Below are 70,994 nucleotides of genomic sequence, written 5' to 3' on the forward strand. Positions count from 1 at the left end.
CGTGCGCACCAGCCAGTGTGCGCACTCGGCCATATCCGGGCGTCCATGCCCGATTGCATGTGCGCGCAAGGCAACCGGCCAGCACGCGCCCAACCTCGCCGAAGTACGCTTGGCGCCCAGCGCCTACGCGCGACCGACGGCCACAGCCTCAGCGCGCGGCCAACCGCATGCCCGAGCTACTGCAGCAGCAGCCCAATGTTCACGAGCCAAGCCTAGCAATGCCTGTGCACATCCAAGCAATGGTGGACCCCCGCCCACTTGAGCAGCCCCCGGCTCACATCTGAGCGACCTCACCATGCATGGAAGGGGCTGATGCACAGCCAAGGCGCCCACCCAAGTTGTGCCAACACTGGACACACATGCGGCCGCCACAAGTTGCTGCAAGCATGCCAAAGATGGGCACAACCACGAGAGGCGACAAGTGGCACCAACCCATGCGCGCACACCTGAGTACGCGTGCACGGGAGAGAGGTCTAGCAGCACCTAAAGGCAAGGCAAGGCATGCACCAGCAGCGAATCACGCCCAATCAAGGAAGCCGAGCCAAAGGATAGCACCCAGACTTAGCCACATCAAAACAATCCTTAAGGGGCTAAGTCCAACCGCAGTAGCATGCATCCAATCGAGTCCAATCCAAGAGGGCACGCCTCAGCCAAATACCATCCAAGGGGCCACACGCCAGCAAGCACAAAAGCCCCCACATGCCAAACATAGCAGCCGTGCAACCCAGCAACATGTGCACGGGCTGAACCCATGCAAATCAGCCTATGTTCAGCCAAGCCCGACCACATTGGCACTTGACAAATCAAGCACAAACCAACGGGCAGCACATTAACCAGCGCATGCATCACATGTGCGCCCAACTAGCAAAGAAGGAAGGAAAGCCCCCAAAGGCAGTGCTCGGCCAAAGACAGCAGGCCGAGCCACATGGCACAAATCCAAGCAAGGGGCCAAAGGAGGAAAGAGCACATGTAAAATGCAAGGAGGAGTCCACGGACTCTTCTATAGCTATCTAGCGAGCAAGAGCATGGGCGGCCAGGATGCAGCAGGCCGCCAGATGAAGGGAGCGCAAAGGGACAACTCAACAATCCGCGGGAGAACAATTGCTGGATCCACGTCTCGGCCAACCAGGATCCAGGATTTGCGTCCTGGCCAACCAGGACGCGTGTCCCAGCCAGCCCGAGAGCTCAATCCAGCAAGTTGCCAAATCAGCCAACCGTGGACACATGGCAGCCCCTACATGGGACACACGCCCCAGCCAACCGTGCAATGCATCCGAGCGTTCATTAAGCCCAACGATTTCAGCACATGGCCGCAAGGAATCAGATTCAAATGGATCCCCTTGCGGCTGATTAGGAATAGATTTGAAATTTGAATTGCTTTCCGCCAATAAGCTGATTTCAGCACATGAGCATTAGCCCTATATAAAGGAGCCATTAGGGCCCTTCCAAGATATTCTTTGGATCATATATTTTTAGCACTGTAAAGGGTTTTTCCTTGGGCGGCATTGTGCCGATTTCGGTCTTGGGGTTAGGCCTTAGATTTGGGCTAGTATGGGATACATCAATCCCTACTAGATTGTTGGCTAGTGAGGGATCCTTATGATTCTTCATTTGATTGGGCTAGTAGAGATCCTTGAATGCTCTACTAGATTTTCCTTTTCTTTGTTTGTTCTTTGTTCTTGCTCTTCAATTTGAGAGTTGAATCCATTAAGTTTGCTTTATTGATTGCCTTTGTAATTGAGTGATTCAACGAGCGTTACTTATAAATCGGTCCAAACCATCCACCACCGCAAGGGCGGACGCCGAGGAGCGACAGCAAAGGCATGGTGCGGGGCTTGGGACCGTGAGCCCCCATCACTGAGCCCCGAAGCGAGACGCCGACCTCGACTTTACAACAGAGTCTCCATTCCCTCAATGGATCATGGATGAGTCAATCCCCCAGAGGTTCAAGATGCCACAGATTGAGCCATATGATGGCTCATGCGATCCTCTGGATCATTTGGAGAGCTACAAGGCCTTTATGACACTCCAAGGGGCCACAAACACTCTACTCTGCAGAGCCTTCCCAGCGACTCTCCGCAAGGCAGCTTGTTTTTGGTTCTCCGGACTAAAGCCCAGCTCGATTCTCTACTTCGAGTAGCTGGGCAGGCAGCTCGCCACCCATTTTGCCGCTAGCTGGCGTCAGCACCGGACCTCAGACTTCCTCTTCGCCATCAAGCAGAAGGAGAGAGAATTCTTAAAAGACTACGGCCCTGTTTGGGGAAGCTTTTGGAGGGCCAAAAAGCACTTTCGGAAAGCTGTTTCAACTTTTTCGGAAAACTGAAAATAGCTTTTGGGGAGAAGCGCTAATTTGGAGCTTTTCGAAAATGCTGTTGTCAGCTTTATCGAAAAGCTATATTTTTGACAAAAACACTCCTATTTAAAAATCTTTTTTTCTTCCCAAAATTCTCCATCCCACGCCTCTTCCTCTCCCTCACTGTTCCCTCTCTCTCCCTCTCTATCTCCTTCCTCTCAATGCCGCCGCCCGTTTTCTTTTTTTTTCTTGGTGAACCAACAGTGGCAGCCACCACGCCGGCCATGGCCGGCGACCCATCCCTCTCCCACTCCCTCTCTATCTTCTTCTTCCTCTCAACGCCGCCGCCTCTGTTCCTTCTTCCTCTTCTTTTTCTTTTCTTTTTTTTGTTTTGGAAGCTCGTGGCTGCCCACGGTGGCAACCACCACGCTGGCCACCACTCGTGGCCGGCGACCCCTCCGCAGGTGGTCGCGACGCCACTCGTGGCGCGCGGCCGGCCTGTGGAGCGACCGGGCTCGGCCGTGGGGTGGTCGGGCCTCCGCCATCTGCGGAACCACGGCATCCCATCCGCGGAACTGCGGCGTCCCAGCCGCGGGATCGGGGAGGCGAGCTGCAGCGAAGCCCCTATGTAAGTTGGTCGTGGGGCTACGCTGCACCGCGGCCAGCCGCCGGCCATGGCGAGTCACGGCCACAGCCAGGCCCCCTCCCGGGCCCCCTCCCGCGGCCGCTGCGACCTGGCCCCCTTCCGGCATCGCCGGCCTCGCGGGAGGATAAGAAAGGAGAAGAAGGGAAGAGAGAAAGGAAGGAGAAGAAGAGAAGAAAAAAGAAAAGAAAAAAAAGAAGAAAAGGAAAGAAAAAAAGAGAAGAAAAAAAAGAAAAGAAAAGAAAAGAAAAAATAAATAAATAAATAAATAAACAGGACGATCAACGACTCGGTTATTTCCTTCGCTCGAGCCAACAAATCACTCGAACTCGAAAGTCGGGGGGCAATGATGGGGGGCAAAATGGATCGTCCTATTTTTTGGCATGAAGTCACCTAATTCTAGAAGGCCGAGCCTAGAAGGCCGAGGCCGACCTCAGAAAGCCGAGCTCAGAAAGTCGAGCCTCAGAAGGCCGAGCTCAGAAGGCCAACCCCAGAAGACCGACCTCAGAAGGCCAACCTCATCGTCCACATGTTGCGACCATGACCTGCAGCAGTCTTGCAGCACCATGCTTTGCTTGCTGGCCACGCCACAACATATCAACCAGAGATAATGCCCTGCTTTTTCAGGCATGCCCTGTCATATCTACCAACGTCTTACCATTCATAAGAACGGCCTGCACCGTGCACCACAAGCAAGCTCTGGTCACCCGCCATTCCCACTCATGATGGAAACGGGCCATACCTCCGCCATCTGGATGCCCCTACATGGACTATAAATAGCCCCGCCAGATAATGCCTGAGGGACTTTTTTGGCTGGACAAAATATACCATACTCTAACTTGAGCGTCGGAAGGCCCTCACCGGAACCCTACCGGTGTGGCTTTGTGCAAGTACATCGCCGCACAAGAGGTGGCCCCCATCCTCTCCTTCCACACTCCGGCAGCTCCTCCGACTCCTCCGGCATGGTCACCCTCGGGCCAGATTTGAACCACAACAACGTCCAAATTTAAATTTTTAATATATATTGTAGAGTCGAATTTAGATTCCCTATATAGGATTTTTTTTATTGGATCTAACTCAAATTTAACTATATTTAAATACAAAACTTCATTAACTCGAATAATAAAACTAAATAATGTACATAGCATATGTAAATATAGGAATATAACAAAATTGATTATATGTTTTGTGTTATTTTTTTATATTTAAGTTTATATTTCTGTAGCACGTTCTCCTCAGCTCTCATCTGCTGCTATTTTAGCTTCAAAATTCCAGTTGATGCTTAATTTTTGTTTATAATTTAATAGATTTAAGCATAAATAAAAAATTATAGATTTTTTTTAAGATCAATCGTTTGCTTTCTATATCATACTCCTATTGTATTATAATATGTCATAATTATTGTGATAATAGCTCATTTAGTTTTGAAAATTGTCAATCCCCAATTAATTAGCCCACTGAAATCATGTGTTATATTGAATTTAGAAAAAAAAATATCCGGTTATTCATCAAGTTTGGGTACGAATTATGGAACTTACTCATTTTTATGGATTCAATCCAAATTTGAACTTGATTTTTCTTGGCAAAGTTCGAATATAGATACTGCATGGATCCAACTGTTTACAGCCCTAGTTCTATTGCTAGATCCCAAAAGGCTCTATCGACTTGTTTATAGAAGAGATACTCCAATATCTGAAAGTGCACTCCTCTTTCTTTTTTCTTTTTTTTTTTGCTAAAACAAAATGGAAGAGACGGGTGAGGAGAACCTCACCCACGTAGCAACCCCCACTGGCCTCCTTCCCATTAGAGAGTGTTCGATGCGGGTAGAATATTTTTTACTCATACCTTCTCCATCCGTAGTAGAGCTCCACCAGCGTAGCAGCCCTATCTCCGTGTAAGTATGTCACACTAGCACCACCTAAATAACGGCAGATCAGATAGCGACTCCATCAGGCAAACCAGGCGAGAGGCATTCGATCCCGCATTTAATCAACGCCCGCGTGTTTCGAACCCGGGCCACTCCGGTGGAATCAAAGCTCCGCTCCCACCGTGCTACCACCCCGGTGGTAAAATGCACTCCTCTTCATTGTGTCACTTTTGGCTATCTTAGAGATAGAGTCAAAGGTGCAAAAATCAAGAAGGGTGCATGCTTGTGAACAAATGAAGAAAACTTTATTATTTTTTTTTGCATGAATACCCTTCTAAATATCGAATTTTGCATGTATACCCTTTCAAAATTAATATTTTGATGGTGGACCACTGTAGGAAGAAGAGAGAAAGAGGAAAAAGAAGTTATAGAGACACATGAAGAAGAAGTCATAGAGATGCAGGAAGAACAAGTTATAGATACGCCAGAAGAAGAGAAGAAGAAGAAGGAGAAAAGAGGCTAGGGTTTTTATTCAATCATTCAATTCCTAATACATGAGAGGGCTAGCATTTATATTGACCTTACATCGACTCAAACAATTGATGATATACCAAAATTGGACCCTCAATCAGTTGACTGAATTAACCGATTGATTACATACCAAAATCGATCCAATCACTCGATCCAATTACATGACTCAACAGCTAACCCAATTGACTTGACTAAAATAAAATCAACTAATCAAACTGACTCGACTAATAACAAAAGCAACTAATCAAATTAACTCGACCAATAATAAAAATAACTAATAATGCAATAAATTAGAAAAAATGCGGACTCGAGTGGGCCCAATTTTGGGGTCCAACTCAAACTGCTCTGATGGCTCTAAATGAAGGGCTCTGATGTCCCCATCAATTCCTTCCAGGTAGAAAAAACTCGACCCCATCGAGTGTAGGTCTGGCCGGAAAAATTTCTGCAGGCACGATGAAGGTGGTGCCATTGGGACCAAAGTTGGCGAAGAAGGTGAACGCATACATGAAGCCAATGTGGTCGTTGTACGGTGTGAGCCTGATAGGTCTGCGGGCCTGAGAAGGTTGTGGGCCTGTGGGACGGCTTGGGCCTGGGGAGGCATCAGGGCGCATGGGCTTGGCCGGTGGAGGGTTCTGGGTGCATGGGCCTGGGCAATAGTGGGCCTGGCTTGTGACATGAAGAGCGGACTGCAAGGGGTTGTGGTGTCGGGTGAGGTTTTGGAGGGGGTATGCCACAGTTGGGGTGGGGGAAGGGGAGGAGGAATGTGGGCGGAGAGCAGAAAAAGAAGGAAGAGAGGGTTCGGGCGGCGGGCGATGGTGGAGGGTGGCACAAAGGCGGCGAAGGGCAGGCAGATGAGCAGTGGTCGGCAGTGAGAAAAGGAGGCGGAGCTGCGGGTGTGGGGCGCGACAGAAAGAAAAACGTCGGAGAAGAGAGGAAGGCGATGAAAGAAGAAAAGGCGGTGGTGGCGACGGCGGCTGCAAGGTAGAGGAGGCGCGACGCGGAGGCGGCGGTGCGCGGCGGGGTGGCATTTCATCCGGTCTGTGCGGGTGCCAACGGCTCGGGCAGGGGCTGCGACGGCTCGGGTGCATGCGGGGCGGCAAGTCGGAGACAGCGGCCCTGCGGTCGGCTGCGGGTAGGAAGGCGATCGGAGAGGCGGCGCTCGGAGCCGGAGGAGGATCTCGGTGGAGGACGCACTCGAGGAAGGAGGTGGCGCTCGGCAAAGAAGATGGAAAGATGAACAGGTAGGTTTTTTTTTTTCGCACACACGTGCGGTCACGTGCAGGTAACATGTGCGGTCACGTGCAGGTAGCACGTTCAGCACGCGTGGGTTGAGCATGTGCGGTCACATGCGGGACCCTTTTCCCTTTTTTTTCCTTTTTTTTCAACTCAAATCCAGTTGGATTCGGGTTAACGGGTTTGACCCGATCCGATACTTGTTACGGGTCTGGCACGTACAAGTCACGTGTGTCTCCTCTTTTTTTCCGCGGAACGGATCCGGTCTAATGGATGGCGGGTTAACGGGTTTGGACCTTACCCGTAGAGCTATCCATCTTCAACCTTCGACGGGCTCGACGGAACACCGCGGTCTTTGCGGCGGCGGTTGCAGGATGGGGCGGAGGGTTCGGCTGCGGCTCAGTGGCCCGTGACGCCGGGTGGCAATCGGTCATGGATTCTCGGTGGGCGTTGATCTCTTCCGACAACCAGTCACAGGGCGGTCAGTAGCAGATGCGGGGAACTCGGGGCACGGCAGCGCTTCCATGGGGCGTGACGGTCTCCAGCGGTGCACCAAAGGCGTGGCAGCGTTGTGAGGCGGAGGCGGCGGTGGGTGTGGACGCGGTGGCGGGGAAGGGAAAACCGATGAGGAGAGCATGGGAGAGATGGCGAAGGTGGAGGAGATGACGGCAGATCGGCTAAGGGGTGCCGAAAAAGTTTTGGCCTGTGGTGAGGTGAAAATAGGGGTGGAGGGAGGAACGAGGCAAAAGCGGAAGGGCTCGGTGGCTGTGGGGGTGTTGGCACGGAAGGGAGGGAAAGAACAAGGGTTTTCTCCTCCTTTCCTTCTCGTGTGGCTCCAGATAGGCGTTGTGCGACAATCTCGGTGGAGAGAAAAAGGGCGCACAAACGGGACACACCGAAGAGGGGAAACGAAAGCAAGAGAAAGGGAAAAGAGGGTGGAAGATGGCGAGGACGGGGATGGGTGCGTGGGCACAGCCCAGCAGGCGGCGAGGATTTGGCGACTGGCGTACAACGCGAACTGTAGGGCCGCAAGATCGAGGAGCTTTGGCGACGAAGGCAAAGCTCTTGCTCCGATACTAAGCTGATGGCGGACCACTGCAGGGAGAAGAGAGAAAGAGGAGGAAGAAAAAGAAGTTATAGAGACACAGGAAGAAGAGAAGAGAAGGAGAAAGAAGAGAGGAAAAAGAAGAAGAAAGGAGGCTAGGATTTTTATTCAATCATTCAATTCCTAATACATAAGAGGGCTGGCCTTTATATAGACCTTACATCGACTCAAACAATTGATGATATACCAAAATTGGAACCTCAATCCATTGACTAAGTCAACCGATTGATTACATATCAAAATCGATCCAATCACTCGACCCAATTACACGACTCAAAAGCTAATCAAACTGACTCGACCAACAATAAAAGCAACTAATCAAACTGACTCGACCAACAACAAAAGCAACTAATCAAACTGAGTCGACCAATAATAAAAACAACTAATAATGCAATAAAGTAGAGAAGACGTGGACTCGAGTGGGCCCAATTTGGGGCTCCAAGTCAAACTGCTCTGATGGCTCCATCATTTGAATGAAAGGCTCTGATGTCCCTATCATATTTTCATGTATACCATCGTAAAATATTTGTTTTGCCATTCCACTGTTTTTTTATCCTCATTTTTGTATAAATTGATATAGATACATTTCATTGTTTATTTGAATGAATCTAACCTTGAGATGCAGCAAAGTGTGGATTGAGTCGACCCAAAGGATGATTGGGTCGACCCCGGCACATCAAGAAATCATTTGGCACACTTCTGCAAAAATGGCACAGATGAACAGTGAGTTGGGTCGACCCAAGGAAAGCATGAGTCGACCCAAACCTTAATGGGTAGATGTGCAAAAAGACACATTTATAAAACAATCATAATGGAGGACAAAAAAGTAATTTCAAAATTTTATTTTATTTTTAATTAAAATAAATATAGTTTTTATTAATGGTGTTAGAAGAACCATTATATTAGGGACATTTGCGTAAAAACAATGTTTTATGAGGGTACAGAAATAAATATAAATTCGAAGAGGATATTCACGCAAATTTAAATTTTTAGAAAAAAAAAATAATAATAATAAAAGGCTATGGACACATGGTGGTGCATGTGATGGGAATCTAATGGATGTGATGTGCATCTAATAGAGAATCCTTGTGTTTCTTCTGATTTGGTGTATCTATGAAAAGTAGGAGAGGCTGCATGAAGTTGGTAGGAGCAGTCAGCTTCACAATTTAGCCTTCCACTAAAGTCGGCAGCATAAGCCTACTACTGACATCCTCATCTGCTAGATATTGTAGCCCGACATTTCCGGTGGATGCAAAGCATCGATGGCTGTGATCTCATCATATTAATAATATTTTATACATATATATAACAGTAGCTCGGTTTATGCAGCATTATCTGTTTGCTATATGGATCCAGTATTAACAATAAGAAAGTATTGATTGTTCTAATTAGCTAGCAAAGAAAGTTTAGCTCATGCAAAGTTCTCCAATTTTTATATTGATATTGTTATTAATGACATAAAATATTGATCAATTTCACTGGTTGGCTTGGAATTAGAAGTTATTGATTATTCTGATTGATCGGGTTGAAATTTGAGAAATTATATCCTTGTAGCATATGACTCCAATTCTCGCTATCCAAGATCTGGTTCAACACACCAAATACAATCCTTCTCTTGTTGAATTCAATTTCAGATTAATAATATTTTCCTCCATTATATTTGATTGGCCTGGAATTCGAGGACATATGTCTTTTCAATGTACGAGGTTTGTCGTATCAAAATTAATCCTCCCTGCATTGAGATTATTTTTAGGTTTGTGTTTGATTTAATGATTGTTTTTAACTTTGCTTATCTTTCTTTTTTTTTGACTTTGATTTGCTTTCGTAAAGAAATTGTATTCGATTTCTACTTTGAATTGATTTTCAAATTGGTATTTCATTAGTGAGTTTCTTTTGCCATCTTAGATTTTTATTTAAATTAACAAGTTTTTAGACTTCTCCCATGCTTTTATTTTATCCTTTATTTTTTGTGATAATTTTGCCCTTTTCTCATTCTTTTACTTTATAGATATTTTGTAAATCTCGGGATGAAAAATATGTAATTTTTTTGTTTTTATTCTTTGCAAGTGCGCAAAAAAAAAATTGTCCATTAAAGTCTTTTATCTACTATAATTTATTATACTACTATATTGTATTTCAAAAAAAAAAAAAAAGTGAAACAAAAAGAAATCACATGTATGCTTTTCCTGCCATGTTAACAGCTTGATGTTTAATAAGATGATGGAATCACCACCATCCACAAATGTAATCGTAACACGTTTATCTCACGTGCCAAGCATAAGATAAGGTTTGTTGACCATATTACCGATGTACCACCAGGTTTATTAACCTTCCCGATGCACTCTCGCCTCTCATCCCTCCTGCGCCGGTCCCAACACCTTTATCTCCTTCGCCGCCGCCTCGCCGTCCACCCGTTCTCCCCGATGTCGACCGAGTCTTCGGACTGGCCTGTAACCCCGGCGACCACCCGGGTCGGCTGGATCGGGACCGGCGTTATGGGCCAGTCCATGGCTTCTCACCTCCTCTCGGCCGGCTATTCCCTCACCGTCTTTAACCGGACCGCCTCCAAGGCCCAGCCCCTCGTCGACCGTGGCGCCAGCCTCGCCGACTCCCCCCTCGCCGTCGCCCGCGCCAGCGACGTTGTCTTCCTCATCGTCGGCTACCCCGCCGATGTCCGCCGCGTCGCCCTCGACCCCGCCACCGGCGTCCTCCCGGGCCTCTCCCCGGGCTCCGTCATTGTCGACATGACCACCAGCGACCCCGTCCTCGCCGCCGATATCGCCTCCGCGGCCGCCTCCGCCGGCGGCGCGGCCGTCGACGCCCCTGTCTCGGGCGGCGACCGCGGGGCCCGGGCGGGCACGCTTTCGATCTTCGCCGGCGGGGAGGAGGCGGTCGTCCGGCGGATGGAGCCGCTGTTTCGGTGTATGGGGACGGTGAGGTACATGGGAGGGCCGGGTGCGGGGCAGCGGGCGAAGCTGGGGAACCAGATAGCGATCGCGTCGACGATGATGGGATTGGTGGAGGGGATGGTGTACGCCCACAAGGCCGGGCTCGACGTGGGCAAATGGCTGGAGGCGATATCAACGGGGGCAGCGGGGTCGAAGTCGCTGGAGCTCTATGGGAAGAGGATTTTGGAGAGGGACATGGAGGCGGGGTTCTACGTGCACCACTTCGTGAAAGACCTCGGCATCTGTTTGAAGGAATGCCAGAGCATGGGTCTGGCGCTGCCGGGATTGGCACTGGCGCAGCAGCTCTACGTATCGCTGATGGCCCATGGAGAGGGGAGTTTGGGGACACAGGCGTTGATTCTGGCCATCGAGAGGCTCAACAATACTTGCCTCAAGTGAGGGTCGGGGTCTGGTTGAGCTCTGGTACTGTCAATCCTGCTTTTCTGATATTGAATAATTTATGTTGGTTGGACTGGGGTTTGTAAGCTAAAATGGGTCTGGAATTTTATATGGTGTTGATAAAAAAATCATGATTCCTGTATTGTCGTGTGAAATACTAATCGGAGTGCTTACTTTTGTTCTTCAATTGTTTTTACCTGTTTCCTCTTTCATACATATGTGGATACGTTTATCAGTTGGTCAAAGATGGTTGATTTTTGAAACGCAAGGAGCCTAATGTATCAATTAATGGCAATTTCGGTTTGTGATAGCTTAACTATATTTTGGAGATTATCATCCATCATCTTTTTCCTTGATCTGGAGAGGTTCTTATGGCCATTGCGGTAATTTCAGCACATAGGATTGTTCTCAGAACAAATTTCAATGAATTGCAATGGATGCACCGTATTTCTTTTTTTAATATCTTCCAAGCAACTAGATTTAGTACCTTGTCATAAATGTTCAAGTGAATCATACAGGAATTTTGATAGCTGATTCCTCAAGTGTTATATGAGAAGAATATCATGGAACTGTAATCCATGCAACCAGGAGCTACAATTTATTTTCATGCAGCAAAGAGGCTTGCTCAAGTGCATGATTCCCGGACTTATAAGAGGTTTAACTTCAAATTAACATGGGGATGCATATGTACATAGGCATTGATGTTGTATCCAACTTCAGTTCTTTCATGACTGCTTCCCATTATTCCTGTATAGTGTCGTGTATTGTTTCAGCATGGTTTCTATCTCTTGTTTTGTTGTGAAATAAAACCAAGCATATCTATATGATTTTACCATATCTTTGGGTGAATGTTTCCATAAAGTCATCCAAGAATACTCACCACATTATACAGTGATTTATTAGGGGGAAAAAGGAGGAGGAGATGGGAGGAAAACTATGTACAGCGGCAGTCAAGAGTTTTCTATACTATTACTAGGTGGAGCTACTGGTCATTGTATGTCAAGCTGTGTTACTGCTATTACTATATAAATAAACAAACAATTCTATCAATGTAAAGGATCAGATGAGGTAGATGTTTATTCCTGACATATAAACAATGCCTTCCAAGATCGCTTGCACATTTGGATGGGTTCTTGGGAGAGCATCTTAGCATGGGAGCTAGCTAATGCACAGCTTCTGGTAGTTATTCTTCAACCGAGTTCTTCGGCCAATTTTTTCTCTAAACACGAAAAACAATTTTCACCTGCTAGCTTTATTTTTACACTGTTCCAGGAATAGGAAATAGGAATGGATAGTCACATGCCAAAAATGACCTGATAGTGAAGTTCCAATTTGGATATGATTCTTCAAGGAGGTGTGCTTGCTCTGCTGACTCGAAATTAACATAGAGAAAAATGTTACAAGAAATTTGAAGATTGATCATTCTTCATGTTAGGTTACTCCCCCTTGATTTGTTACTCTGTTTTAATTTACTGTAATTTAAGGGGGAGAGTACCAAACTCAAGGTCTCAATAGTCAGCTGAATTACTAATTGGCTGGCATTATATTTTGTAACTTTCGTATTCTTAGCAACGATTTCCTGCATTGTACTAAGGATGGCAGAATCTTTTTTCCATCTTTTCAGACTAATTGAAAATAAACTCTGAAACCTAGCAAGATGGAGTGTGTTTTCTATATCAAAGTAGACATGAACATTCTGGCAAATTGTGATGGTCCACCTGCTAGCTGATGGGTTGTTTGTTTTGTCGAATTTTATAAAATGGGTTAAACAAATAAAATTTGTAAATCATCTGATCATGTTTATTCATTTAAGTTTGTGTAACATGATCATGTTTATTTACCTGATTATGCTTGTGATTGATGAAGGATTTAGAGGATCCTGTCATTTATCCGATCACATTAAGATTGCTATGTATTCCCTAATAGTGTAATTGTATTATTCTAAGCTGGTGGGATCTTTGACCTTTTCTCATACAATGATGAGTTCTAAAAACAGTGAACTATGCCATATCCTGTTCAATTAAAAGGTCTTTAACATCCAATCTGCGAATCAAATCAGTTTGCTTATCAGTGAACAACAAATGCTTTATTAATTTACAGGATCATATGAAACCCAAAAGTCTTGTTTTCTAAACATTTTCATATCTCGGGCTGTCTTCCGCAAGTCTGTTCAGGACTAGCAGGAGTAACTCTCACAATTTTCAAAAGCCATCGTTAATTAGCATGAAACCTGTCTTGCTCTCAATCTTAGCATCAAATTATTTCTACCATCTAGATTCAGGATTCACACCTAGTTCCAGCATGCTGAATGGACTTTTGCATGACAGTAGTTCCACTAAGAAGTCTAAGAAGTCTTGGCATCAAAAAATGCCTACAAAGACAATCTGAGCAAGCCTCAGATTGTGTGCTTCAAGATGGATAACTCCGATGTTCGCTTGCTTTACTTTATCTTGTTGTTGCAAACTGTAGATTGTGGGCCTTATATCTAGATCCCTTACTAAAGATAATGATGGTCAAAAATTTTATCAACTGAGTATTGGCAGTTTAAACATGCAGTCAATTTTATATCCCCATTTGTTCTAGGAAGTCAGTTTATTCAGGTCGGTGGAGTCTGTCATTCATCTTGATGTGTGAAGCTCTAGCCGTACCCAGGCCAAGTACCATTACAGAGAAAAACATTTGAGTGTTCCCAGGATAGGGTGACTACTTGGAAACAGAAGTCATGCTCTATAGGTTGGGCAACTTGCTCTGATGAAAGTTGTCCTGTTGCATGTGCAGTTGTAGGTTGGCTATTGTTCTTCATGGTGATTCTTAAAAATTGTCTAAGATTTTATATGCGTTCTCTAGCTGAATAAAATGTATGCCAATATTGGAGGTTGAGGCTCAAAATGCCTCCATGTTAAGAGTACAATTGCTATGTCATAGTAGTCTCATGAATCTGACTCGCTGAAGAAGAATGGACTTCAGTTAATGAATCTTAAATGAATTTTGCAAGATTTTTCTGAGCACACTGAGTTCTAACTTGTAACCTTTTGCTTATATGGCTCTGATATTTTTCTTCTGTTTTATCTCTTGTTAGACTACTTAAGCTATCTTTGCATTCCATATCGAGACTTGTAATCACCAGAGAAAGCCTAATTTAGACTTTTGCAGTTGTGTTCCGAAAAAGCCAAAATATGGTTACGGGCTTGTCAATGGACACAGACATGAAGGTTATATGGAGAAAGGGAGGGCCAGGCAAAGCGCAAAGAAATCTAAACTTCAATCCAGCCTTTTAACCCGAGCATGCTCGATCTCTTCCACTCTTTGTTTGGACTTGCAGGTTTCTGAAAAACAAATGGAAATGCCTTTACTGGTCGGCGAACCTAATTTTATTTGTTTGAAGTAATAAAATGATTTCGCTCTGATCCTTTACAAAATGTACTGACAGGCGGGAATACTGATTTGGCCGCTACAAAACTTATCCAATACTTCCGCCCTGCTGGCAAAAGAAATCCAACATCTCGGATTCCGAGTTTTTTTCTCTGTTCTCATGGTCATCTTAGAATCTATCCCCAGATCTTTTTTGTAAACGAAGTACTACAATATTTCTACGGCAAGGGCCGAGAACAATGAGCCAACATATGCACCGAAGACTCTTGTGGTGCCTTCGTCTAATTTTGTCTTCGAAGGTTTCCAAGCAACTTTAATGACGATCCATTCGCTCAATGCTCCACCACTTGGCCATATTAAGTAAGCTGGGAAATCTTCGCAATTCGAGTACCAATTTCGAAAGATTTCATCACCCTTTAAGCATTAAAAAGCACTTGTATTCATATCATAAAATTTTCAATGGACTGCTTATTTGCACAACCAAGAAAAGAATTGATGGAACATGGGGAGAAGGCAAGATCAGTTATGGAAGTACCCATCCGTGGGTTGGGCCAGAACCAGTAACTGGTTGGCTGCACCATTCACCGGCCTGGATGCGGCACAGGCCCATTCTCTCAGGTGGGCGGGCCACCTCTAATAAGCGTCCCCTATTCCTAGCCCGCGCGGTCGCACCCGATACCTTCCCATTGTCCTCCATCAACCCAGCCGCCGGAAGCGTCATGTCGGCCCTCCATCCTCGGTGAGGCAATTTGTCGAACTACTTTCGGGCATATAAGGTTATATCATGTGTCACTGCAGCCTCATCAAGATCCCGGCCATCCCATTGTTTTCAAGGCCCCCGAGACGACTCAAATGCTGGGAATCTGCTCGGAGCTTCAATTCGCGATCCTTTGCCGATAGCTTTCTCCTGGAAGCACTCGAGAACAGCACCAGACGGAACTCCCAAACCCTAGGAGGCGGTAGGGGTGGAAGCTCTCGATGTTTACGCGAAGGATTTCTTCAGAAGGCCTGGGAAAGCACTCGTGGAAAGAAGGCAAGAGGCTTTTCACGTGGGTTTCATCTGCCGCCGCTGGAAATTATTGGTTGCGCGAGAACTCGGATATTTCCGAGTGGATTTTGTCTGAAAACCCTGGAATCCAGGAGTTTCTCGGACGGACTTCACCTGAGATCCCTAGAAAGAATACACGGAATACAAACAAGGGTCTTCTCCAGTGACCCCGAGGAGAGAGCTGTGGATAATGTGGATAGCAAGTCACTTCCTTGGTTAGCAGCCGATGGAGACAAAGAACGAAAGGTGGTGGAGAAAAGGGCTTCCTTAAGAAGCAATAACTCCTCGTGGGAACAGTCTGCGGAGATTTATTTTTCGAGAAATAGTGGAATGCTGATGAAAGGGAACAGTGAGGGTAGAGATAGGAGCGAAGAGAGCATCAAAAGCAGCAGAGGTTTTGCTAATGAAGAGAAGTATGAGGATGTGAAGGAAGAAGATAATGAGCCTATTGGCGATCCAAGATGGGACAGGATCAAGAATGTGTACAAGGGGTTTGTTGATCGAGAATCTCGTTTTGAGAAACCAGAAGTTCGTCGGTGGAATAAGCAGGAGAAATGGGGAAGAAAGACATGGAAAGAGGCCACCGAATCATCAGTTCCAAAAATGGTAGGCCAAGGGGTTTATGGGGTTGCTCCAGTTTTGGCAGCATTGACAGCAGCAGGGAGGGAATTTTATGCTCTCTATGTTCAGGAAGGGTTGGACTTGAGCAAAAACAATAAGAAGAAGAAGGACAAGAAAGCAGTGGAGAAGGTCTTGCAGATAGCTGAAAAGATAGGATTGAAGGTTATAGTAGCTTCTAAGCATGATCTGAATATGATGGTTGACAACCGACCTCATCAAGGTCTGGTGCTTGATGCTTCACCATTAGAGATGGTTAGTATTAGGGAACTAGAGCCTGTATCAGTGGAGGGTCAAAAAGCTCCTCTCTGGGTGGCTTTGGACGAGGTTACGGACCCTCAGAATTTAGGAGCTATTATAAGGTCGGCATATTTTTTTGGAGCAGAAGGAGTGGTGTTGTGTGCAAAGAACTCAGCTCCTTTGAGTGGTGTGGTTAGCAAAGCCAGTGCAGGCTCCCTTGAATTGATCGAGCTGCTGTCCTGTAAGAACATGATGCAGTTCTTGTCATCATCAATTGAGAATGGTTGGAGGGTTCTTGGAGGGTCAGTTTCTTCAAGAGCCATCCCATTAAATGAGGTTGAAGCTGGGGTACCCACTATACTTGTGTTGGGCAGTGAAGGCAGTGGGTTGAGAGCTCTAGTGGAGAGGACGTGTACGGAGTTGATTAAAATTCCTGGATTCATGCCTGGATGGGTTGGAACAACTGAAATGGATGCTCAGGAAAAGGTTCAAATCAATTCTGGGCAAGATCTTAAGTCCTTTCATGCTGTAGAGAGCCTGAATGTAAGTGTGGCAGCTGGTGTGTTTCTATACCATCTGATTGGGCATAATAGTCATGTTGTAGGTGAGAAGCCAAATGATTCTTTTATGTAATCTGTTCGAGTTGTTAGTTCACCTTTAATTAAAAGCACCTTAATTTGTATTTCTTGCCAATTTTTGCCAATTAACCATCTACATACGAAGCTTCTGGTTCTGCATGATTCTTTTTTTTCAATTGTAACCCATATTTCAAAAGATAGATCCCTCAGGACTAGCAAGTTTTCTTTTTCCTAATTTGATGGAATGTACTGACCAAGATGCAAGTATGTCAAGAAAATGGCATCCATTTCGCAACCTCCAAGAGTTGCTTATCGTAGTTATGTTTTAGCTGTCAGGGGAGTGGGGAGTTGTATCTTCTCAGGATTTCAATGTGCACACCCATACACATTGTATCTCCCGTGCACACAGATTTTAGACGCAGAATTAAGCACCAGAGTTGTGTAGCCTTGAAATAGTCGCTCAGTACAACTTGAATCATCACATTGATGTATCTACAGCATGTGAGAGTCTTGTTTTGTGCTGATTTGCCCCTCTAAGTAGGGTGGCTACCTAGCAATCCAGAAGATCATTATAAACTGACATGTCACATTGTGCAATAAAGTGGTGGAATGATATGTTAAGATATACCATGCATATTTATCTGTCTTTAACTGGAAGGCAATAACCAGACGAGCGATAGTACAGACATTTTTCTGTTCAAATGCCACAGCTCACTGATCAAGATTTCGCTGGTGGAGACATGTGTATTTGTTCAATGAAAGCACAACAAATGAATTGAATAACTTTCTTTCGTTCTTGTGAATTCTCCTTCACTTTATGTAATATTCTGCAGATTAGGAGACTCAAAATCTGGTCAAAGAACTATGAACTTGGGGAGAAGCATTTAAGGTATGTCCTCTCAAAGCCACCATTTCTTAGTCATCTGAGAGTTTATCGACATGTCAACACCAGCTACATTTCTACAGCTAGCACATTTTATACCAAAAAACGGAAAAAAGGAAAAAGAAACACATTTCACTATTGGATACTTCTATCATCACCTTGACTTCTAGCAATTCCATTCCGAGAAATGTTGACATGATTGTAATTTATTTATAAATCATAGAGGGGCTAAGATTGGGCTAGATCCCACTTTCCTTCAAAAAATTTAGAAATATAACAAAGTATGAAAATAAAAGAAAAATGAATCATATGTAAGGTAGACAAGTGGAAAACAGAAAAGGTACACATATAAGAAGTCTATCTAGTCATATAAATCAATATGTAGCGTTTATAATGAAAAAAACATCACATGGACTTATTTAAGATATGCTGTGTGCTATTAATTCACAGATATGAATGCAATCATCCTTTTAGCTTGATTTTAATAGATAGTTGTAAAGAATACGAAGACTTGCCTCTTGGTTTCAATTCCATGAACTCCAAAAGATCCTTTTCTTTACTCTTTAGAAGTTAATATTCAAAAAAAAAAAAACTCAACAGGCTTGTTTATTTTGTGTGCTCAAGGCATATTAGTAATAAGACGTAATCATAAAAGCCATATACTGAAATGAATTACAGAAAATAGACTTCCAAGTCATTATTTGTATAAATAACATGATCAAGTTGATCTTTATGGTCCAAGCGATTGTATGATCCATGATATGGATATAGATCCTATGTTCCTAATTGTTCCCAATCCAACGATAAGATCCACATTATTTTGGGGCCTTTTGGTCCAGATTGTAAGATCTGAATTGTGGATTATAAGATCTGAATTGTGGACTATAATATTTTAACGATTATGATTCATAGTTGTGATTTAGTTGTTAGCATGGTAGACTAGGGCTTGTATCTTCTTCAGATTTCAGTGTGTGCACCCATTCACGGTGTACCTCTTATGTTCAAGGAAATAAGCACTGGGTTTTATGTGTAGCCTTGAAATAACTTCCACTTAATGCAACTTAAATCGATATAGTGATAGCACATAAGAGTCTAGCTCAATCTTCATTGCCCTAAATATTCTTATGTTTCCCTTTATTTTTAGAATCTATAAGGTCAATACTCATGTCACCAAAAGCTACACTTTTGCCTGCTTTTCATGGTTCTTAAGATTTAGCTGCCGATGACTGCTATCTTTTACAAAACTACCTATTCTAGCTGGGGATCTGGAATCAGAAAATATTTTACCTGGGATTTTATCTTATCAAATCTGTCACCACCCAAATTTTATGCTCCTTGTGGTTTAATTATGGACATGTTCGGATCTCTACCCAATAAAAGGACATATCTGGTTGGAGCAGACTTCCAATTCATCATGTTCCAGCAAGACTTATCTTACTGCCGTTAAGATTGTTTACTCAAGCTGTTATTTATTTGGCCTCGTAATCCCTGGGTGGTAAACGGCAGCTTTAAATCATTTCTCATCACTTTCTTACACTCCTCTTAAGTCGCACCATGCTCATCAGGTGTTGTTTGATCATGGCCTTATAAGACCAATGAATCAATTGATCCTCCATTGTTTCATCCTATAAACACCACCGGTATACAGGCTTAAGCACATCTTCATCACTATCATCTTATTCTTCTTATTTTTGTGAGTATTATGGATGTTCGGTGCTCTTCATCGGTGCCTGTCAGATTGGTCCATTTGTCTAGCCAGACAAGAACAATATTCTGCTATGAATGTAGAACTGATGCTAGCTACTTGTCGCTAACCAACAACTCATGCACCAAAGACATGATCTCTTGGATTACCTTTGGTCTGTTGTACATCTATCTGCATTACTGGCATTTCGTTTATTGCATTCCTTTGCCAGTTTAAATCCTTAAAGATTTGCCAGCCACAGAGCTGCAACTTGCCTTCTCCACAGCTCTGTTTGGCTTAGTCTCCTCCTTACCAGGGGCTGGCAATAAGAAGAAACCTTGGGATTTTTTTTTTAAAAAAAAATCGATAAAAATGTAAATGGCCAAAATTTTCTTCAAGAAATCTATAATAGATAAGCCCCTAGGCGCGAGCCTTCCCCAATTCAGCCCAATGTGCCTAAATAACATACAAAAAGCAGCAAGTGGATGGACTTTATATAACTAATTTCTGTATGGCCTTCTCTCATAGTTCAACAGGTGGGTATTCTTGTTTAGTTTCCTTTTCTTCACATGAAATAATTATATGTTTCGGTTCTCTGAAGTTGATCTGGCCCTTTTGCTTTGGCTTTATATCATTAGACTGTGGAACAGATTGCCTAGTCATGATCTTCCTACTCTTAGCCTGGTGATCCTTGTGCTGAATCTGTACCTCCAGATGCCATTTATATAGTCATTCCAGACTTATAAAAAGGCAGGCTCGATGGATCTGGTGGTGCAGGATATCCTTGTAGAACATAGACCCATCAGATGGCAGTGCAGGAAATGGTGAACACGTTTATCAATCCATGAGACTTACACTGCATTGGATCTGTAATGGTGTTGAAATCACCACTTGTCCTAAAAGCTTAAGCTTTTAAGAAAAGTGGTGATTTCAACATGGTATCAGAGCAGAGGTCCTGAGTTCGAATCCTGTCTCCGCACTCTTTAATCCCATTATTTAAAAAATTTCACATGTTGGGCTCGCCCATTAATAAAGTTCGGTCCGGCCCACATGTAAGGGAGAGTGTAAGAAAATATAAAATATATAAATAAATTTATCTCATCCTATTAGCTTAAGCTTTTAGGAAAAGTGGTGATTTCTACAAATGGACATAGGTCGGACACAAGATCAGGCATTTAGCTAGAGAAGGAATGGACGCTTTCGCTCCCTTTGTTCTTCTAATACTTATTCAGTGGATTTATCACAATTTTCTCTCCCACTTTTTAACTTGCAAAGAATTCTACAATCATAGGCCTTTGCAGCCTCTCAGCAGAGTTTGCCTAGTGAAGATTTATGAAGTCATCTAATACTTTTTCAGTGGATTTATTACAATTTTCTCTCCCACTTTTTAACTTGGAAAACAATCACAGTTCCTTTCAGAGTTTGCCTAGTGAAGAATTATGAAGTCAATCATTCAGATCTACTTCCCTGATAAAAGGATACTAAATATTTTATGCTATCTACATCATAGGAAACATCAGGTTCGCCAATTATCATTAGATTGGTATTGTACTGAAAAAATAGAGTGCTCTACCTTGTGTCTCCAGACAGCACCATGAACCTTGAGATGTTTGCAGTTTGATCCTTCACAAAAATATGACAATTTTAGGTTGCCTCTTAGTACATTAAGAATATATATATATATATATATATATATATATATATATATATATATATATATATATATATATATATATATATATATATATATCAGTACCGGGTAGAATCCCTACAAGAAGTGGTATATCTTGTCTGCTCAAGCATTTTTGCCATGGAAATTGGCTACCATTAAGATATGCCTCGTATCGAAGGCTAGCAACGCCATTATATTTCACATAAAAATATCAAAAAATTCTGACAAAATTATACTCTTCAGACAGCTCTTAGCTTGAAATTTGTGTCGATGCTACTCTTCATGTGCTTGCTCAATGAGATCATATTTAGATTATAGAAAAAGAACATGTCTTGGGTCATGCAACCAGTTTCTCCTATGGTTGCTTTCAATGCCGGGAAGGAAGAAAGACCAAACAAATAGATCCCAAGAATGTTCTGTATGCCGTTATTATCATGTCGAACAAGGTACATGCTCGATGTTCTTTCTGTTTTATGTCTCACAAACAAATAGAAATCAACAGAGACTTTGCATCCACTTGTATCTTGAACTGTTTTCTTTCAGGAAAAAGGAGGGGGGAAAAAAAATCTTAAATTGCCTTCTTAAGCTCATGACCTCTGTTTATAATTGTCCACTAGCAAGCTCCAGTTGAGGTTTTATATTTCAACTGCTGTAGAAGAATTGAGCTGGCTTCCTTAGACTTTTGAAATATTTAGACGATGTGGTCTTTATATTTTCTTTTGTTCATCCATTCTGCATTTAGCAAACTCTTTATATTACAACGAGAATGCTTATGTTACCAATTCATGCGGTCATAATTAGTTAATTGCTCATAACCTCTAAAACTTTCCTTTCTTGTACGAGCATTCTTTTGCTCTCTACCCACTGAAATAGTTGATTAGACTTCATGCAGTCTTACTTTGACCATGATGTGACATTTATCTTTTGATGAAAGCGTGTGGGTAGAATTATTATGTCCCTAAGCCCTAAAGTCTAACCCCAGACCTGAAACCAATTATTATTTTTTTTCAAGGTATGTGTCCTATTGGAGTGTCAACACATAAAAAGGGGTGCCAATCTGGTCCCTAAAGCGACGTGACACTCCAAACTTAGGCGGCATCGTTCATTGGATCATGTCGTTATGCTAAAATCTCTAATAAATTATGTTAACTTTGAAGCTTGGCCTGCTTAAATTGGGACACTTTCACCTAATCCCAAGCGTTCTAGGTGGGAAGGAACTAGGCTCGAAGGAAAAGGGGAGGGAGGGTCATTTGTGGAAGGTGGGATAGCGTTAGGAGTGGGAGGTGGCAAACGAGCACGCAGACCAATAGGGATAAGATGTCCCATAAAGTATATTGCAAACAAAAAACTGCCATATTCGTTCCGTATTCCATCCAAACTCTCTTCTTTTTCGCTGTCCGGAATTCAGGCGTGGATCCATGACAGGGACCCTTCCTTTGGTCTCCAACACAAAAATAAACACTTGGCGAATATATCCACCAACAAGGCTCTTCTTTCTTTCACACCTAATAGCACCTGCTCTCTTCTTAGTTAGCTGTTCTCCAAACTCTAGGAGAACAAAAAGCTAGGTGTAGGATACAATGTAGCTCATGGTCATTGGATGGAGGTTGTCACAAAAAAGAGGAAAAATTATTAGTACAAGAGACTTCTTTTCTCTAGAGTAACTAAATTAGAAATATAATACTTGGAATGATCGATAAATTACATCACAAATGGTTGGAATCCGGGTGCAGATTGGCTGGCTTGCTTCGGCGCAGGCTGAATTTGGCTTCAAATCTACGCGTTTTCCATCTTAGATGAAGAAATAGGCAAGTATAATCAGGATCTCATTGATTTGATATATGAAATATCAGCTATCATCGAACCAGCCAATATGAACCGAGATGCTCCTGATGCAACATTCATATTAATGATAGAGATATTTGTCTCTCTCTCTCTCTTAGTGTACCTTTGTTTCAGCTTTTTTGTAGTTATTAAGCACCAAAATTGATGCCTTGTATCATCGGTAATGACGAGTATTTCGATATCTTGCCCATTATTATACATCGGCGGAGATGTATGGAATCTCTCAATCTAATATCTAGGATCCTTTCCGCCTAGCCAGCTGATATCTCAAGACTTTTCAGACCTTGCAAAGCCAAGGAGTAAAACCAGCAACAAGTATAAATGTTATGGGGATAAAACTGATAGCTTAGCTTGCTTCTTTGTCTCTGTTTCAAAATAAGCCTAATTTACACAGATTTATGATTTCTTTTTTCTTTGAAAGAACGTATTGTTCCAGTTCGGTGAGGTCTACTGCCCTCCGAGCGAGTTCAAAAAAGTCATGCACAGGCATGAACACAATGTAGTCTAAAAGGTGGGCCCCTGGTTTGGCAACTGGGACCATCAAGCAGGGAAGGGACGAGAATGGGGTGGTGGCCTGGCTCTTTGTGGAGGCACAAGCAGGTGGTGGAAGAAAGCGACCCCCATACATTGGCACAAGTACACCATTCCAGGTTGCAAGGTCAAGCACATGGTATGTTCAGTGTATTTGGGACTGCTTCAGCTAATTCAATGATTGAGAGCTCCATCAAGAGTGCTGTATGAAGATTGGCCAAGCAACTTGCAGTAACTTTTGGGGGTGGTCTCCCTTAGAATCCAAATGGTGGCTACAAATTCAAGAAGCCAAACATGATACAGTGGGCTATAAACAACTTTATGTTGCAGTTTTAAGGCATAGCTCTAGCTAGGAGATGGTTGCTTCCCTGCTTGCATCAGATTTAGCCTAGTTCGATCAACCAACCAACCAACCAAAACCATTGAAGGACCTTTCATAACTTGAAGAAGATTCAAGCTTCATAGCTAAGAATGTCTATTTTAAAAGTCTAAGAAGAAAGGGGGTTGTCATGAACAAAAGAGCTGCGTGCTTTAGACAATCATCTTAGCACCTAAACAGGAAAAGGCTAATAATAAAAACAGGCGTTGGCTTCTCACTAAATGGATTTACATGTGACCTGCTATCCCATTGCCGCTAATATGTATTCCCTCTCCTCTTTCCTTCAACACTCTGTCGCAGTTCTTTTCCTGCAGACTGCTCCCAGCTGAAAAACAGTGAAGACATGAAACAAAATCAGGCATAAAAGTAATCAAAAATAAATAACATGCGCACAATTCTGACCAAGTATGTACACTAATGAATTATCTCTATCAGCCAAGGTAATGATCACAATTTATGAAAGATAACAAAACAGCGAGCTTACAGATAGCACAGAAAGATCGGAGCTCTTCAGCACCCTCAGCCTCTTGACAGAAGAGACAAACATGCTGCAAGTGTCACCAGAAAGTATTTTAAGCTATATAAGATTATGATAAGCAAATCATCTGGCATTCTGCTGTGATTAAAATAGAACAAGATACATGCAGCATTCCTTTTTTCAGAAAATATATAAGCATGACCATGTCAATGTTGATCCTTGATGAAAGATTGCTAGTGTCTTCCCTATCCACGCTTTGATTGTCTTACAATTCAATGGAGATATAAATCTCTTAATGCTGATATACTTGGAGAGGGTAAATGTGTTTGCCTTTTGTGTCAGAATCTCTTAATACTGGCATAATCCTTTTCATGTTCAATATAGGAAAAAAATTAATTATTCATCAACTCAGGACTCGGCATGCAAGGAATCTCCACTTATAAAAGACTAACCATGAATTTGCTTTATGTCATATAAACTTCATTTGAGGAATTTCAAGATCCATATAGTTTTCAATTACTAAATGCAGTGGCATGCACAAATAATTATCTTCGCATTGAATGTCACAACTTATCAGTATGGTGCAAAATACAGAACTGTTCTATTGTCAGATGTAAGTTGGCGAACACCATTGGAAGTGGTTGAAATTATGAAGGATTGTCAGGTAATGAGAGAAACAACTTGACCCTTCTTTTCATTCAATTCATTCATGATATAGAAGACAAATACAGATAGAGTTTTTTTTGTTTAAAAAAAAAAGTATCCATGATAAATCTAGTAAATGCTAGGTACAAGTTATATTTGCATATATTTATGAGCTAAAATAAACAATATTTTCACATAATTTTTTTTTATTAATACAAGGGCAAAGAAAAGAAAAGCTTACTCCCAAGGAACATCCCCAACCAGCATTCTGTCTCCTTCATTGTCTTCATAAACCAAGGTATATTCACCAGTCCCATCTAACAAGCCTGTAAATGCTTTTCTTTCCTCTGCATCCTTCTGAGTTTCAGCTGTGGAAGGATCCCTTTGAGCTACATCATAAGGAATGAAATTATTGTGAATATCATGCGTAGTTTTTAAATATTTGATGCATATAGAAGTGATGGTTGCTAACCAAGAAGTCACAAAATCCTAGACTAGGCAAATCCTATCCATGTAAAGAGACCCAAGAGGAGAGACCATTTTAGCATTCTATCTTCCAAATACAAGACAACATAGCTTGTTCTAAAAAACATAATATATTTTAGAGCATTGCTAAATCTTGAAATCAATTTTGGAGTCTTACTTAAACAGTGAAATGTGAAACAACAATAGTAAGAGGTTTCCAGCTTCCTTTACTGCATGAATCAAACAAGTAAAATGGTCACAAATACCCGCAAGAAGGCCTTGGAAGAGCTCTTCCACAGCCGAAGAGAGCTTCTCGTAGCTGTCATAGGCCTTCAAATCTATTTTTCTTCCTATGGGGATCCCATCCATGTTAATCTTCACAAATAAACCCTTCCTGCAGTTCTCAAGCTTTACTCTAGTCTCTGAGTTCCCACTCTGTGATTGAAATGTTGGTTTAGAAGAGCTGCTTGCCAGATTTTTCCTGAACGAACGGATAGGAGGCCAACCAACCACGGGCGGAGAGGTAGTTCTGTTTCTTGTTTTGCAAAGAGCAAGAAATGGAAAACAAATGAGAGATAGAGAATGAAACAATCCAAGAGAACTTCTAAAGAAATATCTTTTTTTTTTCTTTTCGCGATCGTAGTCGCAATTTGTAAGAAACACTGAATTCAAATCATCAAAACAAATTTGTGCAGAATATATACATATATATGTATGTATGTATGTATGTATATATCAATGAAATGTTCACTGTTAAAGCACAATTAAATTATATAAATTATTTGGAAACCAGACAAACTAACAGCTTCCAAAGTAGGGGCAAATTGCTTAGAAGTAGATGACAGTTCTTTTAGTTGATCCGTTTACATTATTTAAAAAATAATGTATCTGCCAAAATTTCCCTGAACAATGCATGGCAAAAAATAGTTAAGAAAAATTGAAGCAAGCAACAAACTCAAGAAACAAATAAACACAAATTAATCACTAAAGAAACAAATAAACACAAATTAATCACAAACAAACTGCCTTCTGTGATAAATAATTTAAGCATTGCAAGAGATACAGCATGGAATGCCAAAATAGTGCAAATTATGTAGGGGGCAGTGAGAGGAAATAAGAACTCCCACTAGCAAAATTTTCTCTCACATGGAATATTTTCACCAAACTCCCGGGGCACAAGCAGATAATAAAATAAGCGAACAAGCTGGTATTTAAAGATTTAACGAACCAATATAACTGAAATAGAAAAAATATAAATGAGGAGGCAAAAGGAGAAACCAAGACAGGGGACACCATCATGAAAAGAGCCAAATATAAAGAAACTTTGAGAAAGCTTCATAAAGATTTCAAGGTTAAATTGATGACACCATAGGATTATTGTTGCTACCTTGTCTGAGAGTTGGTGTTCAGTCCAGCTTTTCTCCCAGGAGCAGCATGCGCTGGTGGTAATGAACTGCAGGCCTTCTTCTCAAGGCTCTGCTGCTGCGGCTGCTGCTCTGCGTTGCCATTTGTCCTCTGTGATAACTCCTGTCCCAAGGCACCTCTGCTCTGTAGCTGAAAGAACCCACTCTGCTGCTGCTGGAGACCTAAGAAAGGAGAAGGACATGGTCAAAATAGGAGACAAACGACGGAGTTTTGAGGAGGAAAAGCCATTAAAATAGCATCTTTTTCCAGTGGATACACACTATACCTTCTGTTTTGGACTCAACTGTGTCTAAAAATCCCCTTTTGGCTCCAGCACAGGGATTGGTAGTCTTGGAGGCCTTCGAAAGGTAACCAAGAGATAGAACAGAGGACTCCTCTTCTCCTCCAGGAGGACCAAGCCTCAGCTCTAGCTTGCTCTCCTCGGAAGCTCTTGAACCACTTCCACCTCCTCCTCCGCCTCCAGAGTCTCTCACCATCCAGTCTCTCTCATTTGGAATCAAATCCAGTAGCTGAGGAGAGGCATCTGGCTTGTTTTTCAAATCTTCTTCCATATGACTTCTTCTCTGGAGTCTTAAAATTAGAAGGAATGGAAGAAATCTGGATCCAAAGACCACGTTATACTTAGACTTTGGCCACAAGGAAAGGACTAAAAAACCATCTTATCTATTTCAACACTCAACTAGAGGAGAAAATGTCAAGATGCAAGTCAAAACAACCCCACAAAACGATCCCCGGAACAATTAAAATGACAACCGCACGTTAGAAGCATTATATTAAGCAAACACAAAATGTAAAAAAAATCGAAACCCCGTTGAGAAAATCTCATAAAAACAACATCTCAGCTGTCCGTACCAGAGGAAGAACAGAAAAAAGGACTAATTTTTCATCAAAAGAACTCCTTTTCCGGACTCATTACCGGCGAGATGAAACATCCGCTCACCTTCTCAGAAGACGACTCGATATAACGGGACAAAACAACAGAGCTCTGTTTCGTAACAGAGGAAAGTGTCTCCTTTTCTCTTGTTCCTCCCACCAAAGCTACTCGAACTCCCAAAATCCTCGAGCTTGTGCTAAACTGTGGAACCAAGAAGGGAGGGAGAGACTATACCACCAATCCTGGTCCTCAAAATGAAATCATGGAGAGAGGAAGATGAGTAAGGCTGCTCTACTTTAAACCTCTGTTTTTTCCACCTTTTCTATTATGCTCTGCTTCTCTTGCTACTTTCATTTTCTTGGGGCAGAGGTTGTGGTTTAAAAAGGGCAGAGGAACAGAGCAACCGTGAGAGATTCCATTGCTCGAAAACGGACCCGGAAAGGGAATTAGAACGTTACTCACGCAAGCGCGCTGGACTCTGAGATGCCCCAGCCCCCAGGGGAGGCGTGCTCCTTTGACCACATCACAGAGACCCACACCAGCCAACGACAGAGATGTGTGCATTGCTGTGTCTCTATATTTCTCTCTCTGACAACTTTGTTGAAAGGAAATAATGGAAGGGTGTGAAGTTACTGCTGTACACGTATCAATACATTACATAGTAGTGGGCTGCTTTACGTGATAGGTTGCTGTCACCCTTGCAAGACTCTTTGGTTTTTTTTTTTTCTGTATTAAAAAAAGTTAAAAAATAAAAATGGAGTACTTTAGGCAGCTTTCTTTTACTGACCTATAGAAATTTCTAGAATAGTCAACCACATACGAGGCCATCCAATCCACAGCTTCATTGACTTCTCTATACGCATGCTTGACCTAAAAAGCGACGTATCCACTAACTATTGTCTGAATATTCCAGAGCAAGGAGTGGCACCCTCCCGCGCCACCAGTGCCTCATGGATCCAGCCGATCATCGTAGGCAAGTCAACGTCGAGCACGACTACACCCGCAAAACACACTGGGCTTGACACACACCAGCCCAAACTTTCCTCAGCTCTGCCACTGGAATAGAGATGTCGAAAAAATGACACCTATCAGCAACAACCATTCTAGAATCCGGATCTCTGATGACGAAGTCCGCAATTGACCAGTAATCCTCTTCTAGACATCAACAAAGGTGTTTGTCTGTTGCGTGAAGCTATAATATGCACATATCAACACCTTGTACAGTAGTTGGTTTGATCTATCTTTTGGGTCTGGAACAGTATTTGGGTGAGTATATATTTATAACGAGGTCCAGCTATTATTACCACAGCAACAGGCTGCTGTCTAATTTCAACTATTTGAACAGTGCTCCTCTCACTCTCTCTATGTGACTGTCTGACAAACTTTATGGAAGGAAAAGAATGATAGGATTATAGGAATGTGAATCTATAATTATAAATTATAAACGGATCAATACTTTATATAGGAGACGCTTGGTTTATCCCATGGGTCTTGTAGAGTATTTTTACCCTGTATCTACCAGGCTGAGGTCAGATTTTAGCCTTTCAGATCAGTGGTCCTCTTCTAGCCTTCTGGCAAATTGAGAGGAAGCTCAGAGAATGACTGCATGAATGAGCTAAGCCTATCGTTCAAGGGGCAGGCCTGTGATGGGTTTATAGTTTGGGTCCTTGGGACCTTAATTATAATACGCCCGTTGGAGTCACCATGTTCACATTTATCTATATACCAGTTCTAGAGCTAGAAATAGATGGAGAACTAATGAGTGCGAAACTCTGCCACCTTTTGTTTTAGATTATTATTATTATTTTTTTGTGCTTAAAGTAGATGCTTCATATAGTACGTGTATAAATACACCCAGTAAAGTAGAATATTTTGTTTTCAAACTTTTATCGATGTGCTCATTTATATGATTCACTCGTCTTAGCAATATATATATAGATATATACATCGATAAGTCTGAAGAGCTTGGATGCATGCATGGAATTCAAGATGTGTCACGATAGCTAAGGTGATGGGTATGGTCTAACCATAGATGTGTAGGCAAATAGGGTTGCTCACGTGAGTCCGGTGGAGATGATGTGATTGGTTGGTTTGCTTCGTGCGTCAAAGGGTTCCCATGGAATTACTGCATGATACAGTGTAGGATCAACTATGGAATACAATATTTGTAATAATATTACTGTACCAAGGAAGATAATAAATGTTTTCCATAAAATATAATCATAAAATTTTAATAAATATCTACTTTAGATGACTTTAAACATCAACTTTCCTCTAAAGTGATATACATGATAATGATCTGGCTGCCAACCAAACATAAGTTTGAAGTGGTTGCGCCAAAAAACCCTTTACCTTCTTCTATGATTTGCCAATTTTATTGATTCCTACATAACCCAGTTCAGTAAGTGTACTTGTGTGGTTGTTTTAATTTACCATTTATCTCATTGAAGCTGCATCCAGGTTACCAACTTGTATATAATTAGTTTGCCCTTAATCCGCCCGAGGAAATCTGAAATGTAATTGATAAACTGCTAATTTTAACTCCTATTACTCTTTATGCCACACAAACATAAGGTAATGGGAAAAATGAGCTGGATTTTTACTAATTCATTGAATTGCTTTTTTCCAACATACTAAAGTTTCCCATGTATTGTTCAAAATTTATTTTGTCGATAGCCTCATGTAAAAAATTAGTGTCCATGATTTGTCAAAAATTAATTTAATCGAATAATTAATGCTTCTTTTTTTTGTATGATATCCCCCCTGACATGTCTCTCAGGGAGATGTGAATGATACTGTAGGTGGAATGTTGGTTTTTGAATAAAATAGTTGATACATTTCGTACACAAATCCGAATAAGGGAAACAGACCTCAACATGTTTATATGCTTTCTGAGTGATATCAATCCTGTACCTCCAAAAATAAGTGCTTGGAAGAGGGACGTTAACTAGCTAAATTAATAAATGTCGACAGTACATTAATACATTAAATAATAAAATGAATAATAAAAGATATTCGATCAAGAAAAACAATATTATGACTGTGCATGGGGGGAGGATTGAGATCGGGGTTGTATCTTTTATGAGAAAGAAGGATTCACTTTCTTTTGTATGAATTTACTGTTGGATTACCAACTGTGCATTTCTTAGAGTGATCCAAACTCCATTCATCCACTTGCACGGCTCTCAAAGTGATGGATTTGTGCAATGGAAGGCGAATCCTTCTTTTGCACAAAAGATAACATCTTTGACCAAGAAAAACTGAATGTGGAGGAGAAAATTTGTACGAATGGTTAATCATGCATGTCTTCATCAACAGGTCAATTATCATCATAATACTCTTCGCCCACGTGTGAATGCATGTAGATATGGAGAAAATGACTCGGCTATTATCCTTTGCTTTTCTCTTCACATACTCGATTGGGTCCAATAATCATCATACTAACAACACCCTTAATCAAGCATCAAGGTACGTAAGAAAATACATACAATCATGCCTATATAAGTAAGAATGTCCAAAACCGTACATCCTTCTATTTCTTGAATAAATTTGAAGCCTATATTGCATCCAAATAGTCTAATAAATATTGGATCTAGTCCTTTGCATTCTTCTCTTGCCAAATTTAATATCCTATGATTCGATAAAGAAGGTAATGTTTAGATTTTTTTTTTTTTTTTTTGGTAAAAACGGCATGTTTAGATTTCTTTCCACGTGGCATCATTATAATGGTATTTACCATGCATGACGTTTTTTTGAATTGCGATAATGACACATGTTTCTTCAATTATAGACTGACAATTATTAATTAATATTTACTTTTTGACAGACATGTATCGACAGCGGATGTACCGTATCCGATTGAGATAGTATTTGCACGAGGGTAACATCATCAACCCGTAGCCAATAAATCCAAGGCACTGTCCCACCAAGATTTTTCAATCATGGCCGTCCAGTATCGTGTTGCCGATTTCTTTAATCATAATCATAAGAAGGTGGCGGACGGCTGGTCCTGCTCGCACGCGCTTATCCTTTGGAGGCAGGGTCAGGCCCACCGCGGTGAGCGGGTGACGGGACCGCGACCGACTTGGTGGGTGGTGATTGGTGTGACCGGGCTCCCAAGCCGCACCGCCGCAGGACGCGTGCTACTTCTCATCCAATGGCATGCCCAAACGTGGTGCTCATAGATGCTAATCTTGGCCTTTTTCGGGCGGGCCCACGGCAAGTTCGCGTGGGCGGCTCGTGGGCCTGTGGGCCCGCTTCCTATCAGCCAATCCAAGATGCTTTCAAGATGCCTTTTTCAAGTAGGCGCGACCATCATTGCTGGCTGCAGCAAAATTCTCCGGCGACATTGAAAAAGTCCAGAAACTCCTTCCTCCTGAAGAAAAGAAAGCTGGAAGAAAAGAAGCTGTTCTACTAAGGTCGTCAACCTTGCTTGAAAGAAACTTAGAAGGTAGATGAAATGTCCAATCTTTTGGAAATCGGCTAGCCAAAAGTGGCCTATCTCTCATGATTTTCATATGATATTCCTAATATGAGAGTTTGGAGATCCACTTGCAACTCGAAGATGAAGGCCAGAGATCTTTATAATCTTTTTTAAAATCACCATTTGTCCCAAAAGCTTAAGTTGATAGAATGAGATAGATTTATTTATATAGTTGCATTCTTTATTTGAAAGGTGGCTTAGAGTCGCTGCCCAACTAAGGAAGTTTTGAATAGATGGAGGATGAATATCTTTCCGAGTTGTTCCTGTTGTGCTATGGAGAAAGAGTCAGTTGCACAAATCCTCTTCTAGAGGGCGGTGCATGTGTGGAGGCTCCCCTGGACTCCTTCAACGATTCTTCAATCAGTGATGCCGGTTGAGACCTTCCTTAAGTACCCGAGGAGGAGCATAAACCAAATATTCTCCAAACTATGGGGCATCAATGATGCATATATTGTCCATCATATTTGGTTAGCTAGAAACGTCTGAATTTTCAAGATCGCAGTTAGTCATTGGAATTTACATTGTAGAGGGCACTAAATTGAGATTGCTAAGATCATTCACCCATCTTTTGTTGCGGAGCCTATGATCACTTAGAACACTTGGGACTTCTCTTCAGCTCTTGCAATGTCCCAGATGGTTTTCATCATTTGGGAGCTCTCACCTTTAAGCTTCCTCAAGGTTAACTTTGATGACAGTATGACTAGTGGTGGTGATAAAGACAAAACTGAGTTTGTAGCCAGAGGCTCGGATTCTAGGCTTGTAACTGTTGGTAGGTGTTAAATCTTTGATATCTCAATTCCTAGAGAGGAATTGAGGGTAGCATGGGCAAGCATTAGTTACATGAAGCTAGTCGTGAGGATTGATCTCATTTACATTGAGGGTGACTCAACTATAGTGATTAGCTGGATTCAGAGATTATCTGGGGTGCCAAATTTCACACCTCCTTTTGCAGGACATTTAGAGGATGGTGAGGGAATGTGACTGTCTTTGTGCAGGTATATCTACCGAAAGGCGAAAAGAGCTGCAAATTGGGAGCATCCTATGTGGTAGAGCATTTTGGTAAAGTGTTATGAGCCAATTTAGTAGCACTCTGGTTGCCTTCTGCAATACTTTATTTTTTGATTTTGTTGGATGTATTTATACTATGTCGGTCTAACTCGTTCATCCAATCAAAAAAAAAAAAGTGACTTAGGCTATTTTTAAATTTTATCAATTAATTTCATAATGGACCTTGGCTGGTTAGATTTGAGTGGATAAAAATTATCACAAGATAGAGAGTAGATTAACACTCAAGGGATATTTGCAGCCTTGGGGCATTTTTGATTGCTAGATGAATCTTTTAGGCCAAGTCCTCAACATCTATAGGTGCAAATTAATCTTTCTAATTTTCTATCTTCTTTTTCATCATTGACAATTTCTATAAATATAACAATTTTTGCGAGTCTTACCGTTCTAGAATCTTTGTTTTATCCAAAGAGAATCCTATTTGCATCTTATCTTTGTCATTATCATATATTGCATGGTGGCAAGTCAATCATCATTTTCGGGCGCTCTACATTCTTACCAACAAAACCATCTATCAAGTGAAAAGTTTTAAGTCTCTATGATTAGATCTACTAATATCTTCAGATAATGAAGATAGAAGCAATAACAAATAGGAGTGTTAATTGGGTCACCCTGATATTAAGTGTTTAGCCAGATTATGCATCACTTCTATGTGATACATGGATTATTGGCAACAAATTTATTCTTCCGAAAAACATCATTTTCCTCCCCATCGTCCACCTGGAGGAAAATTGAGTGAAATCCCACCTTATTGGTGGAATTTCTGCTTCCAATTCTTGGGAAAACACACATAATGTTGGAACATGGAATCTCCTTCAACTTGACAAGGTGCATAATTTGATACGGGGTAGCTGAATTCACATGCAAAATAATATATAAATCATGAAATGCATCTCATCTCAAGACAATTAATCTAGGTGGCCAATAAGTTTATGTCACAAAAGTTTAATTGTCATTCTAGCAAATATACCTTGCAAAATTCATATAACGAAAAATTAACCAGTAATTTGATGATCTTTTCTTGCTATCATATTTTATAAAGCAAGGCAACTAGCATAAGCTCAGGGTGTGTTTGGTTCGCAACTTAAGTTGAGATCGGGATAAGAATCTGAATACCATAATCCCCAACATATATGGTTCGTGATTGGAATCAAAATTACAGTGCTCATATTTTTCGAACACGTTTGATTCGTGATAGAATTAGAATTAACATATTTTTAAATATTTTTTAAAAAAATCAATTAAATGAAGGGGTATTTTTGAAAAAATCAATTTTTTTAAAAATAAACCTAGTGAAATAGGATTTGAATATTGGAGAGAGAACTAGAATTCGATTTTTGAGGATTAAGATATTCTCATCCTCTCTGGACTAGAAGGAGTCACTCATTCCCATCCTCATTCTAGAGCCCAACTATCCCTAACCAAACACATCTTCAATGTAGTTAGTCACTGTAACATTATTTTCTCTATCTGGATATCATGTAAATAGGGTACCCTTGGCATGAACAATTCCCTCTTTATGAAAATTTCCACAGCCAACTCATCAACACATGCCAAAGGCTCCTGCCAAGTAAGCTGTGTTATTTACAGCTGCTACCCTCACTCAAAGTGCTAGTTAATAATCATGCAGGCATTAGTAATCTCATGATCCACCAGCCAGGGTTCATTAATATCCACCATATGGTTGATAGCAAGAGTTTGATATTATCTTACCAACTGCCCAAATTAGAAGCTTCCATGCACTCCAAAGAATAAAAGTTCGGGTTGTATCTTTTGCACGAAAGAATGAATGATCTTTTTTTTGACGTTGACCTTTAGATCATGCTCTGCATAGCTTTTAAAGCACAAAGATTCATTCACCTGCATAGATCTTGAAGCAACTATTGTACAATCTAATAGAGGATTCGCATTTCCCCCCCTTTTTTTTCTCCCCCAAAAAAATGTTCCGTTGGCTAAGGCCCACCTCGATTTTTGGCTGCTCGGCGGAAGGGACTCGTAAAGGGCCGCAGCACTGAAACAGGATATGAACTTGTTGATACTCTTGTAGTGTTATAATTAATGTATGGGCCTCCTGACAGACGACTCTGTCCCTTATATTGGCACAGTGGTTGGTGGTCCGAGTGGGTGGAAGGTGATTTTTTTTTCATATCATCGCAAGAGTTGTGCTGCTCTACTCCCAAAATAGACCCTGCATCCCCTGCAAGATTAGGAAACAGAGTAATTATTGCGGAGCCCAACTTTGTTGCTCCATGAACCAAAGTAGATGGCGACGTGTTTGGATTGATACGGTGAACATATATAGGCTTCCCTTTTAAGCACCAAGACGCTCAAGTCTTCTTGTAGCTTGGAAGGTGAAGCTAACTGTAATGATGGTGGTAGGCTGCAGATATACTCCAGGGTTGTTGTCTGCTCTTGAAAGACACTGTTGCTTAGTGGTCTTGATGAAGCTCGTTGGTATCGTTGATGACGAAGCTTTTGGGAAGACAGAGCCAGGAGTTAAAACCATGAAAGCTTCTTCTGTCCCTTGATCATTTCGGAGTGATGATGTTACACGGGCTTCAAGAACTTATTTGCGTTATTTTCGTTGCTCTGTTTCGGCCTGATAAATGGGGCCCATCAACTATGCCATAGACAGCAGGAGGGTGGCAACATTTTATAGCGCATGCGATTTCAGAGTTCCAACAAAAAAAATTTTTGTTCCACCCAGTCCCTTTTGAATGCATAAATCACAATCTTAAAGATAGTTAACGATGGCCAATCTTACCTTGACTCGAGTCAATTTCTATGGAGAGAGACTCAACGCCATCCCCATAGCCATTGCTGCTAAAAGATTACTTTGTAGCATCACAGAATTCTCATTCTCTTCTTTCTTCAAAGTTCGAGTATTGGATGACGGCATAGCTTCTTACAGACCAAATTTCTATATGATGAATGGATGGGTCTGTGAAAGAAGAGGAAAACGTAGAGAGAAGGCAATACAATCTATATTCCATGTCTTTTTACAAATGGTGCCATATCTCTCATTTTATAGATGAGAGGGAGACTATACATAGGCTATACATAGCTATATAGTCTAATCAGTAGGAGGCTATACACAAGCTATATACAGTTGTATAGTCTATTCAATACAGTTGTACACAACTGTTGCACAGCTAAGCTATACAACTAACATTCTCCCTCAAACTCAAGATGGTAGCGAAGATGCCAACTTGAGTTTGCTAACCAGATCACATTGACACCCCGGTGGATGTGCCTTCATAAAAATGTCAGCAAGCTGATCTGTAGAAGCAATATGTATCAATTGAAGAGTGTCTTACTTAATATGATGCTGAATAAAGTGACAATCTATCTCAATATATTTCGTTCACTCATGAAACACATCATTATGGGCAATCTGCATGATACTCATATTATCACAATAAAAAGAAGAACTCCCGGTCAAAGGAATACCTAAGTCATGCAGTAGCCATCGAAGCCATAAGAACTCAGAGGTAGTATCTGCTAGTGCACGATACTAAGCTTCTGTATTAGAGCGAGAGACAAATGTCTGCTTCTTGCTTTTCCAAGAGATAAGAGAAGAACCAAGTAAGAAACAATAGCTAGTGGTAGAACGACGATCTATAAGGTCACCTGTCAATCAGCATCGGAATATGCCTGAAGATCCAAAGTGGAGTGGGCTGAAAAATAAAGTTCATGGAATAATGTACCCTTAACGTACCGGAGGATACGTAGAACTGTTGCATAGTGTGTAGAACGTGGTGCATGCATAAATTAACTAACCATGATGACAGTATAAGAAATATCAGGACGTGTAATGGTCAGATAAATGAGACAACCAACCAATTATAGAGTCGCATCCGTCAATGGTTCACCATCAGTAGGAAGAAGCTTAATATTTACTTTCAGAGGACTATCCATAGTCTTACTGTCTATCAACCTAGCACGAGACAGTAACTTAGAGACATACTTAGCCTAGAAAAGATGGTAGCCATTTGAGTTGGATGTCACCTCAGGACCAAGAAAGTAACTGAGAGATCCTAAATCCTTCATCTCAAACTATTGTCCAAGAAACCACTATAGTGCATGAATCCCTGAGATGTCATCTACAGTAATAACCATATCATCCACATATAGCAAGAGAAGAACAATACCAGCCTCAGATCCCCAAAGAAATAGTGCAAAATTATATGCACTAGGAGTGAAACCCTGCTGAGTCAGGACTAAGCTGAACTTGGAAAACCAAGCTCGAGGAGACTGCTTAAGACCATAGAGGTCATTACAAAGGCGACAGACCTTTCCAGGCAGATGAGCAAAATCTAGAGGAGGTTGTAGATACACTTTCTCAGCTAAATCACCATTGAGGAAGGCATTTTTAACATCCATATAATATATTTTCCATCGCTTAACGGCTGCTACTGCAAGCAAGAAACAAAATGATGTAAGACGTGATACTAGAGCAAAAGTCTCCTTATAATCAATACCATACTCTTATGTGAATCCCCCAGCCACAAGTCGGGCCTTGTAGTGTTCCACTGAACCATCAGCTCGCGTCTTGATCTTATACACCTACTAGCATCCTACTATAGTCTTTCTAGGAGGCAAGTCGGTGATATTCCATGTATGAGTATCTTGAAGAGCTTGGAGTTCATCAGTCATGGCTTTCTGTCAAAGAGGATTAGGACTGGCCTCGCAATTATCGTGAGGCTCATAGAGCGTAGCAAGAGCAAAAAAATAGTGATAATCATTAAGATGAGATGGGGTAGATCTTACCCTACTAAAGCGGTGAAGGATAGTACTGAAGGGAGGCTCGAATGATCCGGTTGTGATGATCGGATCAGTGGACGGTTCAGACCTAGTGGAGTCGGTCATTGAGAGATTGCCTGATAATCTCCCATTACTTGCAACCAAAAAGGAGTCTGGGAAGAGATCAACAGTGGGATTATTGAAGATAGGAGAATACCGAGGAGGACTTATGAAAAATGGGGAGACACTAGTAAATATTTGTTCCCAAAATTGAACATATCGGGATATACGAAGTCGCTTAGCTATAAGATCATAACAACGATAACCTTTATGTTCGATACTATAACTAAGAATACAACAGAGACGTGAGCGTGGTTCAAGTTTAGTATGCTCATGTGATGGAAGCAGAATAAAGTGAACACAACCAAAAACTTTTAAGAAAGAGTAATCAGGGACCTTCTTATAAAGAACCTCATAAGGTGATTTATTTGAGATCGTGAGAAAAGGTACCTGATTGATGGTATAGACTGCTGTAAGAGCAGCCTCTCCTAGAAGGACTCAGGTAAGTCAGCAGACAGAAGGAGGGATTTGACGGTGTCCAAGATGTGTTGATGCTTCCGTTCGGCACGACCATTTTGCTAAGAGGTATAAGGGCAAGAACGATGGGATACTATTCCATTTTGTTTAAGTGTTTCTATAGATGAGGTAGAGGTATATTCCGTGGTATTGTCACAACAAAAAACTTTGATAGGCTGACCAAAATGAGTTTTGACCATTTGTTGAAAGTCACGAAAAATGTTAAGTAACTCAGAGCGATCACATAAAAGATAGAGCCATGTATAATGTGAGTAGTTATCAATAAAAATCACAAAATATCGTGATCCTCCCTTAGTCGTAACAGGAGCAGGTCCCTAAATATCAGAATGTATCAAATTAAAGGGTGCAGTGGAGGAAGAAACACTTTTACTAAAGGATAAAGCATTCTGTTTTCCTAATTGACAAGAGACGCAATCAAAAGGTTGAAAGTTAACTTGCCCCAAATGACCACTCGAGGCCAAAGACTGAACACGAGGAGCATGCCCCAAATGAGAAAGCCAAAGACTCGAGGATACAACAGCAATTGATAGAATACGAAAACATAGAGAGAAGGCAATACAATCTTTATTCCATGTCTTTTTACAAATGGCGCCATAACTCCCATTTTATAGATGGGAGGGAGGTTATACACAACTGTATAGTCTAATCAGAGGGAGGCTATACGCAGCTATATAGTCTAATCAATATAGTTGTACACAATTGTTGTACAACTAAGCTATACAGCTAACAGGGTCTATGTCATAATGGAAAGTTTGAGCTCCTTAATTTGGCAGCAAATAATCATGTTGCAGTATGAAGACTCTTCTCATTCCAACCTGCTGCTACAGAGGGCGCATTTGTAATGATATAAACCATTGGTACCACAAATTCTGTCACTTTAAGTTGTTTCCTTTATGAAAAATGCTTCGAAGCATCTGTACATGAAAAGTTCATTGGGTCCATAATTGCTGATTTAGCGGCTGCATAATCAATCGACAAGCTATGTTTGCCCACAAATTCATAAGTTACACTAATCTTAACTTGCCACTGGGCAAGAGAATTATTCATGTATATATATATATGATGCGAGCCGCATAGCATTACATTTCATTTATCTTCCAACTATTAGTTGGGTCTGTGCCGTGGATCTTCATTTCAAAGCCCATCAATTATGTCAGGGTATAATTGTCAAAATCTAGATCTCACCGGAACGGAAGGTATTATTTGAATTTTTTGCTCATGTATAAGTACTAAGATCCATCCAAATCATAGCTAACGTGGGACTAAATACATGCTAGCCCGGATCAACATGTACTTCCCCCATTTTAGTCTTGTCATCCTTGCAATGCTAAGAATTCATATCTACTCAAATCCAATCATAAGTACCGCAAATCCAATCGCAAAGACCAAGATAAGGTCGTGGTCCGCTCGAATGGACTTATACTATAGTATCTATTGATCTATGTAAGCCATAAGTCGAGTCCACTTTGATATTATTCATAGCTACTTACGACTTTTTCTAAGAAAGCTAATAGAAGGTTATTATTCGAATTTTTTGGTCATGTATAAATACTCAAGATGTACGCAGTTCACAGCTGAAATGAGACTAAACACATACCATCACATATCCTCACTATTACATCAGCTAATTAGGTCAGTCTGGGCCTTGACCAAAGCTGTTATAAACCTTCAGTTTTGGTGCAATCTTGTAGTTCCTGGCCTGAACATAAATCTGCTTGTGATGCTTATTTTGTAAGCAATCCGGCGAATATTCATTAGCGCACGCCCCAACATTCTGCGACACCGACAAATTAATAGTTTTGGGGGCAGAATATTTCAGGCTAATGAGTGAATTAGAAATGAAAAGGTGAATCCCAAAGCAAAAAAAAAAAAAAAGTGAATCTGTTCTCTGCACCAGATGGACAGCTTGACACTTTCTCGCAGCCCGTGGAAAGGCATGGCTGACAATTTTCCCTTTCTGTTGCTTAGAATGGGCTGTCTCTGGCCAGGTTCAGGACCCATTTCACTTATATCCAAGACGGCATGACCTCAGGGTTGAACTCAGTCAGAGGCCAGACTAAACATACAAAGCTTAAAACTAGACTTTTTTTGGCCTGAGGTCGTCTCTTTCGTCCGAAAGAATGATGGATCTTCTTTCATGGCGTCGCCTCTTAGATCACACTATGCATAGCTCTCCAAGCACTCCAAACTTTTCCATCAATCTATGCACAGATATCTCAAAGCAACCATTGTGTGATCCGGATTGGCGCGAAGGAAGGTGAACCCTTCCTTGGCAAGGCCAAGATGTATGGTAGACAAAGGATTGGAATGGAAATTTATTTCTATGCTTAGGAGATAGCTTGTGTTGATTATTTTGGACTTTGCTCCAAATAGTTGCTTTGAGAGGGACCTATTTGCAAAATGACATCCCATTATATATAAGGTACACATTCCTTTGTTCCTGTGGGATGAAGGGTTTTGTTTTGTTTTTAGGGTGAAAGGGATTTCAGCCGCCGCCGCACCCATCTTCTTCATCCTCCCGTGCGCTCTCGGTCTCCTGGCAACATTCGACTTGGGTTCCCTTCTGTCTTCACTCGCTGGAGGCTTTCTTCCTTCTTCTCTTCTTCAACCGTGGCTTCTTCCTGTGACTTCCCTGTTTCCGTGAGCCTCTTTCTTCTTTGCTGTTCACAGTAAATGCAACAAGGGAATGTATGTTTTTGATACTCATTTGATCTACCATTGGAGCTGTAGAAAGGTTGATTTGCATACTACACTTTTGATCTATCATTGTGGCTGTAGAAGGGTGATCCGATCAGGTTGTTTCTTGCTTTATATTTGGTTTTATCTTGCCTCCTATTGTGATCATTTGGCAGTCCATATTTTGGGCTCTTATGTATCTATGTTTGTACCCTATTGGGAAGATTGATATAGTGGATTGCTCCTTCTCCCCGTGGATGTAGGCACTTGCTGCCGAACCACGTAAATTTGGTGTCTTTGTGCTTATCTTTTCATGCCTGTGATGTGTTTGATGGAATGTCTGAATGAGTCCAATTCTTAATTGGTAAGCCGGATACAGTGAGTTTGTGCCCATTAATCTCAACAGCTTGTCCATAAAGTGAATCAAGGGATGAGGTGAAAGAGCTTGAATTAGCCCAACCTAAGAACTCAACAAATTCGCCCAACTAAAATTCAAGTCCAACTCCATTTAGACTTACCTTATGACTTGCCAGGGCCGCTGCTAGCTTTTGAGGAAGACTCTGGGTAGCAGTTGGAGGCCGCAATGGGCCTCCTGACAAGGGAAGTCATAAAGAAAGTCTTGTATCAATTGGGATTTGGAAGCTGAAAACGCACCACTGGATGGCAAGAAAACCTATCTTGGAGTATGCTGATTGCTGGGTGAAGCCACTAACGCTCAAAGTGGCAAGGTTCATCATGGATGGGGAAATAGTTGTTGCCAAAATTAACTTTAACTGCGTTGCAATCTTAAAAAAAATCTTAACAATGAGTATGTACATAAGTCTCTGCTCAAGATTAAATTTACCAATAATGCAAAGCTGAGAAAAATGCCCAAGAACTACATGCATGATATACCTGTGTGTGTGTGTGCGCGCGCGTGTGTGTGGAAAAAGGAGGCTAATGGGCAGTCACCTGCGTTAGTCCCCTGAGTTTAGTTTGTGATTTCATAGGGATTTAATGTTTTCAATAAAAAAAATGCTCGGTGAACGAGAAGCTGTAAGAATAACCTTAACAAACTAGAGAACACTTGATAGTTCCGGTAGTACTCATTTGACAATAAAGTTTACACCTTAAAACTTGCATAGAAATTCTGCATTGGACATTGATATGTATCCCATATTATTTTTTAACACGATACTTGTTGTGGTTGAAATTTGGCTTGAGGGTGACCACGCCGGAAGTAGACGGGAAGACGCCGGCCGAGACGAAGAAAGAGGGTCACCTTCTGCGTTCCTGAATACCTGGACAAAGTTTTGGCCGGATATTCCAGTGAAGGCCATCCAATGACTAAGTTAGCCGAGCTTTTGGAGAGGTTTCTGAGTGCCTTAGATGGTCTCTTATGACTTAGAGTACTTATAACAGCTTATAATGGTTTATCGAAGGCCTCTCCCTACCTCCTTTTTATAGGGCAAGGGTCTCGTCCGTTATCTGAAATTTTGGGTCGATTCGTGACCAGCTAGCCATCAATTGGAGGCGGCGTACAACATGAAGATCAATCCCGCGGACGAAAAATTCGGGAGATATCTTTTCGAATTTGTTCTAAGGATCCGCCACGTCGTTCCAAGCGAAAGTGGTCGAGGGAGCTCTTTAATGCATTGTGTGTGCACTCACTCCGAGGCGTTACCTGGTGGTATGCAAGGGGCCAGTCATCAATGCTCTGTCCCCTGGGCGGCCATCATAATGACCGGCCTTTAACACCACGATCCAGGAAAATCTGCTGAGGAAGCTTCTGGATTTGCCACGTGGCACGATCTGTTCGCTTGGCCGCCTGGGCATGGGATCCGTGGTATCTTTGACGAGATCAAAATTGACAGGGCCGAGGTTGGCTCAGCTTTCAGTGGGGTCCGAGGTCAACTTGGCCTCTAGTCGAGGTCGGCTTGGCCTTCGATAGGATTTGAGGTCAATCTGATCTCTGGCTGAGGTCGGCTCGATCATCCGCAGGCTGAAATTTGGCTTGCTCAATTCTGAGGTCTACCCGGTCGGCGTTGGGTAACTCTGCGCCGGAGTAGAAGGATCCGTTTTGCCTCCCATCAACACTTACCTATGATCCACAATTAGCTGCCCTATTTTTGACGGGGAGCCGGGAGACAATGGCAATAATGGTGACAAAGATGGCATATAAGGTACATATTTCATCCACTCAAATGAAATTGGTTAATTCTAATATATTTGAAGTAGACGTGGTCGGTATCTAGTTCATTTTTTAATATTTAAGATAATTTTTTTTCTTTTGAAAGAATGTTTTGCCATATTAATGAAAAATATGTACCATATGCGCCATCATTGTCGTCATTACTTTTCCACGAACTAATGAGACCAATATTTTTCTTTTTCCACAAAAGAAGTTCCAAAAAATAAATCAAGCCAGCTTTCTAGGAATGATAAATTTCTTTTCTGCCATGCAAGTGGATCACCGAGCATAGTAAATATTTTTTTTTCGATGAAATAGTAAATATTTTTTTTGAAGCTGCACCTCTACGGCATAACAATAAAAAAAAAGGTACAAGTTACTCAAGGCCAGCTGGTTACAGGTAGTGTCTCAACCACCACCATCATGCTTCTCATAATGTCCTCCATCACTATTTTACCCCACGAACGTGCATTCATTGTGCCGTCGACCCCAAAATCTATGTCCACTCCTGTCAGCGATATCATTATACCACCTCATCCTCTTACGCTCAGTACCCAAATAAAATAAAATAAAATAAAAATTGATGCTTTTGTTTTTTTATTTTTTTCGAAGCTGATGTATTCAAATATATTTAAAAAAATCAAAAAGATAATAAGTGTGGAAATGCACCGAATAATTTTCTCCACCCTAGATAAAGAATCTCCTTAGAATAGCTAGTCGCATATGAGACTGTTGGGATCGAAAAGTGGCTATGTTTCTCCTTAAAGGTATTGTCCGCTTTGGACGCGTCGTACGCTATCTTTGGAATCCGTATAGGTACTAGCCCCTTGGACACGTCGTGCGCTACTCTCATGGTTTTATCCAAAAGAACCTTTCTTTCTTTTTTTTTGGTGAAATGACTGCTCACACTACCCTAGCATGAGCACAGCCAGCTACATCAGCATCAAGTAAACAATACAAAGTAAAAAGAACAAAAAACTATTACGTTCAGGGAAGATCTTTCGGAGTGGTGCGAGCCCTTCGAAGAGAAAAGAGTCATCCCCTATTTAAAGCACAACACTCTTTGTCACTCAAGCAGTATGGAACTAAATCCCGAAATCCACTTCCCCCCACAAAGCAGCATTCTACCTTCCAGTTTTACAGGGCCGAGGAGGTTTCTCACAGACGACGCTAACTGTTGAGACCAAAAAGTAACCGTATTTTTCCTCAGAGGTATTGTCCGCTTTGGGCGCGTCATACGCTACTCTCACGGTTTTGTCCAAAAAAATCCTCTGAAGAGAAATGAGTCACCCCTCATTTAAGGCACACCCCTCTTCGTTACTCAAGCAGTATGAGACTAAATCCCAGAATTCGCTCCCCCCAACAGAGGCTATCTAATCTACTACCCCGCTGGCCTCACGATACACGTATTTTATCTGCAATGCCATCTCACCACTAATCATTGTTTTTTTTATATTTTCAAAACTTTCAAGCATACAATTTTAAACCTCGCGGAATCAGCCTAGAACAGTAGAGTTTCAGAGGATATACAGTAATAAAAATGTTACAGAGAGTTGTAGAATTACCTCTAATACTAACAACCTAAACTGCGACGCTCTATAAGCTAAACTTCCGCTGCTTGTGGAGGTATCACCTTTCAATTTAACAATACGTCATGGAAATTAAGCACTGCAAGAATCACATTAATAAGCCGTGGGCATCCCTAAGAAGAACAGACAGCATCTACGCCTTTGGGAGGAATGGTTGCATAAAAAAGGCCTCTCCCAAGGTCCACACCTTCGATGCCCCCGCCTCCAGTTTATTCCAAAAGCTAATAAATAAAGAAGGACCGAATCTACCACCACGCCGCTGTGTTATGGCTCGTCCTCAAAAAGCGATGACCTGCCACATGCTTCATACCAACCCACACTGTGCTCAAATCTAACATTAATCCTCTCTCTTTGTTATCTTGATCATAGCAGTAAGGTTTTAAAGTGCTGATACTTTCACCGGATCTATTGGACCCAGTGCTGAAAACAAGAAGCTTTTTTTTTAGAGAAAAAAAAGAATGCATAGGGAAAAGGCATCGACACTATACTGATTAATTAAGCACTAGTTTGAAGAGAGATTAAAGGCGGAAAGAAGGCATGAACTCTAAAGAAGAATTCCAGACTGGAAGATTGCTTGCTCGCCTGCTTCCATGATTGCTCTCTCTCTCTCTCTTCGTCCGCCCCACCCCCGTTCTTCTGAATAATTGCGCAATATCCGGGTATCGCGCAGCCCACATGAGTCCGAATGAGGGCTGGGACCCTCCAATTACGTCCTTGTTCTTAACTATTAATGTTACCTTTTTTTTTATTGGGTTCTCTGTTCATTGTCAAGTTATAAGAATGCCACCCTGAGCATAGGAATTTACAATTAATCTACCAAAGGGACATGCTTAAAGAAGAAATCTAATAATTCTTTGTAGAAGTAAGCAGCAAGCAAATAATGATATCAACGGTCGTGTGTTTGGATTGGAGACCAGTTTAGTGGGTTGGTTGGGGGCCTTGTGGCGTTTACCATTTACAAAATTAAAGTTTTTGGGTTAGACGGATGATATAGAAATATTTAAAATCTATTAGTGAAATGTTTACTGAATGATAACCAAATTGAGAAAGGACAACTAGCTACGATAGCAATGATTAACTATACAAATTAAAAATACATTATTTTCTATTTAATATAATAAAAAATAATTTGTATCAATATTGCAATTTTCTATTTATGGATTGATTTTGTCCATGCTTTTTTTTTTTTTTTGGATATATCGGTGTTCACACACGACGGATGTGAATACGATCAATAAAATTAGAAAACAAAATACTACGTAAAGGCATTGACATAGCCCTGTGGTTTGTTCAGGTGAAACTTCAAGAATGATGAGCTATGAAGGAAGCAACTTAGTCTGCAATACGTGTGTGGCCTGGTAGAAGTTATACTCTTTCAATTCTTTTCGAATATCGTGGAGCAACGGCCGATTCTCGACTGAACACCTCTGACTTCAAATCCACTCAATCACCGTGGCCGAATTTTCTTCGAGGAGAAGCGATTCGTACCTAGTATTTACCTAACATAAGAGACACCTTTTCAAGCAGTTCAAAGTTCAGCGCACATTATTGGCGAGTACCACCATAAACACAACTTACGGTCTCTTTTTTTTTTTTTTTGGGGAGGGGGGGGGGGCCATCGAAATGGCAATGGCTCTCCATGCATTTTCCCTTGCAATCATACACTGGGCATCATATATATATACGCACGAAATTGGATGGATCTGCAACCCTCCAAAAGCAGGATGGCCTGCATGCGCGATGCCCCATGGAATCGTATGCATCCCAACAAAAGATCTCGGTTCCATTTCGGTGAAAAAGATCCTCCTGTGCCTCCAAATGAAGCATTGGAAGGCCGAGGGCATCTCTCAGAGCCGACGTCTCTCGTGACATTTACTTGTACGTGCGAACTTGATGGAACTATGTGTTTTGCTCTGCCACGTCGTCCTTACGTCTCTCCCTCCAGATCCGACGGTTGCAACACCCCACGTGCGGGGGCCTCACACGGCTCCTCAAAACATCGTCAAATCTCTTCCATCATCGCCGACTTGTACCCACCTGTCACGCGGCCGGGTCTGATTGCATACGACATGCGACAGAGGCTCGTCGGTTCGGCCGGGTCATGATTTCCCCTCCAAATCGGCGATCAATTGGTGAGGACCCGTCCAAAGTCGTCATTTCAATCGCTTCATTTCACTGTTTATCGCGTCCTCCACAACTGTTTGGCACGATAGATTATGCTTTGAGGGTGCCTCGCAATTTGAGCTGTCCTCGCTCGCGTCTTGTCGCATCTTTTCTCGGAGATAAATTAAAATTCCCACAACAACCCCGTACGTATGATTATTAACTAATTCCTCATCTACTTACAACACGACCAAATTGTCCTTACACTAATGGTATCTACTCAACGAACCCATGTCTGGTTGGTGATTCTAGGTTAAGCATACATCCAGCAACTCAAAATCAAGTTCGAACAAACATTTGCAGGGGATCATCTTCCTGCCTTTCCCAAATTACAAAATTTCTTTCTACAAAACAAAGTATCAAATATTGCAAAACATTCGCAAGATATATGATCAAATTTGCATCATAAAATATATTAATTTAGGAGAATTTTTAGATTCGATATAAACTATTTTGATCATTATAAATAAAATTGGATAGAAACCGATAGCAAGGTTCAGATTGTACATTAGACTTTACAATTTTACTATCTTTAGCATCTGCCGTGCCCATGGTAGAATCATGAACAGCAGAGGAATCACACGTTACGAAGTTGGTAGATCGGGGTTAATTTAGTCAACCACTAAACTAATCTTTCTCAAATCACCCTCGAGTTCTCGATATTTCTATAATATCTTAAAAAACAAAGTTATTTTCAGGTGTCGGGTGTCCTGAGTCCAAATAATCTCCCCGCCCTAAAAGCCTCGGCTCAGCTGCGTTTATTTTTTTTTTGACGCTCTCGTCTTCTCTCTCACTTAACTGTCTTTACAGTGAGAGAAGAGAGAGAGAGTGCGAGTTGGGATGCTGCTGAGTTCACAGTCCCTCAGCTTTCTCGTGTCCTTCAAACCCCCTCAAAAGCCAACCCACCTCATCTCTCTCCATTCCCCCAGGTCTCCATCTCCAGTTCCATCTCTCTCTCTCCAGCCTCTGTCAGCTTCCCCTGATCTCTCTTTCTTGATCCCTTTCTCCTTTCTTTCCTAATTTTCGCGTCAAAATTTTGTTCTCCAGCTTCGTTTTCCTCCAAAGAAAAACGTTATCCTTGATTTTATCACCGTTGCAATTTTCTGGACTGGGTTTCTTGGATTCCCCTCTTCTCTTGATGCTTCTTTCCTAATTTTCTTGTTTCAAAGCGCACTTGGTTTTATCCTTCGGCTTCGATTCCTGATGTCCTTGATGGAGTCTGGAGTTTCTTGTAGATATCGTTAGATTTTCTTGATATTTCTTGATTTTTTTTTTCTTCTTTAAATTCATACTTCCTCTGCTAAATTCCAATGGAGCTCATCAAGATCGCTCTTTTCGTCTCTTTCTTGTTCCTAAATCCACCGTCTTGCCTGGCGTCTTCGACACCGCTGAATTGTACTGACACCACCCGCCTCTGCACTTCCTTCATCGCCTTCAAGACGAATCCGAACACCACCCTCCCCCAAATCCAGAGCATGTTTGATGTATTCCCCAATGACATTACCGCCGACGAGGCCAGCAGCCCCGGCTACCTTTTCATCAGCAAGAACTGTTCTTGCTTGTCCTCCATCAAGAAGTACCTCACCAACACCACCTTTACCATGAGGGAGGCGGAGGGCCTCGTGTACCCCATGGTCACCGAAGCCTATGGTGGGCTTGCGTTCTTGCCCAACTCGACCCGGAGGGCAAGATTAGGAGCCGTGGTTTCGCTGCACCTTCTTTGCGGGTGCTCCAGTGGGCTGTGGAATTATCTGATGAGCTACGTGATGGAGGAGGGGGACTCAGTCGAGTCCCTGTCGAGCAGGTTTGGGGTCAGCATGGATAGCATTGAGACGGTGAATGGTATGCTCGGTCCTAATGATGCAGTTGTCGGCAATGTTTATTACATTCCGTTGAATTCAGGTAACCGTTCGTCTATTCTTACTCTACGCTCCATGGATTGGTTTGTGCAGATTAAAAGAAAAAAAAATGTAAACTTTGCTGTGCTGCCATAGTTTTAGATTCGGTTTCTTGCAATGGAAATAGTGCTGCCGATCAGAGAATTTGGTCATGTAAGTTTGTTGGCTTTTGTAGTTTGCTCAAGGAAAAGATTTGGCTATGAAGTAGGAATCCTTTTCCCCCAATTTTTAGGAGATTGTATCGTAGCGTCGTTTCCCATATCTTCGGTTGAGTAACTGGTGTTCAAACAGGTGGGTGCATCTTGAGATAGCTGTAATCGATTAGATAATGATGTTACATGTGGGAGATTTAACAATTAAGGGTGCGATAATCTTTAATATATGGACCATCTTGCAAGAAATTTAAGGTCATATATTTATGGAAGGAGTTAGCTTTAAATGGGTAGGTGGATCCATGGGAACAAAGTCTTAAACTCAACAGTTCATTTGACATGCCTTCTCTTGTGGTGATTCATGTTCCTGTTTATATTGGTAGCTTATAAGTTGTCTCCAATTGACATTATCAGTTTATATGATTCCCTTTTGCCTGGGGCAGGGGTCATAAAATATAACCAAGAGATTTCAAAACAGTGAGATGCCCTTAATTTGCTCTTTTCGTTGAAGGGCACTATTGAAAGTTTCAAATGACGATATAGAATCTTACATTCAGCTGATAGGAAATTCTCGTTCTTGATGTCTGATAAGTTTTCACTTTCCACTGTGGGTACCTAAGGGAAAATATTTCATAATTTATGGCCGATGTCCATACCATATTAATTTCCTTGAAGAACTTAAGCTGTATCTTTCTGAAAAAGGGAGTTCTGATTTAATATTGCAGTATATTTTGATTCTTTACTTCTTCTTTTTTTTTTTCTCTGTGGCTTACATATTGAAGATTAAAGTATTACTTAACAAAAGTCACCAGCCTTGATTATTAAATGCACCGTCACACTTTTCTCCTCCCTCTTCTTTCAGTTCCTGGGCTGCCTGTGCGCACAGAAGTCGCTCCTGCGCCTGCTCCTGCTCCTGCGCCAATCATTGATACATTCTCAGGTATGAGTTGTTAAATGTTCAGTCTGTGGGTTAGTACAGTTACGAACAATGCTTTCAAAATTTTTGATCAAAGGATTCACATCATATTTATGGACTCCCTTCAGGTTTCTCTCAATATTTTATGCCCTTTACTGGAAGCACACATCTTATGGTTCTCTTTTTCCTCCATGACTTCACAGGTTTTAAATCAAAGGTTATATATGTAGAATAATCTGTGACTTATATACTTATTTTCCAATTCCTTGTTTCTCATCACTGATATCTGTTTTTTTTTTTTTTTTTTTGATGAGTCGCTTAAATCTGGATACGATGCATATATGATCATTCATTTTTGAAACCTGCTATTCCTTATTTTCTCATTCTCAGATAGTTAAAAGAAAGAGTTTTTGCACAGCCAAAACTTAAAATGCATGATTTAGGACTTAAAATGGTGTCAACAATGCTAGTGTCTTAGGAACCACTTCATGTCAATCCCTTTTTTTTTAAATATTAAATTCCTTCCTGTTTGAATATTAAGTGATGATTGGTGGCTTAAATTTTTATTTTTTCAGAAAATCAAAAGCAACATTCTGCCAGATTTCCATATGGATGGGTTCTTGGGAGTCTGGGAGCTGCTCTTTTGCTGATTGTAGTGACTCTACTTTCATGCGTATCATTCAGATCACTTGATTGTTGCTCCCAAGATCGAAGAAGGCACACAAAAGATCCTGATCAGCCTCTCTCTCATAAATTCCACATCCTCAAGAGCACTAGTTTTGTTAATGCCTCAGGAAGGTATCTCTGCTGCAAATCCGCAAATCTGAAGCCATCAAACGGGGAAACAGGCAATCAACATGTCAGTATTCCCAGAGGTCAGTAAGCTATCTATTCCATATCTTCTTTTGTATGCAAGCATTGCTCTTTCCTTGCCCATCATGTCGACATATGCTGTTTGTTTATATCATAATTTAGTCCCTCGCATTTGGCTGCTGACTTTCTCAAAGACCTTCCTGAATCTATCAGACATAATTAGACTGGTTGTTGTATGCATAAGTGTAATTTTCTGACCTGGTTTTGCATATGAAAAGAAGGGCTTATAACTTAATTACCTGAGAAGGGTATTTGCAACCTTGAGCCTGTAGGATTGATCCTTGCTTTTAGCAATAGGAAAGAGATCTTGTGTTGGTTGTAACTTTCTCTGCTACAGGGTCTAAAAAATATATTGACAGTTATGCTTATTCACAGCCTTGGTTAATATTTGTCTTGACTACTTTTCTCTCTTAAACACACTTAGGGAGGAGCCATTTAATTGATTACCATGAAACACCACTCTGAATTGGGGGTCATGCTTTGAGCACCAGACTCGGCTCTCTAGTCCAGTACATGTCCAAACTTGACTCAAGGATTGGTTATTGGGGGGAGAAAGAATGATTGCAGTAAGTATTATCTCTGCAACAGCTCACTAATGCTAATTTCTGTAAAAAATCCAAGGCTGTAAAAACTGAGTTGATTTGGACTGATCTCAATGTCGATCTTCTTAGCTCCAGCAACAAGGGGCGATAGAAACTATTGGAAAGAGAGGAGAATCATGATTCCAAAGATGAATGAACATATTTTGGACTGTAGGATGGCAGCTTGCTGCAACTAGTGGATAATTGATCTTTAGGAAAGGCTACCAATCGAGAGTTAGATTACAGCTTGCAGTCTTCACAGCATCATATAGATAATTATCTCGAATTCAGTTCTCTGACTTAGTGGACGAAGAGTGGCTTTGGGCTGATTATCCAGTGCCCGCAAATTGGTTGAGCTCTTTTCCGCCTAGACTGAACCCTAGCACAGTAGTTGTGTGGAGAGCTCTTGCCATTAGCTTAGAGTAAGCATGCCGGTGGCCTATTAGTTTAAGTGATATCATATTTTGAGAACTTAGTATTCCTCCTTGCTAACCAGATATTAGTACTCTATGAGCTGTGTTTGCCTTTAGTCAAAGCAACGTTGGGCAAGAGAGGTGCTTGCTTGTGGAGCCAGGAAAACTAGCTGGCATGAAGGAGAATTTGTCTTATTGGAACCATCCTGCAGTTTTAGATCATGAAACAAGAAAGGAAAAATCCTTTCAGGTTACCCTAGACTTAAGGTCTATACTAATAGGGAAGAAGATGAAATTTGATATACAGAGTTGCTTTCATTTTTGTGGCAAAATTTTTGAACTAGATTCACATGTATTGTTATACAGTTGTATTACTATTGATAGTAGGATTGAATCAAGTACCTATGACACTACTAATAATTTACAAATACAAGTTTCCAATAAAAGAATTAGTTTAGATTAATTACAGTATTATCATGTGAATCTTTAGAAGCATTAATATTTAATTAATATTGATATCAATAATGTATGAGCTTGTATAAATATCATCATTGGTAGCTATAGCAAGCCTTTGAACAATATATTAGGAATAGCAATAACCTAAGTGTGGCATATCTTGAAAGTAAGTTATATTCTTTTTAAGTAGGACTCACGTTTCGTTCCTTGCAGCCTGCCTGACTTGGTGAAAAGACAATAACCTAGATCCACCATGGTCCCATTATCACATTTGTTTGTTGATACTTGACCATTAGCCCTATCATGTCACTCCAAAATGCCAAAATAATACATTTTAGTGTTATCCTTCTGTTGGCAGCTAATACGTGTTTTGTGGTTATACTGAGGAGTCAAATGTGCATCACCATTTATTGGTTCTACTTATTGAACATTGCTATATGATATTCTTACATGCGCATAATTCTGTTTGTTTTGAGACCTGTTGAAAGTCCAGCCTGTCTAAACCTTTAGCCATTGGATTACATTACCAACTTGTTTCTCCAATCTTGGTTCCCTCTACCACAACGCACCCCCCCCCCCCTCCCCCAACCCCTTCTTCATGTATTACTAATTTTACTAGTTTTTGATCTTGTCCTTTCTACAGGTATGGTGGCTGATGCATTTGACATGGAGAAGCCTATCGTTTTCACACATGAAGAGATTCTTTCTTCAACTGATGCCTTCTCTGATTCCAATCTACTTGGTCATGGGACATATGGTTCTGTGTATTATGGAGTGCTTCGGGATCAGGTTTGTAGTGTCTATATATCATGTGTTATTAAATACCTTGACTGCTAACGACTCATCTATGATAACCATGACCTTTAGGAGGTTGCAATAAAAAGAATGACTGCTACCAAAACTAAGGAATTTATAGCGGAGGTGAAAGTTCTCTGCAAGGTTCATCATGCAAGTCTGGTATAAGTCCTAGCATGCTAAAAATGCTTACGACTTCAACCTATTCTCAGTGACTTCTGTATTATTAACCTTCTTCACTTACCTAAATTTTGTCAAGGTAGAGTTGATTGGTTATGCAGCAAGCAATGACGAGCTCTTCCTCATTTATGAGTATGCTCAAAAGGGTTCGCTTAAGAATCATTTACATGATCCACAAAATAAAGGTAAGATCATATAAACTACTAAAACAGTAATGACTCCCAAAAGTCCATTTTGTGCTACTTGCAAACAAATTGATGATAGAACATAGTTCTCAGGAAATTTTCCTGTAATAAGCACATATTTAAGATCTTATTTCTTCACTACCCTAGGCAGGTTTTGCTTGGAAGCATGTATTCTTTCAATTGCATGCTGCATTCATATCTGATATGTATCGGATAGTGATACTCACCGAATACTTCTTATGTTGAGTATCCTATTTTTCAATTGGCAAAGTGATTTAGATACTTATATGGCACGCTTGAATTACTATGATGATACTTTTGGGAATAAGGGTGGAGACATGCTCTCTCTCTCTCTCTCTGTGTGTGTGTGTGTATGGGTGGGATTTCACTATTTGTGAAGGTGGTACAAGAGATGGAGGTGATTTTAAGGCCCAAATCCTCTTCAAGACGAAATGCACCAGATTTAGAACTTGAATATAGATTTTTAAAAGGGCAAGCCTTCAAGCCCTTTCCCAGATAAATATTTTCAAAAAGGTTGATTTAGGGTTTGAGGCACCACAAGAGAACAGAAGGCCAACATCTTGAAGTCCACAACCAGCACATATGCACCCTGTGGGTAATATCCCTAGCAACTGGACCAACTGCTTTGCCAGCTTTTCTTCCTTATCCAAGATCCTGTTTCATTGATTAATTATATATTTTAAGCAACCTCTACTTAATTATATTGGAAGCATAGTTTGTGTTGACTTCACAAAGCACAGGCTCCCTTCAATACTATTGGCGTACTGAAATAGTTATAGACACTCTTTATACTGTTATAAGGAGCATCTTTTTTTGAAAAAAGAAACTCTGCAGTATTTAACAGGTTCTCCAGGATCTTTTACTTTCCTTTCATTATATCCTTTTACTTGATTTAGATAATCAAGAATTCATATATACCAAAGTCATGTATCAAGCATTGTTGCTGTTGCATATAGTTTATGTCTTTCTCCAGTCTCTCTAACCTCTCTAATTAGGTCATCTATCTAATAGAACTTTAGAAGTACTACTAATATCACTATAGTTTTCTCTACCACTTAACCATTAATCCATTTTAGCAACCCTTCAAGGTCCATGATAGGGGAAATGAACTTCTCTTTTACACCCATCTGATTTTTGTGGATATTCATTGTTCTTAAACCTATGGCTCTTAATTTGAGCAGATCCTGTCTGCAGAGTTGATGTTTTCATTGCAATATGCCTGGGTGCACAAAAGAAGGTTCTAAACAACCAAGATGTTTATAGATTTCTTTGGTACCTAATGACTTTATCTGCTGATTCCTATTTCCTGCATATGTCATTTGTTCATTTGCATTATTTTGTATTATTGAATATGAGCAAAGCAGCAGTTGCTCAGGTTTTTCATATTCACATTCATTATGGTAATGTATAACAATACAAAGCTACCCAGGAAGGCAAATGCATAAATGTAAGGTTTCTGCTATTTCAAAAGCATAATTGCTTTCATTTAAATGGTTGAAGTTATAAAAGTGATAGATTGAAGTTTGTACAAAACAGTAAACTGGGAAGAGCAAAATATATGATGTATTGAAGCTAATTTGAGGATTGCCAGCTTTATTTAAGTTTTTCCTACATAATTTTAGCATGGTGAAGCATCAATATTGGAGAAGCTTCACTGCACTGCAAATTCCCTTATGGATACTTATTATGTGTTCCTCAAGAAGCTTACACAATTTTAAACTCAAAATTCAGCACTGCGATAACTGTCAGTTTTTAATTGTCTTTAGATTTAGAAGTTATTCACATCATGATAGATATGTAAATCTGAGCCATGTTTCTTTTCTATAACAAGTTCAATCATCTGCCACAACAAATTACTAGATTTGCTGCTTAGGTGAGTGCACTTATTTATATCAATATAAAATAAATGCTGAGCGCAATTCATCTTTAATTTTATCTTCAGGTCATACATCATTATCTTGGATCTCTAGGGTTCAAATTGCACTTGATGCAGCTAGAGGTCTGGAATACATTCACGAGCATACAAAAGATCATTATGTTCATCGAGACATCAAAACAAGCAACATCTTGCTTGATAGTTCTTTCAGAGCAAAGGTTTTTGGTGATTTAAATTTATTTTCACTTACATATTCCTATGACTGTAAGGTGCACATATTAACTCTTACTTCATGTAGATATCTGATTTTGGACTTGCAAAACTTGTTGTGAAAACTGGTGATGGAGAAGCATCTGCCACGAAAGTTGTTGGTACTTTTGGTTATTTGGCTCCAGAGTAAGTAAATCTTTAAGCGTTAGGTTCACGAAAACTTCTTCCGTCAGAAACTTTTCTTGACAATTTTTTTTTTCGATTTTGCACAGATACTTGCGTGATGGTCTGGCAACCACAAAAAGTGATGTTTATGCATTTGGGGTTGTCCTTTTTGAGCTAATATCAGGCAAAGAAGCAATAACAAGAACAGAAGCAATGGTTTTAAACAATTCTGAGAGGCGATCTTTGGCATCAATTGTAAGTTTTGTTCTTGAGAATTTGTAACTGTCTACATTCAACAACTTGATACCTCTAAAAGAAACATATAAATTTATTCTGTCTTTTGGTACATTTAAATTTATCCTCTTAGGTTGTTTTTCCTGACTGTACTATTTTCTTGGGACAATGATACAATTATTCTGTTGCTGGAATCTTAGTTCTTAGTTATACGTCTATAACTTGTAGGAGTCAAATGATTTAACACTTTTTTCTTAAAAAAACCACCATCGATCGCTGATATATCGCTGCTAAACTCAAGGATGCAAAATAATGCATCAATATAAATTAGGAAAAAGAAACAATATATGGTTTCCATAACAACTTATGATTACTAATGCAAGTTACTTTTGCAAATATGATTCTTTGCTTTCTCAGGTACATGTTTCGAAGACTGCATTTGAGTCAACAAAAACAAAACGGCAAAAAAAAAGAGAAGAGGGTTTTTTTGGTGATGGGTATTACCCAGCTTACGTTCATTTGTTTCTGCAGGCCTTGTTTGTTGGTGGTGTTTAACGTGGTTTGATGTCTCTGAATTATAGGTCGCTTAACTTGCCAAGTCTGATTCTCACTAGGAGCTTAGAGATGCATAACTATAACCATCAAGCTTTATCCCAAATATTTGGGGTTGCTTTATGCATCATTATTCAATTATTCCTACCAAAGTTAAACTCTCTCCCATGATTCCAGCCTTGCAGTTTGTGGTCATTTTCTGCCACCTCTTCATTAGCATTGCACCATGACCATGCCTATGCTATCATTCTTGACTCAGTTGTCCACACTGGAATTTATCAGCTATTATTATGCTCTAGTGAGACAAGGAAGCAACATCATTATGCAAAGCCATCAAGTCATATTTTCTGTTTATACAATTCATTTTACATTTTGACTAAATATTGGAATAGAAATTGAATACATACCATAAAAATTTAACCTACTTGTATCGATAGGACAAGGAACTGATTGCTGACCTAGTGGTATCAGGACTTATTCTCATTACAGCCTTCCATATTGTTGTAGATCAAGAGATTTGCCACCTTTTTCATGTTTGATTCAGATATCTGAAATTTAATATCTTTTGCCTAGTCTTGTGTTCAAGTCTTATAGATTTGCTGATGTATTTATACCATGTTATCATCCTCATGTATTACCAGAAGTATGAGACAATTATGCCAACACATCTGATTCTCGAGCCTCTGAATTATTTTGCGTTGCAACTTTTCAGATGCTAGGAGCTCTGAAGAATTCCCCAAATTCAATGAGCATGGCTAGCCTGAAAGACTACATTGATCCCAATTTCATGAATTTATATCCTCATGATTGCATCTACAAGGTGAGTAATTTTACAGATTCCATGTTTTGTAAGCATTGAAAGGTTAAATAGTTATTCATGCTCATGCACCATCTATACTAGAGAAACAGCTAATGCTCAATTACAAATTACATGAATGGTAAAAAATAATTAAAATTTTATGGTACTCTATTATACTTGATGTTTCTATTTGCACAGTATCTTTTTGTGGCTGAGCAAATTTTGCTGAATATATGTTATATATAGCTGTATGCTGAAGTGGTTGTTCTCACATTTATGCCTTCAACCCTGAAGCTTTGGTTGCCGCTTCAAATAAAAACATATTATGACATTAAGGATTGAAACCTTCAGATCTCATAGCCATGCAAGGGCTTTGACGCCAAACTGATCTGCATGAAGATCTGAAATCTCGCATCTGAGAGAGAGAGAGAGAGAGAAGGATGCCCCCGGTAAATTTAAAGTGAGTGGATACAATAAAGATAGATGGCTGCAACATTCAAACTTCCTATACCGTTGAGTCTTGAAGTTAATATTGATAATTTAGCTATAAGAATGTTTTTTTATGATTTCAAATTTCAGAGATGAGTAAGATCCGTGAGGATAAGATGAGTTCAGCAGTAATGCAAAGATAGATATGAAGTGAAACTAGAAGAAATATTTGTATGCTACAAGCATGAATAGTAAAATAGCTGAGATGGTTTGGTTGCCAGTGGACTCGAAATGGGCTGAGTGGGGTGCTTACCCAATATGATATCTTTGATGACGTTAAATTGTTTTATTTCATTTTCTTTTAGTAGGTTTTGTTAGCAATATATCACCTAACTAAGCAAATAAATCTATAATTACAATTAATAGAAATTCTTAAAAGAAATAATATATATATTTTTTATTCGGTATCAAAATAAATCTATTTTATCACAAAAGAAATCTATTCTAGCACAAAATAAATCTATTCATTTAATAAATTTAAATCATAAAATTGCAAATCCGACATATCTACTAATATTAAATTTAAAACAAAAATAAGAGGAAATAGCCTGATTGAAGGCAGGTCGAAGCGCGTAGACGTTGTCCCAAAGAAGTATTTGTCCCCACGTATGGGTCTCCCGGCAATTCTCCTCAGAGATATGACGATCCTAAACTTCTTCTTCGGTACGTCTTGGAAGAAGCTAAATCAAACCCAATTGGACTTGCAGATCCAGCGAAGAACGAAATAAAAAGAATAAAATAAACTAAATTAATTGCAAAAATAAAAATCAGAAGTGGCTAAGAGGAAGAACTTTTCTCTAGAATTTTTCTGATATTTTTCTCTAAATTTTCGTGTTCAGAATAGGATGAAATAGGGGGTATTTATAGGGGTATTTGAGCGGGGGTCTTTTGGTCTTTTTGCGGACGCATCCACGCCTTCTGTGGACGCACCCGCGGTGATTTCGCGAACGTCCCAGCGGGCATTTCGCGAAATTCAAACGCGCACGTGGTCGAGTCGCGGGCCGTGTGCGCATTTAAATTTTTCCAACAAGTTTTTGCAGGTTATGTGTTGGAATTCATAGTAAGCAAGTTTCTTTATGGAGTTGAAGCTATCAATTCCTTAGCAATTATCTCCCCCTTTGTGGATTGCATCATCTAGGACAGTTCAGTGTTGGTGTCATGAGTTCTTGGTCTAGTTATGCTAATTTATCATAGAATTGGCCTGTAACAGCTTAAAGTAGATATCATCCTACGAGCAATCTCCATTATCACATATGTACTTCCTTGGTTAGGAACATAGCTGTTATTCTATTAACTACTTTTTAAGTAACCTGACCCGATTGGATGTCATCAGTGGAATTCTTGGCCCTTGATTGTCTGAATTTTGCAGATTAGATCTGCATTTACTACCGGATTAGGTTCCATCTTCTGTTATTCTAGTTTTTCCTACAAATCAACATAGAATATTACTTACTAAATGCCACTTTGTTTGTCATTCTGTGTGGCACTTCTTTTCCTCTCTTAAAATTAAGGGTGGCTGTACCTGATTCTTGTGTTTGCTTTTGCCGTTAAGATGGCTATGCTGGCAAAGCAATGTGTGGATGAAGATCCAATTTTAAGGCCGGACATGAAGCAAGTGGTGATTTCTGTGTCCCATATTCTGCTTTCATCCGTGGAGTGGGAAGCGGCTTTGGCTGGAAATAGTCAAGTTTTCAGTGGCCTTGTGCAAGGAAGATGATTGATTGATGATTGTCAATCCTGTTCTTCTCCAACAAATGCATTGGGTTTTTCTCCATCCCTGCATCCTCGTGTTTATTATATTTTCTATCCTTTAGCGTGCCAATGGGGTGCATTGGCATTGAAGAGTATATTCTTTCATCTTTCTATTCTTTTGATGTTTGTATTTCTGCATGAGATAGATTTTCCGAGCTGTAGTTACAATACGATATGTATCGCTTGTGCACACAGGTATTGCTTCTTCCGATTGTAGTCTTATAATTTCATTCCATTCGTTTTTCAAAAGAGTTGATCTGTTCGCATTGCAAGTATAGTTATGCCAAGGTGCTTGTCGATCGGTATCTGTAATCATAAATCAGGCACGGACCCCACCCCATAAAACCAAAAAAAAAAAAAAAAACATGCATCATCGAAATGATGTACCCTACATTAGCTGCTTATCTGGACCTCATGATTATGAAATCAAATTATTACTAAATTGTGTCGAGGCTGCTTTTTTTATATATTACCAGCGGCCATGGTAAGTAGCATTATTTCACCGTATGAGTTTGATGCTATCATATTTTGTGATTTTGGTTGGAAAATGGAACTTCCTCACTGGGTGACTCCAGACTCAAGAACAAGGTCACTCCTGAGCGTCACTTGGATATTATCTTGGTGGTATTCCATTCTCTTCCTAAGAATGAGCTGACCGAAGTCATAAATGCCAAACGGGGTAACTAATAAAAGAGCCTTCTTCGTGCATCAGCCTTTGAACCATACAGAGAAGCTGCATGATGGTGGAGATTCGCAGCCCTTGCATTAACATGATCATTGTTTCCACTAACACTGGGTAGATCTTTGACGCTTAGTCTACTCACAAAAGATGGAAGACAAGTTCACACAAACATGCAGATAAGATGAGGGTAATAATCTTTGAGGCTGTGTCTAAGAATGGAATACATTTTGACGCTTCCGTCTTACAAAGACATCGCAGAAGGGATTCGTAGGCTTGCTGGGGGAGGCTTCATGTGAAACTAGTGATTCGGATTCCAGAGTTGCTGCTAAAGTATGCAGGGTGATGGGCCATTCTGGCTGTTCTGATAGCCTTCACCAAAATCTAAGAGATTGTGATCTTATTTGATATACTGTAGCCCTTTGGAAGGCTATAATCATCAGGATGGTAACCAGAAAAAAAAAAAAAAAAAAAAAAAAGGTATAGCGGAACTAAACCGAACATTGATGGCAAATCGGAGTATCTTGCCTTACACCTCCCTAAAACCCACCCCGGGCAACCCAAAAAAAAAAAAAAAAAAGAAAAATCAGACTACCTCAGGAGGCAAGCTTCTGGAGCTGTCACGGAAAACTTGGACAGTGACAAGGCATGCTTCCTATTCTTAAAAGAAAACGGAGGAGAGAGAGAACTGTTTATACTTAGACCTTAAAAATTTAAAAAATATTAATTAGCTGCCAAAAAAATCAAAATTCATTGCAATATGATATAGCCCTTTATCTTCGTTACAAAATATTGTCACTTAGCATTTAACGATCATATGATAACTAATCTTTTATAAAATTTCAAATAACTCAACAGGTTTTGGTTCTCGTGAGAATTGAAGAAAAGGAGGAAAAAAGTTGCGCTTTAACATATATGCCAACGGATGAATTATAAAAATTAGAATGTTTTGAGTATTTTGAGATCTATATAGGTGGATGAATGACAAAAAACGAAGTACTTTAAAATCTATGCTGGCAAATGGATTACAGAGGAGGGGGCTTTGAGATATGTGCAGACAGATGGATTATAAAGAATAGAGCTATTTAAAGTTTGTGTATGCTGATAGATGATTAAGGTTGAAGCACTTTAAGATCTGTACTAGCAAATGAATCACAAAGGATTGAGTGCTTTAGGATTTGTGCATGTGGATAAATGACCGATAATATGGTGCTTTGAGATCTGTGCGAATGACCCTCCTTTCGAGCTGGATGAGGTTTCTCATTTATTTGGAGAGAGATATGTGTCCGTGTCCCGAGGGTGCTTTCCGCGATCAGATGAGAGATTGGAGATGGTCGAGCCATCAGCATCTTGAAGGATAGGTGGCTATCAGAGGACACACTGCAGGGCTGGCCCACACTAGTTGACCATGGATGGGTGGAGGGTTGTACAGTTAGCGACTTGTTTGTCCAGAGGGAGCGGAGGTGGGACACTCAGGCACGTGTTTGGTGAGCAGCTTCCTAAGCGGGTGCTATCTTTGCCGATCCCGATGGGGGTGGCAGCAGACAAGAGGGTATGGAGCCTGACTGGACGGACGATAGTGAGCTCCCGTGACATACTGAGGATGACCGGGGGATCGGTGTCTCGGCAGATTGACAGTAGTTGGATCTGAAGGTTCCGTGTCTATCCCTGCGTCGCACTGTTCTTGTGGAAGGTAGCTTGGGGCTGCTTCCCCACTAGAAGCATCCTGGCACGACGGGGAGTGACGATTGCTATAGCTTGTGGAGCATGCCCGGAGGTGGAGGAGTCCAACTACCATGTGCTCTTCGAGTGCCCGCAGGCTAGCTAGATCTGAGTTGTGTGGGGGTCCATTATGATCAGTGGCAGAGGTAGTCGTCCACTGAGGAGTTCCTACGCTTCCCGGAGGCCTCCATGTTTGGGTCTGGGTTGGAGGAGAGAGGGACTCATGCTGCCTACCTGGCCTACCACTCTTGGTTGGAAAGAAACGCCCGAGTCTTTGAGGGTAGCAGCTCACCCCGAGGGTGGTGGCAGCTAGAGCACTACTGCACGCAGTGGAGTTCATTAGTACCACTGAGGTTTTACCTACCAGGTTGGCTAGAGATATCGGGGCCCCTTTCTGCTCTTGTAGTATCCAGATATGTGTTCGTATCGTGGGTGTCCCCATCTTTTGGCTTCTTGAAGGTAAATTTCGATGGTAGTATAGCCGACAATGGGAGAGGTGGAGGCGTAGACTTTGTCATCAGAGATCATGATTTCAGACTAGTGGCGGCGGGGGGTCAGCGGATCTTCGACTCCTCGGTGGTGTGTGCTGAGCTCAGAACCGCATGGGAGGGCATTTTCTTTGCCCGACGGACACTGAGTGCGGACCAGCTCATCCTCGAGGGTGACTCGGGCGCGATGATCAACTGGATCCGGGGTCAGGGTTGTGCAGGCGAGAGTAGGCCGATGTTCCTCGACTAGAGCTGATCACGGGCCTTCTGGCCCGCCCAGCCCAGCCCGAAATTTTGTCGGCTTGGGCATTAAAAAAAAGGCCCATGGGTCGGGTTTGGGCAGGAAAAGCGGCCTGACCAAAAAATTAGTCTGGGCTTGAAAACTTTTAAAAATGGCTCGGCCCGGCCCGTGTTTTATATATACATTCAGTTTTAGAGAGTCATTAAGCTGTTGGGCCATTCTGTCCCATTTTCAGATTCCAAACAAAGAAAAAATTGGGCTTATCGGGTCGGGCCTGGGACCAGATTTATAAAGTCGGGTCGGTCCTGGACAAAAATTTAAGCCCGACAGTCGGGCTGGGTCGGGCTTGGGCATAGCCATCGGGCCTAATTTCTGCTGTAGAGCCCGGCCCGAGCTCGGCCTGGTGCGGGTTTTGATCAGCTCTATCCTCGAAATTCGCGGACTGCTGTAGGAGTGTGGCGCCCATCAGGCCACATACGTCTACAGAGAAGCAAATGGTGCAGCCGATTGGGTTCCCTTCTATGTGGCTTACTATTCTAGAGGCTTCGTTTGGAGGGAGCATGACATCTGCTTTGTTGATTTCTAATTTTGTTGATCGCATCCACATCTGTAGGGTGTGAGCCGCCGTTGTACCAAAAAAAAAAGAATGGATGAAGGAGAATAGAGTGTTTTAAGATCTATATAGGTAGATGGATGATAAAGGACGTCCTCTCTAAATCAAGAGTATTTTTTTCCATTTTCTTTGTTAGGGTTAGGATAGATGGATGGGCCATATTGCAACAAATTTGAAGTTTTGATAACTAATGGACACTTTTAATGCCGTCCATGAGGGACGACACAGGTGAATTGGGGAGGATTTCATTGGGTGAGGCGTGTCGAGTGGCACGTCCAAATAGTGGCGTTGTTGGCGAACCTGGGGATGTTGGCACCGGTGCTGAAGGCTCCACCCAGCGGCTCTTTCTTCATTCCTCCTCAACAACCACGGTGACCGACCAACCTATATCACACCCCCCGGACCCTATAGCGTGCCATTTGGCACAGGGCACAGTGCAGGGGGATTTAGCAAAGAAGGACCATGTGCTCGGCTGTGATGGAAGAGGAGCACCTGTTGGAGGGCAGCAAGGGGGATTAGAGGGCTGTGGTAAGGGGCCTGTAGACTTGGCGTGCCAATTGGCACAGGTAAACAGTAAAGGGAGACATCTTCAACTGTTGCTCCATATGATGGCTTCTGCAAAGGGGGCAAATCACAATGTTTTGGTGAATGAAGGGGAGAGGAGTGTGGAGGTATCTTGTGGTAGCAGTTTCGGGAAAGTGGGTCGTGCCGCCTCGTTGAGTGCATCATGAAGGTGCTCATATGGAATTGCCGAGGAGCGGGGAAGCCTTCCTTTGCACCGGCTTTCCGTAGGTTGGTGCAACAGCACAACCTACACATTTGTGTTTTATTGGAGACTTGGTTATCGGAGAGAAGCCTACAGAAGGCGAGGAGGGCAGTGCCGAGGTCGTGGGGTTTCTATGCAGTGGAGTCTCAAGGCTTGTCGGAAGGTGTTATTGTTACCTGGGCTCAGAGCAAGTACAGAATTGATGCTTTCAATGTTTGTACTCAAGAGGTGATTATGATAATCTCGGAAGGTAGTAGCACTCCATGGGTCCTTGCAGCTGTGTATGCTAGCACTGATTTTAGGAAGAGGAGGATTTTGTGGGAGGAGGCCTCCCAAATGATCAGTCAGGGTCACCCGATGTTGGTCGCAGAAAGTGTATTTTCTTGTAGTGTGTTTACGCCCGCCATACGAATAGATATATACTCTGGCCGGAATTCTATGACTTTAGCCAGCCGAAAGGAAGCCAATGAGTTAAATAGAAAAGAAGGAGCAGCAGCATGAGCGCAATATATTTCAAGTGCTTGCCAGTGGGAATCAGAACCCAGAAACTCTCAGGTCTGAAAAAGCTTTATCCCACTCCTTAATTTTCGAGGTATAATTTCCGCATCACCTAACAAAGCTGATGACTGGCCGTCAGTCAATATAAGCTTAATTACAAGGCCTCATCTCAGATTATTTGATCTCGCACTCTATGTCAAGATTACATGCATGGTGCAATTAATAAAGATGTCGCCTGATGGTGTACTCTTGGAAACGTCGTCATCATTCGAGCATGCAATAAAGTAAGCGGCGGCGGCCATGAAAAGAAAGGGGAAGCATGACATATGGCAAAGGGAGTCATCCAGAACCTCCATTCATCCCTCAAACAACGTAGTTTCTCTTAGATTTTAATCTGCAAGCTTGAATCAGATGGTGCATCATTACTCTAGTGGAAACATTGTATGTCAAGCCAATTCTATATTTTTCTCACAGGCACTTCTCCTTCAGAACCTGCAAAACTGAAGCAACTGGGAACCATGCAAAGCATGGGGTGCTCCATACAGCTGCGAAAGAAGTACTTCTCCTTATCCCAGGAGCTTCAGTCCACCTCATGGAAGACAAGAGGGCTTGGCTTCTCTCGATACGCTTCCTAAGGAAAACACACATGCTTTCCTGCACCTATGGATGCTTCTCCACGATGAAACGTCCACCTTCTGAAGAGGTTTATTGGAAGGATATTATGCACCAAGGTTTGAAGATTATAATGGGGTGTTCGCGAAGGCAATTGCTTCAGGGACTGGTGAGATTGAGAAGGGGATATTTAAGTTCAGGAATGCTTGCACCAGTCACGATTGGAACTCTTTTCTTTCACTCGTCTGCCCAACTGGTCGTGTACTCGGTTCTGGAGTGCATGTGGTATCTTGATGAGAGATGATAATTAAGAGAAGTTACAACTCCATAAATTAATGAGTTTTTTGAACTTAGTCCAATGTTTGTTTTCAACAGTCATGGAATACTTAGTAAAGAAAAAACATAAAAATAAGAGCATATGTCAACTTTGTAGTACAATTGATAGCTCTCTGAGATATGAGATCAAGAGACATCGGTAACAGAGCATTGTTCCAGGTTTATCTGTGACAACATAAATCACTAATCCAAACTGTTGATACCGTGACATAATATTTTGTAATTATTGTGATCAGCTTCACCATTCGAATCATTAAGTCTATGAGCTAACAATAGCATGCTGGGGGCCTGGGGCTATGCCAATACCCTTTTTTAAATAAAAAATAAGAGTTAAATTACTCTCTGTCAAGATGATCATAGTTAATACCATACAGTATAAACATGTCATATGCATCTGCAAGTAGTTTATTGGCATCCATCTGGGTGGTCCAGGACCAATGAAGAATATAAGCATCCTGAACTTAGAGGACTCGATAATCCCATACGTACCAGCTGGTGTAAGTGGAAGTAATTCAACTTTTAAATGAGAGGTTGCCCCCTTATCATCAAAAAAAAAAAAAAAAAAAAAGGAGAGGTTGCCACTAGTGTTGTGTATAAACCGATAAAGTCATCGGCAGTCGTTACCAATTGTCTGGGTTTGGGCTCTGCCTTAACTCCATATTCAACAATCACCAAGTTTCCTCCTATCTTGCTTCTCAAAGAAAAAAAAAAGAGAAAGATAATTTGTGAGGACATGTACGGGCGTGTGTTTAGTCCCACATCAATTATTCGCTGGGTAGATCTTGGGTACTTATACAGGATCAAGGAACTCAAATAATACCTTCCGGCTAGCCATTTTGGGTGAGATCCTGCGTTGTTACAAATGGTATCAGAGCAGATCCGGCCCATAATCTATGTGGACTAGTAGACACTGCAGCATGGATCTATTGGAGCTAACCACGGGCTGATCGTAGTGTTTGTTTTTAGATTCGAATGGATTTGAACCCTTAGTCTGACGAAAACGTCAGGATTCGAACGGAGGGAGCATGTGAGGACCCGTGCGGGCGTGTGTTTAGTCCCACATCAGTTATTCGCTGAGTAGATCTTGAATACTTATACAGGATCAAGGAACCCAAATAATATCTTCATGCTAGTCATTTTGGGTGAGGTCCTAGCTTGTTACATAATTAATGCAAAACTTTCTTTAATCAGTTGATGGATTGACTTACATGATATGATATGCCACAGAGTTTCATGAGTTAAAAGATGCAAATTTTTGAAAAGGAGAATGTACGGCACAAAAGATATCAAAATAAATTTAATGCAACTTCTCAGGTCATTAAGCAATTAAACAGATGAAATCAACAGCCAACAGGCAACTTCACAGATCTATAAATGTCTGTTTGATGTTTGAACTCAAAATTCTTGTTTGTCATTTTTCTATTCTTATACTCTGTTTTATGTTATTTATTCCTCTTATGCTTCTAATAATTGACATGCAATTAAAATATAATAAAATGCAGGGCCAAAAGGCCGACCTGGTTCAATCTCCAGCCCTTCTCAATCCGGCCCAATGTCACTCATGACCCATTTGGACCGCCTCGCGAGATTTAAAGCGAATCAAATCCCATCCCTTCGTCCCTTGTCCGGTTGTCCCCGTTCGCTCCCCCAAAAAGATTTGAATTTGGGGTTTCGAACGTTGGGTTTCTGGCACCTTCTCTCCGCCTTCACATACTTGGATTCACCTCCGCTCGTTCTTCTCCTCCGATCCGAAAGCAGAGCAGGGGAGCAACCAAGTTCAGAGAGATCGAGAAGAAATGCTCAAGAGTCAAATGGGGAAATCGGCGGCGAGGAAGCCCCTGGCAGATATTTCCAACGGTGGGAAGTCTTTGAAATCTCGGAAGAAGAAGATCGCGGAGGAGAGTGATGACGGCGCTCTCGATCGCCTCCTCGTTTTGCGCTCCGATCTTGCCAATCTCGTTAGCAAGGTATGTAGAGAGGAAACCCTAGATTCAGGCTCGTCTGATTAAATAAAAGAAGAAGTGGTTAAAGAATTAGATAGAAACCCTAGGTTTTATCTGTTTAAGGAAGCACTGTTTCTCTCCATGCGTATGATTTCAATGATTTTGTGATATATAATGGTGCTGTGTTCTTGATGTTTCTGAGGCTTAAAATGATCTTCTTTCTTTGTGCTGGTGATAGAAAGGCTGGTTTTGAAGTTGTTCTGTAATATTATAATCTGATTTTTCCGTGATGCGTTCTTTATGTCTTTTTCCAAAATTTCTGCGCACGGTTTATTTGATTTTGATTTTTTTTAATTTTTAATAATTTTTAGGTGAAAGGAGAACTTCTGGGTCAACTGGTAACTTTGAGGTCATTTTCTTTATGATCTTCTCCTATGTTTCCAGTCGCTGGTCGTGGGTTTGATGGTTAGGTTTAGGAATTTTGAGCCTATTTTTTATGCACAACTTTTTTTCTTTTTATTCGAAGTTTTGTTTTACTTCTTTGTCAACCATAGCCCGATAGCCTCCATATTTTGAACAATAGAATTCCAGTGGGTGATTTGCCTTTCTGCTCCTTAAAAAGAAGGGTGCAACAAGAGTCAATTTGGAGTAAATAGCTCAAACCTCTGTAAGCCTGTATGAATGAATTATGACTGCATGTGGCGTTCTATGGATTCGATGCTGAGTGGTGCTGTTGGATGCATTTTTTTGAGTTATTCAACATTTTGTCTTTCCGATTATGTTCATTCCCCTGATGTTTTATCATTTTCAATTTAATCAGTTGATACTGAACTCTTGAAAGGTTAGCTGAAGTAGGCATATAGTGTCTCGCGATTCGCATCGAGGTTAGATCATATTATGTGGGAACAACATAGGATTTTAGGTGGTGTGGGTTGGCTAGACAGGAAGGATATACAAAAACTTATGGAACAGGAATGAAGCTTTGATTCTGACTGGGTTATCCTTTTGGGGAAAATTGGAGACTTTAGCTGTGTGTTTTGGTTTATGGGGACATTATTGGATATTTTATATCAATATTTCAGAATATATTGACTTGTAATGCTTTTAGCATTCTATCTTTGCTCTATTAGTAATGATGTAAATCATAAGTATGGCCAATTGAGCATCAAGTTTAAACTTAGCTATGTTGGTTGCTTATTAAATGCCAAATTATGCCATTCAAGAATGTATTTCCGTTCCTTTTTTTTTTTTGACTACATTCATCTTTGTTATCTGAGTCTACCCCTTGCTTGCTTAACCATCCAGTGTCCTGTTCCTCCTCAACCCTAGAGAACGCATATCCAGGCAATCTTTCTCTCAGCCGATTCTCTACCATTTGATCTGTCATTGCAACTTTTCCACTTCCTCTAGTATCTCATTTCTCACCCACCCTTTATAATTTTATAGTTCACCTTTAACACTGTGTATCATCCTTTGCAAAAGAAGCGTATATACCTTTTTCCATTTTACTTGACCTCTAGTATTCTTTTGGTATCATAAAAGAAAAGGTGGGAGATAGTTGCAGTGTATGGTATGGCATCAAATCCGCCCAGCTTATCCATCAAAAAGATATTAAAGACTTGATATTATACTGCCTAATCTTGTCAGTGTCTCGCATGCATGATTGTCTTGCTGGTAATATGAGAAGCATGTAACAAGGAGGGCCATGAGTAAATGAATGTTTTTATTGCTTATGTTACTTTCTTTGGTTGAGTACAGTGACTGGTGTTGCTGGAGTATTCTCAACCGAGATGACATCTAAACTCTACCATGAATGTTTTTATTGCTTATGTTGCTTTCTTCGGTTGGGTACAGTGACCGGTGTTGCTGAAGTATTCTCAACTGAGATGACATCTAAACTCTAACTTCTAAGGCACTGGACTTAATTCCTTGTCAGGGAAATTATGTAATCATGTACAATTTATTGTGAAGGCAATCAATTGTATCACTTGTGAAACATAAGATTCTACAGGTGGAACCATGCCTCATACTGTCCTCAGTATTATAACACATGGTAATTCATTACCTTTTTGGTGTTTATTCTGCACAGGTTTTTAGTGTTTGCTATAGTTAGAAATGGAAGGAAAAGGATAATATCTGTATTGTGCAGGAGTTTTGCTCTCCTCTAAAGTTCAACATCCTATGTCAAATAGATGTTGACACTTTTTCTCTTCTAGATAGCTAACAACTATTTTGTCACCTCCAGTGCATAGCCTAGACTCTGTACTACAATTTGGGAGGTTTTCTCAGAGCCGATATTCGGGCTGCAGTGTAAATTTTATAATGGGTTGCTCATAACCATTATTAGATGTCAGTGTATAATTTTTCCTTATAAGTGTTCAGTAATTTTTTTTTCTCTGGTAAAATTAATTTGAGCTTTGAATCATCTTATATGTGGCCTTTTATAATTTTTGTTCACAGATTGATGAGTTGATTGCTCAAGCCATTGAACATAAACCGCTAAGCAAGAAGGGAAGCCAAGATATTGAATCCTTTAGGCATGTCTTATCTGATATGTATTCATCTTTGAAGGTATGTACTGCCCAAAGCTGTTTTTATGCTCTAAATGGTGTTTCTAGTCCGGGAAAGCAAATCTCATTTCGAGTTAGTAATATGAACAAAACTTATGTTTTTATTATTGACAGAGGGAGGCCATGTTAGTATCTGATTTTACATTTACAGCATGTTTGTTTCTTTAATTTTATGCAGCCATGGTTCCCGAGACTCCAGCAAGCATTTGCTGGTACTTCAATAACTTCTGAAAACCAGTTGGGTCAACCTTTAAATACTAATTCTGCTTCTGGTGCAAATCGACATGGAAATGCTGCTCGAAGCAATAAAACTGAATCGCAGTTGGGTCAACCTTTAAATACTAATTCTGTTTCTGGTGCAAAGGGAGATGGAAATGCTGTTCAAAGCAATAAAACCAAATCTGAGCTGGACTCGATAGTCTCTCCTTCAGCACTCGTCTCCTGGCGTGCAGGTGCCTGTACGGTTGAGAGTGGGAGACAACTGTTTCTGCTGACACCTTTGCCCAAATCAAAAACCTATTCATCTAAATGCCTGGGATCATCCCAATCTGTAGTGGGAATTTATGCCAGTGAGGACCCATGCAACCCTCATGAATTGCCTCCATTACTACCAGGTACTAATAATGCTCTCAGTAATGTATTGGAAGGAGTGGAGTTAAAGCATTCACCAAGTAATGTTCCAAAGCCCATTGCTATTGAAACAAAGAACAATACCTTGGAAAGTGTGTATGTTTCTC

The 70,994-nt window shown here is 41.0% G+C and overlaps 5 protein-coding genes across 12 annotated transcripts in view; 4 read left to right on the top strand and 1 right to left on the bottom strand.

The window, feature by feature from the left end:
• Nucleotides 1–9,982: 9,982 nt before the first annotated feature.
• Nucleotides 9,983–11,206, top strand: LOC103721886 (6-phosphogluconate dehydrogenase family protein). Its single transcript, XM_008812260.5, has one exon. The coding sequence runs from the start codon at nucleotides 10,009–10,011 to the stop codon at nucleotides 11,017–11,019; it is 1,011 nt and encodes a 336-aa protein (XP_008810482.3). The 5' UTR covers nucleotides 9,983–10,008; the 3' UTR covers nucleotides 11,020–11,206.
• A 141-nt stretch (nucleotides 11,207–11,347) lies between these two features.
• On the top strand, nucleotides 11,348–23,777 carry LOC103721887 (uncharacterized). 6 transcript variants are annotated; one of them, XM_089925952.1, is made up of 3 exons: nucleotides 11,348–16,840; nucleotides 17,709–17,764; nucleotides 22,848–23,777. In XM_089925952.1, exons 1-3 carry the CDS (start codon nucleotides 15,176–15,178, stop codon nucleotides 22,912–22,914), a joined length of 1,788 nt encoding a protein of 595 aa, XP_089782078.1. In that variant the 5' UTR covers nucleotides 11,348–15,175; the 3' UTR covers nucleotides 22,915–23,777. The 6 variants fall into 6 exon arrangements, 4 of the variants coding, with proteins under 4 accessions (XP_089782078.1, XP_088563551.1, XP_088563549.1 ...); XM_088707425.2 differs by having other exon boundaries at nucleotides 23,381–23,777; XR_003388484.4 differs by having other exon boundaries at nucleotides 14,929–16,901; nucleotides 23,381–23,399.
• Nucleotides 23,778–23,922: 145 nt separating this feature from the next.
• LOC103721888 (auxin-responsive protein IAA6-like) lies at nucleotides 23,923–28,301 on the bottom strand. Of its 2 annotated transcripts, none has more exons than XM_039125383.3 (7): nucleotides 27,823–28,301; nucleotides 27,148–27,479; nucleotides 26,845–27,043; nucleotides 25,724–25,986; nucleotides 25,234–25,381; nucleotides 24,354–24,417; nucleotides 23,923–24,194 (listed from the first exon to the last, which is right to left on the bottom strand). In XM_039125383.3, the coding sequence occupies exons 2-7, from the start codon at nucleotides 27,431–27,433 to the stop codon at nucleotides 24,153–24,155; spliced, it is 1,002 nt and encodes a 333-aa protein (XP_038981311.1). In that variant the 5' UTR covers nucleotides 27,434–27,479; nucleotides 27,823–28,301; the 3' UTR covers nucleotides 23,923–24,152. The 2 variants fall into 2 exon arrangements, with proteins under 2 accessions (XP_038981311.1, XP_026666141.2); XM_026810340.4 differs by having other exon boundaries at nucleotides 25,724–25,992.
• Nucleotides 28,302–47,938: 19,637 nt separating this feature from the next.
• Nucleotides 47,939–60,038, top strand: LYK3 (protein kinase family protein / peptidoglycan-binding LysM domain-containing protein). Its single transcript, XM_008812265.5, has 11 exons — nucleotides 47,939–49,144; nucleotides 50,155–50,232; nucleotides 50,784–51,083; nucleotides 53,175–53,320; nucleotides 53,399–53,488; nucleotides 53,586–53,691; nucleotides 55,655–55,806; nucleotides 55,887–55,984; nucleotides 56,071–56,218; nucleotides 57,462–57,569; nucleotides 59,590–60,038. Exons 1-11 carry the CDS (start codon nucleotides 48,553–48,555, stop codon nucleotides 59,752–59,754), a joined length of 1,983 nt encoding a protein of 660 aa, XP_008810487.1. The 5' UTR covers nucleotides 47,939–48,552; the 3' UTR covers nucleotides 59,755–60,038.
• A 7,329-nt stretch (nucleotides 60,039–67,367) lies between these two features.
• Nucleotides 67,368–70,994, top strand: part of LOC103721890 (uncharacterized) — a 4,407-nt gene continuing 780 nt past the window's right edge. The window contains exons 1-3 of one of the 2 annotated variants that reach the window (XM_039125384.2): nucleotides 67,368–67,711; nucleotides 70,148–70,258; nucleotides 70,409–70,994. The exon at nucleotides 70,409–70,994 is cut by the window's right edge and continues 780 nt beyond it. In XM_039125384.2, the coding sequence (XP_038981312.2) occupies nucleotides 67,541–67,711; nucleotides 70,148–70,258; nucleotides 70,409–70,994 (868 nt within the window). In that variant the 5' untranslated portion in view covers nucleotides 67,368–67,540. The remainder of the gene's footprint in view (nucleotides 67,712–70,147; nucleotides 70,259–70,408) is intronic. The other variant, XM_008812266.5, reaches the window with a different exon arrangement.

Source organism: Phoenix dactylifera, chromosome 1 (genome assembly GCF_051530095.1).
Source record: "Phoenix dactylifera cultivar Ajwa chromosome 1, Ajwa_hap1_PhDact_Kaust_v1.1, whole genome shotgun sequence".
Taxonomy (NCBI): Eukaryota; Viridiplantae; Streptophyta; class Magnoliopsida; order Arecales; family Arecaceae; genus Phoenix; species Phoenix dactylifera.

Bases quoted from the DNA above. Each gene is read 5' to 3' on its own strand.
- LOC103721888 (XM_026810340.4), bottom strand. From the start codon at position 27,433: ATGGAAGAAGATTTGAAAAACAAGCCAGATGCCTCTCCTCAGCTACTG. The intron at 25,993-26,844 runs GTAGCAACAATA...TTGCAAAACAAG, and splicing joins AACACCAACTCTCAGACAAG to AAACAGAACTACCTCTCCGC. The intron at 25,382-25,723 runs GTATTTGTGACC...CTTATGATGTAG, and splicing joins CTTCCAAGGCCTTCTTGCGG to CTCAAAGGGATCCTTCCACA.
- LYK3 (XM_008812265.5), top strand. From the start codon at position 48,553: ATGGAGCTCATCAAGATCGCTCTTTTCGTCTCTTTCTTGTTCCTAAAT. The intron at 53,692-55,654 runs GTAAGATCATAT...TTTTATCTTCAG, and splicing joins ACATGATCCACAAAATAAAG to GTCATACATCATTATCTTGG. The intron at 56,219-57,461 runs GTAAGTTTTGTT...GCAACTTTTCAG, and splicing joins GGCGATCTTTGGCATCAATT to ATGCTAGGAGCTCTGAAGAA.
- LOC103721886 (XM_008812260.5), top strand. From the start codon at position 10,009: ATGCACTCTCGCCTCTCATCCCTCCTGCGCCGGTCCCAACACCTTTAT.
- LOC103721887 (XM_088707423.2), top strand. From the start codon at position 15,176: ATGTGTCACTGCAGCCTCATCAAGATCCCGGCCATCCCATTGTTTTCA. The intron at 16,841-17,708 runs GTAAGTGTGGCA...AATATTCTGCAG, and splicing joins ATGCTGTAGAGAGCCTGAAT to ATTAGGAGACTCAAAATCTG.